The 72089-nt window shown below is 42.5% G+C and overlaps 3 protein-coding genes across 4 annotated transcripts in view; 2 read left to right on the top strand and 1 right to left on the bottom strand.

Annotated features, from left to right (window-relative positions):
- LOC115104672 (C-type lectin domain family 4 member E-like) overlaps positions 1-2294 on the bottom strand; it is a 2631-nt gene extending 337 nt beyond the window's left edge. The window contains exons 1-4 of the mRNA XM_065007348.1: positions 2015-2294; positions 832-971; positions 647-750; positions 1-227 (exon numbers count right to left, since the gene is read on the bottom strand). The exon at positions 1-227 is cut by the window's left edge and continues 337 nt beyond it. Coding sequence (XP_064863420.1) covers positions 179-227; positions 647-750; positions 832-971; positions 2015-2042 — 321 coding nt within the window. The 5' untranslated portion in view covers positions 2043-2294 and the 3' untranslated portion in view covers positions 1-178. The remainder of the gene's footprint in view (positions 228-646; positions 751-831; positions 972-2014) is intronic.
- Positions 2295-6049: 3755 nt separating this feature from the next.
- On the top strand, positions 6050-16621 carry LOC115105572 (etoposide-induced protein 2.4 homolog). Of its 2 annotated transcripts, none has more exons than XM_029627753.2 (11): positions 6050-6154; positions 9879-10008; positions 10695-10840; positions 11250-11310; positions 11452-11518; positions 11629-11753; positions 13620-13739; positions 13929-14040; positions 14148-14259; positions 14386-14460; positions 14589-16621. In XM_029627753.2, exons 2-11 carry the CDS (start codon positions 9967-9969, stop codon positions 14752-14754), a joined length of 1026 nt encoding a protein of 341 aa, XP_029483613.2. In that variant the 5' UTR covers positions 6050-6154; positions 9879-9966; the 3' UTR covers positions 14755-16621. The 2 variants fall into 2 exon arrangements, with proteins under 2 accessions (XP_029483613.2, XP_029483615.2); XM_029627755.2 differs by lacking the exon at positions 6050-6154 and adding an exon at positions 6180-6294.
- A 912-nt stretch (positions 16622-17533) lies between these two features.
- LOC115105571 (dolichyl-diphosphooligosaccharide--protein glycosyltransferase subunit STT3A-like) lies at positions 17534-37356 on the top strand. Its single transcript, XM_029627752.2, has 17 exons — positions 17534-17635; positions 20208-20327; positions 20471-20531; positions 20655-20776; positions 21055-21200; positions 21353-21443; positions 21537-21643; positions 26312-26476; positions 26753-26933; positions 27182-27337; positions 27495-27586; positions 34766-34921; positions 35317-35622; positions 35751-35853; positions 36039-36227; positions 36481-36596; positions 37039-37356. Exons 2-17 carry the CDS (start codon positions 20240-20242, stop codon positions 37075-37077), a joined length of 2118 nt encoding a protein of 705 aa, XP_029483612.1. The 5' UTR covers positions 17534-17635; positions 20208-20239; the 3' UTR covers positions 37078-37356.
- Positions 37357-72089: the final 34733 nt, after the last annotated feature.

Raw genomic sequence — 72089 nt, 5'->3', positions numbered from 1 at the left:
AGTCGGGAAGCAAGTACAGAGAGTGAATCATTTAATAAATAAACGAAACATGGAACAAAACAAGAAACACGAAAAACACACAGACAAGAAACAGAATCAATAACGACCGAAGAAAGAACCAAGGGGAGTGACAGATATAGGGGAGGTAATCAGGAAGGTGATGGAGTCCAGGTGAATCTCATGAGACCCAGGTGCGAGTAACGATGGTGGCAGGTGTGCGCAATAATCTGCCGACGTCAAGAGCCGGAGAGGGGGAGGGGGAGTACACGTAACACTGTGTTAGTATTCAGTAACATTCATTTAACTTTGTGAAGGCATACTATGAATTACCATTTACCTAGCAAATAATGCTAAAGTTCTCATCTATGGCGAAGCAATTGACATGCATTTCACGTTCTGGTGTTTGAGTTAGGCCTACAGACATGTTACTGTCTCACAGATCCAGAAGAACAAATTGCTGCATGTTTCATCATTCTAGCTCTGTAAGGGATCATTGAAGGTAGCAGGGTGCATCAGCTATATACAGTCCTCAGTTCCATGCATGTTATTAGGCTCTCCAAGCATCTAAAAACCTAAAAGCACACAATACAATCAGATTGTCAATGTTGCACCAATTCTGTAAAAGACACAAAAATCATTTTCTTACCTTATGGTCGGTGGTGTGCCATCCACCCATGTCGTGGTCGATTCCATTTCTATGTCAGACAGACCAATCCAGTACCTCATTTTTTGGAATCCATTGTTAAATTCCTAGCATATTGGCAGAAGAAAATATATTGGCATACTGGCATCAACAGTCCCACACTAGTTTCCCTCCTTTCTTTCTCTCACCTGTTCCTCTTTGCTGTTTATGATCACCAGGTCTGCTCCTCTCCTCTTGCAGTCCTTTCTACTCTCCTCCCAGGATTTAGTTTCAGTAGAGATGTAATACCAACTGGAGCCGAAAAACCTCCATCCCCGTCTTACCATCCCTGTTGAAAAGCAGCATAATAGAGCAGTAGAAAAGTAGCACTCATGTCCATATTGACACAAAAACATTAGTGAATTATCCATTTAGATATATAAATATTATGGTTGTTTAAGGATTCCAAGATGGTGAATCAATGACTGTTTACACTCTCGCTCTCCTTTTTCAGATAAAATACAACTCACCTAGCACACAGTTGAAACTGATCTCTCACTTTAGTCATGGTATCATAATTTGTCTTCATCTGGTCTATAGCTTTAATTAACTGGTCTCTCTCGTTAATTAACTGGTCTCTCTCATTAGTCACGGCATTGAAACTGGTCTGTGCCTGGTCTCTCTCGTTAGACATGGCAGTGAAACTGGTCTCTAGTTGTTTCTATCTTTTAAAGTGACATTGAAAAGGGTCCGTAGCTGGTCAGTCTCTTCAGTTAGGTTATTGTAACTGGTCTGTAACCAGTGTATCAGTGCAGAGTAGGCTCTAAGAAGAGAAGCTAGGATTTAGATTGCAGAAAGAGCCTATGATTCATGAGCTGTTTGTTATTTTCAGCATTATATGTACAACTCCTTTATCTTTTGAAAAACATGCAGTTTAAGATTCTCCAGTTACAAGCATGTCATTACTGTAGTTTGTATAATTTTCCTGATTTTGCTAACTATATTTCAAAGCTATTTTGTCAGAAATCATTTCACTCACAGAAGAGGTGCAGGGAGACATTGAGTGTTAATTGTACAATGCACAGCAGACCAAAGCTCACAGTGACCAGTCTGTAGACTCTTCTCCCTGGCTCTGTATTCTCAGCTCCTGGGATGGTTAGGAAACAGCAGAGGAAGGCACTGAATAACGCCTGTCTACTTCTTGACAATGACATTGAATGCACAACTAGCAAGGTAGTAACCTAATTTGTGTGGTCCCTAAAAACAAAACGCATCCTTATCATGACACATTATAACAGGTTATATATCCATTTGTCCATGGAAGAGGAATTTAGCCTGACAGGATGCTAGGATGTTGGTTTGAATCCAACATCCTAACATAAGCTCTCTTACCTGTTTTTTTCTGCCTCCTCTGAATCATTTGCTGCAGTCTTCATGTGTATATCCTTTGTATCCTCGGAAAGGTTTCCATGGTTCACATTGATTTCAGAATTTCCTGCTCTGACAATGTCTTCCATCTCTTGTGATGAAGTATCCGTGTTGACAGTGTGGTTCTCCACAATGGACAAGCTCTGTGATTGAGGAACTTATTTAAGCAAATTGAAAACAGGAAGCTGGTATATCAGGGACAACATTTAAATGTTTTTCTTATCATTATTCTTCCTCCTATATATTGCCCTACCTTTCAGGTCTCAACTTCTGTCAAAGTTTTCATGTGGTTTTGGCACAGAGGAAAAGATAGACAATGACCTTGTTGATATCCTGGAAAAGTGGTTGCCTCTCCATTGATATTATACTTTATTGGTACCATTGCTTCCCAGCATGATAATTATAAGTGTCAAAAAACCTGTCATTCAAAGTAGTAGTAGACAGGAATAGAAAAATTATGTTGGGCTACTACAGTGTTAAATTGTTTTTAATCCATGAGTGATGATTCATTGGAAGATGGTATTTACACAATTAAACCCTTTACACCAATAGTTATCACAAGTGCTTTAGTAGGACCTAACCTGGCCAGGACCCCAAAATATCAAGCAGAAGCACAGTGGCAAGGAAAACTCCCTAGAATGAAGAAACCTCGAGAGGACCCATAATCAAACATACAGTGCATTCTGAAAATATTCAGACCCCTTCCCTTTTTTCATATTTTGTTACATTACATTAAAGTAGATTAAATGTAAAAAGAATCCTCATCAATCTACACACACAGCTTACAAATTACTGCACCTGTACATAGCCCACCTATAATTTAGCCCAAACAACTACCTCTTTCCCTACTGTATTTATTTTATTTTATTTTGCTCCTTTGCACCCCATTATTTTTATTTCTACTTTGCACATTCTTCCACTGCAAATCTACCATTCCAGTGTTTTACTTGCTATATTGTATTTACTTTGCCACCATGGCCTTTTTTTTGCCTTTACCTCCCTTATCTCACCTCATTTGCTCACATCGTATATAGACTTGTTCCTACTGTATTATTGACTTATTATTATTGTTTGTTTACCTCCATGTGTAACTCTGAGTCGTTGTATGTGTCGAACTGCTTTGCTTTATCTTGGCCAGGTCGCAATTGTAAATGAGAACTTGTTCTCAACTTGCCTACCTGGTTAAATAAAGGTGAAATAAAATAAATAAAAATAAACACACAATACCCCATAATGACAAAGCAAAAACAGTTTTAGATATTTTGGAAAATGTCATTTAAAAAATCTGAAATACCTTATTTAAATAAGTATTCAGACCCTTTGCTATTAGACTCGAAATTGAGCTCAGGTGCATTGATTATCTTTGAGCTGTTTCTACAACTTCATTGGAGTCCACCTGTGGTAAATTAAATTGATTGGACATGGTTTGGAAAGGCACACACCTGTCTATATAAGGTCCCACAGTGGCATCCATCATTTTTAAATGGAAGAAGTTTGGGACCACCAAGACTCTTCCTAGACCTGGCCGCCCGGACAAACTGAGCAATCGGGGGAGAAGGGCTTGGTCACCTCCCCTCCCACAACCCCATGGCGTAAGTGGAAACATGAATAATTGATGATGTGGATGATAAAAATGCATGCAACTTTTGTTAAGCACTTAAGCACTACCACTTTGCACATTTTAAGGCCAGGTTCAGTGGTAACCCACGTTAACCGATAAACACATAGCTTATCATTGCTTTTGTTTAGGCAGTCGGAGATGTAACTGAGTTGGAGCTGTCAAATCGGTGATCATCTGCTTTTATGGTCATTGTCACTGAAACCACACCCATCCAAATATCCCACCCCATTAGAAGTTCCAAATGAGAAAGTGTAGGCTATATATACACTGAACAAAAATACATGTAAAGTGTTGGTCTCATGTTTCATGAGCTGAAATAAGATCCCAGAAATTTTCCAAACTCACAAAGCTTTTTTTTCTCAAATTTGGGGAACAAATCGGTTTACATCCCTGTTAGTGAGCATTTCTCCTTTGCCAAGATAATCCATCCACCTGACAGGTGTGGCATTTCAAGAAACTGATTAAACAGCATGGTCATTACACAGGTGCACCTTGTGCTGGGGACAATATAAGGCCACTCAAAAATCACCGGTCTACTAGCTGCCACCGATCCCTTTTTCTTTTCTGTTGGTTTTGTATTGATTGTTTTCATCTGTTGCTTTTTTTGGTTCATCAATGGTCTATTTCAACTTCCAGTGCCCGTCTGCTTTTGTGCTGTCTTATTCCTACTGTCAGTGGTGAAGTTGTTTTCTCCTACACAATTTGTTGTATGTTATTTCCTGGTTTTTGGAGACATACCTGATTTATGGTCATTGCCTGATTGTTGGCTAGACCAAGCGAAATAAATGCATCCATTGGAAGTATTGCTCTCTGCGCCTGACTCTACACCCACCACTCCTAGAATTATGTGACATCTATGGTATATTGGCAATCACACAATTTAATGTCCACCTACTTTGCGGGATGGAAACAGGATTCCCCCCCAAAAACTGAACTACCAAAAAATGTATAAATTAAATAAATCAAACAACGTTTCTGTAAAAAAAAAAAAAACGATCTGATCCCTACACAGGTTCAAGGAGAACCTGGGAGGGCGGGTCTTCCGGCTCCAGTACCCCTTGCAAGTCTTCAGATGTAAAATCTTTGAGTCCCAAAAACGTTTATGCCGCAGCCAGAATAATGTCCAGTTTTTTTCCACTTCTTTTAGACTTGTGCTGAACAGTTTATAACTGTGGCAATGAACACAACAAAATCCACCTTTTTAACACAGGTTTGCTGTCTGGCAGCAAACATTTACTACAGGCTGTGGTGTATCCACTACCATATCTCCAAGAGCAACACTTGTTTTCTCAATTATTTTAATCGCCTCCTTATAGGAGATTCGATTGACCGCTCTAACATTTGCCACCTCAATTTCCTTCACCCTTACCGTTCTTCAGTATACTGTTCTTCAGTATACCGTTCTTCAGTATACTCTGTTCGTCTGCAAACACTTGAAACATGGCCAAATCCTTTACAATTCTTACACTGCAGTGGTTTGGGGACGAAAGCTCTTACGGCGTATCTTACATAACCAAGCTTCACATGTGTAGGTATTTGCTCTTCAGAAATACAATGAATCAAAATAAGGCCACTCCGGGTCACTCTGACAGACCACTTTTCCAAGTGCATACTTCACCATTTGACACCTCAAACGGGTTTCCCAAATATGCATCCTTACTCAACAAACACATCCCAACAAGAAGCAATTCATTATCATTTACACATGTATCCTTCAATAAAAGGTTTGACAATTTCCTTTTTGTTCCAGTTTTTTATACTACTGTTGTCCATTCAGAACATTCGTCTTCACCAAATTTACTCGATGCGCTGCTTAATTCAAACTCAGCATCCACTTCCGCATTCTTTCAGGGACCTGCGATGTCCATTTCCCACCCCTCCCTCAAAACTTGAGAAATTTGTGGCATTTTGTTGTGTGACAAAACACATTTTAGAATGGCATTTTATTGTCCCCAGCACAAGATACACCTGTTTAATGATCATGCTGTTTAATCATTTTCTTAATATGCCACATCTGTTAAGTGAATTGATTATCTTGGCAAATGAGAAATGCTGACTAACAGGGATGTAAACAACCTTGTGTACAACATTTTTGAGAAATATGCTTTTTGTGCAGATGGAAAATGTCTGTGATCTTTAATTTCAACTCATGAAACATGGGACCAACACTTGTGTTTCTATTTTTTTTTTGTATATGTTGGTCTACTACAGTGTTTAATTGTATGAAATCCATGAGTGATGATTCACTGGAAAATTGTCTTTACAAAACCCTTTACACAAATAGTTGTCACGGGTGCTTCCTTAGGGCATAACCCCAAAAGAGCAAGCAGACACAACTTTTAGCCGTCCCAGACACCACACTACATCTCCCACAATCCGTTAGGTTGGAGTTTGCGCATTACACAAGTTACGGGGCAGGGTTTGGTTTGTTGTTGCAGAAAAAAAGAGGTGAACAGATTATTTAAGTGAAGCTGTCGTATGAGGTAGGCCATGTTGACTAAATAATCGATTATCTGGCTTGTTTTTGATTCAATTAGCTAAATCATGTAAAGTCGTTGTTAGCTAGCGAGACAGTTGCCGGTCATGTTAGCTTGCACCTTTTGCATTTGGACGATTTGCCTAGGTAGCTATAATTGTTTGTTTTGACACCTAATGTAGCTAGCTAATGTTACTACTGAACGTCTGTGTACTAACGTTTTTGCAAGTAGCTAGGTATGTGATTAACAACAGTTGGTTGTATAATGTTATTGCAGCTAGCTAACGTTTCAGTGTTGTCTGCCCCTAGACACAGGGACCCTTGGGGTTCCTAGAATTGAGGCAAAACAACGTTTTAATCATAACTGGCTAACAGATGGCTAGATAACGGTGTCTCTAACATCACTTGATAATGTAACTGGCTATTCAACATAAGAATGCCATGCACATACATTTCTACTGACTCTACACACACACTCACATACATGTTCGGGCTACCCTGTTTATCTTATATCCTGTTGCCTAGTCAACTTACCCCTATACATATCTACCTCCATTTACATTTACATTTAAGTCATTTAGCAGACGCTCTTATCCAGAGCGACTTACCACTCCAGTATCCCTGCACATTGTGAATATGGTATTGGAACTGACCCTGTATATAGTATGCTTGCTTAATTCTTATTTCTTTTTTTCTAGTATTACATTGTTGGGTTTTGAGTTTGCAAGAAAGGCATTCCACTGTAGTTGTGTGTTACATTAACCTGAAACCTTTAACAGCCAAAGTGATCAAGGGATTTGCAGACACTAAGTCCCTCGATCTAGGCCTGTACATGAGGTGTCCACATGCTCAAATGTGGCATGGATTTTGGGCTTGCATATAGATGTTGTTAGCTGCAAAGTGAGAGTGATAGATCTATACTTGTTCAGAAATATGCTATAACCATTTTAGAAAATTGTTTGAATAATAGTATAGGCCATATACAATGGCATGCTCTTTCTAACATTAATGTTATGAGCAAAACAAACCTGATGCTCTCTAAATCAGGGCTCTCCAACCATGTTCTTGGAGAGCTTACTGTCCAGTAGTTTTTCACTCCAACCCTATTTTATATAGCGTGCCTGATTCTAATAATTAGCTGGTTGATAAACTGACTCAGGTTAGTTACAACTGGGATTGGATTGGAGGGTAGCTCTCCAGGAACAGGGTTGGATAACTAGCAGATTGTAACAGGCGCTAACGTGATGCTCCATTTGCCATAAACAGCCAGTAGCAGCAGTGTAAAAATAAATAGAGGGGTGGTGTCAATGTAAATAGTCCGGGTGGCCATTTGATGACTTGGCGCTCCAGTACCGCTTGCTGTGTGGTAGCAGAGAGAACAGTCTATGACTTGGGTGACTGGAGTCTTTGACCATTATTTGGGCTTGCCTCTGACACCGCATAGTATATAGGTCCTGGACGGCAAGAAGCTTGGCCCCAGTGATGGGCTGTACACGCTACCCTCTGTAGCTCCTGACGATCAGATACCGAGCAGTTGCTATGCCAGGTGGTGATGCCAACTGGTCAGGATGCTCTCAGTGGTGCAGCTGTATACGTTTTTGAGGATCTGGGGACCCATGCCAAATCTTTTCAGTCTCTTGAGGGGGAAAAGGTGTTGTCGTGCCCTCCTCACGACTGTCTTGGTGTGTTTGGACTAGAGGTCGACCGATTCTTCGGAATGGCCGCTGATTTAAAAGAAAAAAGATATTATTATTATTATTTAAATGGGCAAGTCAGTTACGAGCACATTCTTATTTTCAATGACGGCCTAGGAACGGTGGGTTAACTGCCTTGTTCAGGGGCAGAAGGACAGATTTTCACCTTGTCAGCTCGGGGGATCCAATCTTGCAACCTTACAGTTAACTAGTCCAATGCAATAACGACCTGCCTCTCTCGTTGCACTCCACAAGGAGACTGCTTGTTACGCGAATGCAGTAAGGTAAGTTGCTAGCTAGCATTAAACTTATCTTGTAAAAAATATTTGATCATAATCACTAGTTAATTACACATGGTTGATGATATTACTAGATATTATCTAGCGTGTCCTGCGTTGCATATAATCTGACTGAGCATACAAGTATCTAAGTATCTGACTGAGCGGTGGTAGGCAGAAGCAGGTGCGTAAACATTCATTCAAACAGCACTTTCGTGCATTTTGCCAGTAGCTCTTTGTTGTGCGTCAAGCATTGTGCTGTTTATGACTTCAAGCCTATTAACTCCCGAGATGAGGCTGGTGTAACCGAAGTGAAATGGCTAGCTAGTTAGCGCGCGCTAATAGCGTTTCAAACGTCACTCGCTCTGAGCCTTCTAGTAGTTGTTCCCCTTACTCTGCTTGGGTAACGCTGCTTCGATGGTGGCTGTTGTTGCGTTGCTGGTTCGAGCCCAGGGAGGAGCGAGGAGAGGGACGGAAGCTATACTGTTACACTGGCAATACTAAAGTGCCTATAAGAACATCCCATAGTCAAAGGTTAATGAAATAGTCCTATAATTCAGATAATAACTACAACCTAAAACTTCTTACCTGGGAATATTGAAGACTCATGTTAAAAGGAACCACCAGCTTTCATATGTTCTCATGTTCTGAGCAAGGAACTGAAACATTAGCTTTCTTACATAGCACAAATTGCACTTTTACTTTCTTCTCCAACCCTTTGTTTTTGCATTACTTAAACCAAATTGAACATGTTTCATTATTTACTTGAGGCTAAATTGATTTTATTGATGTATTATATTAAGTTAAAATAAGTGTTCATTCAGTATTGTTGTAATTGTCGTTATTACAAATATATATTTTTTTAATTGTCCGATTAATCGGTTTTGGCTTTTTTGGTCCTCCAATCATCGGTATCTGCGTTGAAAAATCATAATCGGTCGACCTCTAGTAAGTACATTATTTAACTTCAGAGGTGAATGTATCAAACCAGTTGCCATGATAAGTTTCTTGTTGTGCACTCTCAAACAATAGCATGGTATTTGTTCATTGAAAATAAGAATGTGTTCTTAACTGACTTGCCAAGTTAAATAAAGGTATTAAAAAATAAAAACAGTCGGCACATCGGCGCCCACAAATACCGATTTCCGATTGTTCGGCCCTAATTAAGTCGGCCATTCCGATTAATCGGTCGACCTCTAGTACTTACATTCAGTAATCTTGCTCTGATTTGTCATCTTGAGGGTCTATATTCAAATGTAGGAACTGGTTTCTTCAGTTTGAACCCCTGCTGTGTCTGGACAAAATAAATGAAAAAAATAGGTAAAATCATGACTGCGGTGATCTTCAAGTCGGAAAGTAGGAGCTCTAGAAAGATGCCTGAGTTTCTTAGTTGAATAACTGTTCAAAACTATTTTCTCCAGTCGAAGGTCATTTTTTTCCCTTGAGTTCCCAGTTGTCTTCCAGGAACATACATCTTTGTATGTTCCTAGGTTGTCTTGAATGCACTGAAGTCGGAAGTCTGAGATTTCCGAGTTCCCAGTTGTCCAGAACGCAGCATAAGGGTTGGAGAGCCCTGCTCTAAATATTTAACTGTGTGATGTGACTGGTGATGTCACTGGTTGCTTGGTATGCTCCTCCTTGCCATGAATAAAAACTTCCCTAAATAGAGGCTGAATAACATGCTCTTTAACATGAGACTTGGAGCAAAGTGAACCTGCTGCTCTCCGTAACTGTTCTCCTGTGCGGTGTGATGTTACAGGTTGCTAGGTGTGCCCTCCCTGCGATGAGAGTTGACCAGGTCCCCAGCACCCCCTCCTGCAGTTGATGGATCTGCAGCTGGTCTGGAGATGACAGACAGTGTCAGGGCCTTCCTCCGTAATGTTGCGATGGTCAGACAGCAACCCAACACACCCCGTCTGTCCACACACAAGTGATAGGCCTACACACGGGGTTAAAGGAGGGTACAGCTATCATGAGTCTGAATCATGAGCTGGTGAACCAACTAGCAAGGTTATGTTCTAGTTAAATTGATGCCATCCACTCGGCCCATTAGACATTTCGTCTAATAAGTTAGTATGTTTTTACACTAGACAAATTAAACATTATAATAAAGTTTAAGCTTTTTCTTTCGTGTTTTTTCTTATTTGCTTTAGCGCAAACGTTGCTTTCGGGCAAAACCATAGTAGCCTACATTTAATGGCTTAACCAAATGTTTACCCTTGTGTTGTTTACCTTGACCCTCATTACCTTACTTCCAGATGAAGATCTCCTCCACAAAAGCAGTACAAAGATTAGCCTTGTTTTTTGGGTATAGTTCAAGTGTTTTTATTTCAACTGTGCTACTAGGTAAGCAAGTGAATTTAAGCACAAGTTACCTGACTTCAATGATATTAAGATACATTTTGTATTTGCAACACTGCTTTGGATTTAAAAGGAACTTTTCCACCCATGTACGTATACACATACCAAGTCTAACATACAGTGTAGTGTTCAACATTAGAAGAATGTGCTGTGTTGATTTTCTTCATAAGGCATTTACCCCAGTCTCACTTTGAATTTTCTGTGTGTCCTACAGGGGATTAAGGACTCCATTTTGGGGATCGGAACTATCTCCAAGTTGGATGCCCGCATCCAGCAGAAAAGAGAGGAGCAGCGAAAGAGGAGAGCCAGCGGGGCCCTGGCTCAGAGACGGGCCCAGAGTGAGGAACGCAAACAGGAGAGGTAGACACTGGCAATTACGACTTTAATACCCTATTCACACTGCCGAGCCAAGCTGGACTGGTTTCAAAACCCCCAGTTTTTGGAACCGTGCTGGAAGGGGTGGTGTAGAAGAAAAAAATCAGAGACAGCACATTTCTGTTTTGGTTGGCACGATATTGTGGGTATAAAAAGGGTATACGTGTTTTCTCTCTCAGCCCAAGGAGCTATTTGATACATAATCATAAAAGGGTATTTTTAACATTCCTCCCTATCTAACCTGATATGCTCTTTCTAGTTGTGACGGGTTCATATAAAAAACATGGATCGTTGTGTGCTGTCCAGTGTGAACAGTAGGCTTAGGCCTATACCTTTTTTGTGCTTATTAATGACAATGGTGAGTGATAATGTGTAGTCATACTCTCTCTTTCAGTGAACCCAAATTAGCCAGTAGGATTTTTCAGTGCTGTGCGTGGAATGGGGGAGTGTTTTGGGTAAGAAACATACTTTTCTATATTTTAAAACTGTTTGAAAAATGCATATCATGCAAATACAGATTTTTCTATGAGAGGGGCAGAGAAGTAATACTACAACGACATTGTTCATGTTAGTAATCCCTCCAAATGTTTTTGCAGCTCAGTCTGTTCCTCTTCTATCGGGTGTTTATTCCACTGCTGCAGACTCTGACAGCAAGAATTATCGGTATGCCTTCCTGGAACTATGGGGTGGGTTCACTCCATTATCACATGCTTCATAGTGATTTGTTAATAACAGTGGTAAAACCTGTCACTCAAAGAGACATTTCTTGACAGGTGACCCCTCACTCCATGGTAACGTGTGGTCCTGGCTGGAGTTCATATTGACTTCCGTGTTCAGTGCTCTCTGGGTGCTCCCTCTGTTTGTGCTCAGCAAGATAGTCAACGCCATTTGGTTCCAGGTGAGGCCTCTGTTAGTACACAGGTGATGACGTAGATGTTTTGTGGTTGTCGTTGTAACAAGGGTGGGATATAGCTGGTCAAGGACAACTGTTGCTCAGTTGGCACCGGAGAGCACTAGTCGTACAGTGGCTTGCGAAAGTATTCACCACTTTAGCATTTTTCCTATTTTGTTGCCTTACAACCTGTAATTAAAATGGATTTCTTTGGGGTTTGTATCATTTGATGTACACAACATGCCTACAAATTTAAAGATGCAAAATATTTGTTGTGAAACAAAAAAGAAATAAGACAAAAAATAACTTGAACTTGAGCGTGCATAACAATTACCCCAAGAAACTTGCAGCTGTATGTCTCAAAAGCTTGGCATATCTAGCCACTGGGATTTTTGCCAATTCTTCAAGAACTGCTCCAGCTCCTTCAAGTTGACATTTAAATGTTTCCCCTTAAAGTGTTGCTTTAGCAGTATGCTTAGGGTCATTGTCCTGCTGGAAGGTGAACCTCCGTCCGTCTCAAATCTCTGGAGGACTGAAACAGGTTTCCCTCAAGAATTTCCCTGTATTTAGCGCCATCCATCATTCCTTCAACTCTGACCAGTTTCCCAGTTCCTGCCAATGGAAAAACATCCCCACAGCATGATGCTGCCACCACCATACTTCAGTGTAGGGATGTTGTTCTCGGGGTGATGAGAGGTGTTGGGTTTGCGCCAGACATAGCGTTTTCCTTGATGGCCAAAAAGCTCAATTTTAGTCTCATCTGACCAGAGTACCTTCTTCCATATGTTTGGGGAGTCTCCCACATGTTTTGGCGAACACCAAAAGGTTCGCCAAAAAGCAACGGCTTTTTTCTGGCCACTCTTCCGTAAAGCCCAGCTGTGTGAAGTGTACGGTTTAAAGTGGTCCTATGGACAGATACTCCCATCTCCGCTGTGGAGCTTTGCAGCTCCTTCAGGGTTATCTTTGGTCTCATTGTTGCCTCTGATTAATGCCCTCCTTGCCTGGTCCGTGAGTTTTGGCGGGTGGCCCTCTCTTGGCAGGTGTGTTACGGTGCCATATTTTTTAATAATGGATTTAATGGTGCTCCGTGGGATGTTCAAAGTTTCTGATATTTTTTAATAACCCAACGCTTATCTGTACTTCTCCACAACTTTGTCCCTGACCTGTTTGTAGAGCTCCTTGATCTTCATGGTGCCGCTTGCTTAGTGGTGCCCCTTGTTTAGTGGTGTTGCAGACTCTGGGGCCTTTCAGAACAGGTGTGTATATATACTGAGATCAAATGACAGACAATGACACATAGATTGCACATAATTGATTATGTAACTTCTAAAGGTAATTGGTTGCACCAGATCTTATTTAGGGGCTTCATTGCAAAGGGGGTGAATACATATGCATGCACCAATTTTCCGTTTTTTATTTTCTATTATTTTTTTAAACAAGTTATTTTTTTCACTTTGCCAATTTGGACTATTTTGTGTATGTCCATTACATGAAATCCAAATAAAAAATCCATTTAAATTATAGGTTGTAATGCAACAAAATAGGAAAAACACCAAGGGGGATGAATACTTTTGCAAGGCACTGTATATACATAGTTTTATCATAAACCAATTGCGGTCTCTTGACGATGTTTATAGCTTTCCAGCAATGTTCAGGCGATGGAGTAGTGGCTTTAATACAGTTGAATGAATGCTTGGCTATGCTTTCCTTTTTGTCTCACAGCAGTAACAGATTTCCAATGTGTTATTGCTATGCTATCTATATTCCCTTCCAGTGTTTTTACACTGTTATTGCCTGAGGATCTTTTGAGATGATAACATATGTCACACAGTGAAACAGGAGGTTAACATACCCTCTGGTTGTCTGCTGTAGGACATAGCTGACCTGGCGTTTGAGGTGTCTGGTCGGAAAGCCCAGCCCTTCCCCAGCGTCAGTAAGATTATCGCTGACATGCTCTTCAACCTCCTCCTCCAGGCCCTCTTCCTCATTCAGGTAGTACAGCAATTGACGTTCCCATGTGTCTTCAAGTTCACAAAGAAGGGTTCACTAAGGTTATATTGAAATTAAAACATACAGGGGTCTTTGGGATCAACGCTGAGAGCTCTAATTCATTACATCCATTGGTTGAAGTTAATAGTCAATCTATTAGCTCATCATCTTGTCTTTGTTGTGGTCCACTAGGGTATGGTTGTGAGTCTCTTCCCCATCGATGCCATTGGACAGATGGTCAGCCTTCTTCACATGTCTTTGCTCTACTCCCTCTACTGCTTTGAGTATCGCTGGTTCAACCATGGTGTGCCTCCTTTCTACTCAGATGTTTTTCTTCTCAAAGTATTTTGCTCATTTTAGGTAATAGGAACTGAGCAGAATCTCAACCCATTTGTAACCGTTTCATCCAAGGCATTGAGATGCACCAACGGCTGTCCAACATTGAGAGGAACTGGCCCTACTACTTTGGCTTTGGTCTCCCCATGGCTCTATTGACTGCCCTCCCCTCTTCATATATTATAAGGTAACGCCACTTGTAGCCCCTCTTTCAATCCAAACACGAGACTCTTACAATATGCAGACTTTCAGTTCTACTGATATACCAAATCATTTGAATGATCCACTCAAATTATATATTTTTCTGCTTTAGTGGCTGTCTGTTCTCCATCCTGTTCCCTCTGTTCATCATCAGCGCTAACGAGGCCAAGACCCCAACAAAGTTATAGTGAGTATGGTGCACTGCAAGCCCTAACAATGACCAGTGATCAAACGGATTCACTTGTGTAAAAAGAACCAGTGAAATCCTCTTCCCTGCTCACTCACTCTCTTTCCTCCCGTGTCTTTTCCACACAGTCACTTCCAGCTGCGCCTCTTCTCTCTGGTTGTGCTGATTAGCAACAAGCTGTTCCACAAAACGGTCCACCTACAGTCGTCCTTGACTTTGTCCACCTCCACCGAGAAGCTGCCCCCCTCTCCCCACGCCTCACCTGGCCGCCAGAGACCCCTACTCTCCCAGTGATGGCCACCAGGGGGCGACAAAGGAGCAGCTCAGCAACTGCTTAGTAAACAAATGGAGGAGCAGTTGATTCTTTCTGTGGACAGGAAGAGGATTGATGTTTGTTTGGTTAAAAGGGGGTTTTATGTGATTTTAATGATTCTACCACAGTCCTTCATATTCTTTTGGAGGACCTGCAAGGTGTGTTTTTAATGTGAATGACGAATGAGATTTGACTGCCCTGTCCCTCACACTCAAACACACAGGTTATTATATATTTTTCTCATTTATTTTGTTTAATAGTTTTTTTTATGTTATGATGTGCCATTTGAGAGCTTTAAATACAGCACAAGCTGTCATATACATTGTTTTTTTCTGCTCTTTTCAATTCCAACTCCAATGTTGCTATCTTGTTGTTTGTTTAATCTGTTTATAACCCAGTGACTGATCCCAGACTGATTTGTATAAAACACTGGATGTGGAAGAGAAAAAGGAAAAGGTTACATTTTTGCCAGGACTGATGTTATCAATGATTGACTTGGATTGAAATACGTCCCGTGCCTGCCTGGTGACGGTACTGTTTTGGTGCAGGAGCTCCACAATATTTTATAAGAGAAACAGGAGCTCAAGCAGTAGAAAATATGTGTGACCCAAAGACGTCTGTTCGGCTTTTCAATTGAAGGGGGTGACGTGTGCGATGTTCAAAAGTAAAGCACAAGCGTAATTTTTTCTGTGTTGCAAGTGACATTCCTTTCACCCTGATAGGATGCTGTCTTGTTCATGAATAGCTGTTTCGCTATAAAGCCAGGGTGACACTGCTACTCCTCTGCCCCAGGGATAAGCTTGTGCGGTGAAAACAAAGGGACACTTTATTTATTCCTATATGGGCTTTATTTAGAGGAATCTTAATTTTACGCTTTCAGCATGGGAGCTGGGCCTGTATCCATGTAGGCTGCAAAATACCAATTAGTGGAAAAAAGATCAGAATTGGGTTGCCTGTGTAAACACAGCCAAAGTGTCGCAGATCTAGGATCTGTCCATACAATCTTATATTCATTATGATCTAAAAGTCCAAACGGATGCTAGATCAGCACTCCTGATCTGCAACGCTTTGTGGATACAGGCCCTGATCTAAACCTCACACTACCAAGGAAGAGTATCCTTACCTAAAAAATTCAAATATGAAATCACTGGTTGTTGTGTGGTGATAAGTGAAGTTAGATGTTTTAAGGAAGCGGTTTTCTATAAGGGTGTATTAAGCTGCGTTTACACAGGCAGCCCAATTCTGATATTTTTTAAACTAATTGGTATTTTGACCATCTCTGAAAAAGAGTTGATGTGATTGGTCGAAAGCCCAATTAGTGGAAAAAATATCAGAATTGGGCTGCCTGTGTAAACGCAGCATTAGACAGACAGGTGAAGCTGTCTGTCTGCTGCTGGGTCAGATCAGATGAAACTGACAAACTTCTTTACTACTATGTTTGATTTACTTCTGCTTCAAATCAATTGCACACCAAGGACTGTAGTGTAGGAACTAGGAAGATATCACTGAGATGAACTTCTGACAGATTTTCTCTTGAAGTAACAGACAGGGGAGAAACCCTCTGTGTTTATGTTCCCCCATGAGCAGTGGCAAATACAAACAGCCTGTAGGGGCTTCTTGTTTTACATGATGTCACTTGGCTCTAATGTTCAACCAAACCTCACCAAGGGGATTACCATCATCTAGCTTTCACCTAGTCATTAATCTCATGGGTTGCGGGGGAAGGGGAAGTGTTTTTTAAACGGTATGTAGTAATTGTAAGAAGCATAGTGTTTATGTATACAGATTGATATTTGTGAGGTTGGAGTAAAAGTATTGCCTAAATAAAATTGGTCAGTATACACTACATCTACTTGAAAGTAATCTTGATTGACCCCAATTTATTTTGTCTCAAATGTTATTCTATGGTTAGCTGCTTTGTTGCTCAATGTTTCCCACCCAGGGCCAGCTCCAGTCATAATTGAAAAAAAGTGGTTGCTTAGGGGGTCCAACCAAAACCAAGAGAAATTATAAGTAAAAAGTTGTATTTACATTTTTTAGGAACTCCTTTCTGGTATCAACATACTATTGAGAGTAAAAATAGTAGAATACACCAGTTGCAATATAGAAATTTGGTTGGGCATTAGCAGTTGTTTTCATGTCAGTCACTCAGACATGTCAGCTAACAATTTTTAAATTGGTCAATTTGTCTAGCCAGCCATCTACACTTGTAGTAATCATGGCCAAATACCGACCGGGCACACAGGGCACATGCCAAGAGGCCCTGACCTCCAGGGGTTCCCTATTGATTTTGTTAGTCATTCTCACTCAAATTTCATATTAACATGTCATAAGTCATTACAAAATGTGTAGAATTGCAGGAAATTTACTTTAACTTTCCCACCTGGATATTTAATTAAAACATCTCAACATTTGTAAGAGAATTCACAAAAAATATTCTGGTGTTTTATACATGTCCCAATGTGGGTGATAATTTAGAGAAAACAGCTTCTCTGTTCATACTTCCAGACTTTTTTTATCAAGCTCTTTTTTTAAATGTCTTAATAAAAATATGTATTACAAATTACAATTTTTAAAAAACAGGCCATCACTACACGTGTATTTTCTCTAAAGAAACATAAAATAAACAGAAACAATAAATAAAAATCACTACACATGAATTGCAAGTTCTTATTTTATTCTCAGCAGTAAGGACACGTCACTGGAACGAACAGCGACTGCGCGGCCTGTTTGAATGATAGCTGATGAACGAATCAGGAATGAGAGTTTACTGAGGGCCGGTGCAAGGCCAATAAACACGTTGCATAGTGTGGTTGGGCGGGAACACAAGGTTGTGAGTATATGTGTAACAGCAACGGAGTGGTAAGTGCCGCTCAAAATAGCTGTTACCTCAAACGAGAAATATAATTGAACTGCTCTATGGCTCTGTTTGTATGACTATTCTGAAATTAATCACGAGGTGTAACTTTGAGAATAAATTAAAGCAGATTTTCTGTTCATTCATACAGCTAAAGTTAGCTAGCAAGTTAGCATGTAAAAAGAAGGCTCAGCCCTCCTTGAGTTTAATGGAATCTGCACTGTCTATTTACAGGAACGGAAAACCCATCAGATAACTGCCTATTGCGTTTAGCTAGGTCAATACATGCATGCATATTTGCTAACACATTAAGATACATTAACTAGCTAGTTAACTTTACCTATTTAGCAAAGGCTGGCTGCCAGATTTGTCTCTTATGTTGCTATTTCTTGGTCATTTCTACATACAACACGAATGTCTTAATAATTTGGTTGATGAAGGCAGAGAAAGAACCAATGATGTGTTGGAAAGAACTGTATGAATAACAAGGAATGTTTGCAGTCTAGACGGAGTTGCATCCATTTCCTGGTTTCATTCTTCGCCACATCAAACTGGAAGTGCGCATGTCGTTATCGGGGGCGATTCATTACGCCGATTCTGTTGCAAAACGTGTCATAAACGGGGAGGGACCTACCTGAATTTTCCAATATAAACTTTAATTTTAGTTGCAATGCTTGGACTAATGCTTACACACCTAGTTGGAACAGACTGAATCACGTCTTTTAAACCCAGTCAGTGATTTCATCAGGCAAATAATGTTGGTGAAGACAAGTTGTTAATAATAGATTGCGGTTTTGTGTTTAACATTACTCAAGTGAGTTTTCCGATATAATTGGGGTTTAGTTTGTAGACTGAAGCTCCATGTTTTTAAACCATTAATTAATATCAAAATAATTTATGGAATAGATTTGCCTCATGGCCAATCTACTGACCAAGCTAGTAAAAACTGACTTGTTGGGAGTGTACTTTTTGTGCTGCTTTGATTCATGCACAAGCAATGCAAGTGTGGAAGTTTGGAATGGAGTAGAGGTTGACCGACTATGATTTTTCAACGCCGATACCGATTTATTGGAGGACCCCAAAAGGCCGATACCGATTAATCGGCCGATTTAAATAAGAAAAAATATATATATTTGACTTATTTGTAATAATGACAATTACAACAATACTGAATGAACACGTATTTTATCTTAATATAATACATAAATAAATTTAGCCTCAAATAAATAATGAAACATGTTCAATTTGGTTTAAATAATGCAAAAACAAAGTGTCGGAGAAGAAAGTAAAAGTGCAATATGTGCCATGTAAAAAAAGCTAACGTTTAAGTTCCTTGCTCAGAACATATGAAAGCTGGTGGTTCCTTTTAACATGAGACTTCAATATTCCAAGTTAAGAGGTTTTAGGTTGTAGTTTATAGACTTCATAGGACTATTTCTCTCTATACCATTTGTATTACATATACTTTTGACTATTGGATGTTCTTATAGGCACTTTAGTATTGACAGTGTAACCGTATAGCTTCCGTCCCTCTCCTCGCTCGAACCAGGACAACCAACAGCCACCCTCGAAGCAGCGTTACCCATCGCTCCAGAAAAGCAGCGGCCCTTGCAGAGCAAGGGGAACAACCACTCCAAGTCTCAGAGCGAGTGACGTTTGAAACACTATTCGCGCGCACCCCGCTAACTAGCTAGCCATTTCACATCGGTTACACAGCCTAATCTCGGGAGTTGATAGGCTTGAAGTCATAAACAGCGCAATGCTTGAAGCATTGCGAAGAGCTGCTGGCAAAATGCACGAAAGTGCTGTTTGAATGAATGGTTACGAGCCTGCTGCTGCCTACCATCGCTCAGTCAGCCTGCTCTATCAAATATCAAATCATAGACTTAATTATAACATAACACACAGAAATACGAGCCTTTGGTCATTAATATGGTCAAATCCGGAAACTATCATTTTGAAAACAAAGCATTTATTATTATCGCATATGCCCTCACTCTGCGTGCAATGAACACAAGAGAAGTGACAATTTCACCTGGTTAATATTGCCTGCTAACCTGGATTTCTTTTAGCTAAATATGCAGATTTAAAAATATATACGTCTGTGTATTGATTTTAAGAAAGGCACTGATGTTTATGGTTAGGTACACGTTGGAGCAACGACAGTTTTCCGCGAATGCGCACCGCATCGATTATATGCAACGCAGGACACGCTAGATAAACTAGTAATATCATCAACCATGTATAGTTAACTAGTGATTATGATTGATTGTTTGTTTTTTATAAGATCCCCGAGCTGACGAGGTACAAATCTGTCGTTCTGCCCCTGAACAAGGCAGTTAACCCACCGTTCCTAGGCCGTTATTGAAAATAAGAATGTGTTCTTAACTTACTTGCCTAGTTAAATAAAGGTGTAAAAAAAAACGGCCAAATCGGTGTCCAAAAATACAGATTTCCGATTGTTATAAAAACTTGAAATCAGCCCCAATTAATCGGCCATTCCGATTAATCGGTCGACCTCTAGAATGGCGCTTGCTGCCTTGCACCTTCACTGCTAATGTAGATTCTTTCCAATAGGGATACGCCAAGTTATCACTCCCCGTGTGAAGATGACGAAGTTAGGCTTCCTGCGGCTGTCCTATGAAAAACAGGACACGTTGCTGAAGCTGCTCATCCTGTCTATGGCTGCAATCCTCTGTAAGAACACATACACTTTACATCCCTTTCTGTTACTCTACACTTATATTCCATACTATTATTATTAGGGCCATTGTTGCGGACTTTGATGATGCAACGTGTAGAGATGGTTTAGACTTGTTCTTTCTCCCCCTTCTTGTTAGCCTTTTCCACCAGGCTTTTCTCTGTGTTAAGGTTCGAGAGTGTCATCCATGAGTTTGATCCGTAAGTCCACTGCCTTGGTTTCTTAATACTCAGATTCATGGTAGTTTACAACAAAAAAATCTCAATGTTGTTTAAAACCAGAAATGGAGCATGACCTTGAATGCTTTTCTGCTTCATCCTCAGATACTTTAACTACAGAACAACCCGCTTCTTGGTAGAAGAGGGGTTCTACAACTTTCATAACTGGTTTGATGACCGGGCATGGTACCCTCTGGGGAGAATCATCGGTGGCACTATTTACCCAGGTAGGAATGGGATGACCTGTTCAACGCAATACTTTGTACAGTACTTTACATTATAGGGTGATTTATCTAGACATTAAAATGTTCAGCTAAAAAAAGTCCTGTTATGGTGGCTTTTGGTAAGTTCTTGTGTCACCATTGTTTCCCTCTGTTATATAGATCCTTTCTGTGATTTTGTTTTGGCTTATCCCACACATTTTTTGGCAACAGCAAGCTGACATGGCTAGTAGCTAAAATACTTGCCCTTCGTTAACTCTTTCTGTTCTGCCCTGTTCCCCCAGGCCTGATGATCACCTCTGCTGCTCTGTACCACGTCCTGAACTTCTTCCACATCACCATCGACATCCGTAACGTCTGTGTCTTTCTGGCTCCCCTCTTCTCCTCCTTCACTGCAATCGTCACCTACCACTTCACCAAGGAGCTCAAGGTAGGTTACAGCACACCTGGGTCCTGTTCAGGGGGTAGAAAACATAAAGAAATGGAGGAAAGCAGGGAGGTAGCCTACAACCTGAAAATGCTCAAGAGCTCTGAAATGTACTTGTTTCCATGGCTTTCATATCTACAGTCTATTTCTTGTAGGATGCAGGTGCAGGGCTCTTGGCTGCTGCCATGATAGCAGTGGTACCTGGCTACATTTCCCGTTCTGTCGCAGGCTCCTATGACAATGAAGGTACAGAAATGGCCTCATCCCCATTAACATGCCAGTTTAAAGGACTTGGCCCATGTTGTGGTCTTTAATATAATTGATTGTTTTTCTGTCCAGGTATTGCCATCTTTTGCATGCTGCTGACGTACTACATGTGGATCAAGGCAGTCAATACAGGCTCCATATACTGGTCCGCCATGTGTGCCCTGGCCTACTTCTACATGGTGAGACAAACGCCTCTAAAATAACAATTGAGAGAACTTACAAACTGAAAGGTACAGTAATTTAGTCCGTGCTAAAGGTTGTGACACTCCTCTCATGGTGCTCATCTGAAGGAGGCTTTCTTTCACTGCGTTCAAGATGAAGATAAAATATAAAGTGGTGTGTATCGTTATAATAGGATGGCGCCGGAGAAGATAGCAGACGTTTTACGTGCCCCCAACCGATAGTTTTTTTTGTTTATTTGCGTTTAATTAATTTTTTTCTTATTTTGTACATCATGTTGCCGCTACAGTCTCTTATGACAAATAACTTCTGTACATCAGGACTGCGATTACTCACCACGGACTAGCAGAATCCTTTTTTTCCTTTAATGAGTCTGACGAGCCCAACGCGAACGATATACTGCTTTCTCGGGATCAGGCCCAGATCCCTGTGATTTGCATGAAGACGAGGTGCAAAAAAATGGACCGGAGGGTGGGCTGCCTACTGAGAATTCGTAGGCGATTGAATAAACCCCCACTTCCTTCCATTCTGCTAGCAAACGTGCAATCTTTGGACATTAAAATAGATGACCTACGTGGAAGATTAAACTACCAACAGGACATTCAAAACTGGAATATCTTATGCTTCACAGAGTCATGGCTGAACGATGACACTATCAACATACAGCTGGCTGGTTATACGCTGCACCGGCAGGATAGAACAGCAGCTTCTGTTAAGACAAGGGGCGGTGGACTATGCACTTTTGTAAATAACAGCTGGTGCACGATATCTAAGGAAGTCTCAAGTTATTGCTCGCCTGAGGTAGAGTATCTCATGATAAACTGTAGACTACACTACCTACCTAGAGCGTTTCTGTATTTTTCGTAGCTGTTTACATACCACCCCAGTCAGAGGCTGGCACTAAGACAGCATTGAATGAGCTGTATTCCACCATAAGCAAACAGGAAAACGCTCACCCAGAGGTGGCACTCCTAGTAGCCGGGGACTTTAATGCAGGGAAACTTAAATCGGTTTTACCAAATTTCTATCAGCATGTTAAATGTGCAACCAGGTTCTTCCGATGGCATTGAGGAGTACACCACATCAGTCATTGGTGTCATCAATAAGTGCATCGATGACGTCGTCCCCACAGTGACCGTACGTACAGAAGCCATGGATTACAGGCAACATCCGCACTGAGCTAAAGGCTAGAGCTGCCGCTTTCAAGGAGCGGGACTCTAACCCGGAAAGCTTATAAGAAATCCCGCTATTCCCCCTGACAAACCATCGAACAGGCAAAGGGTCAGTACAGGACTAAGATCGACTCGTACTACACCGGCTCTGACACTCGTCAGATGTGGCAGGGCTTGCAAATCATTAGACTACAAAGGGAAGCGCAGCCAAGAGCTGCCCAGTGACCCGAGCTTACCAGATGAGCTAAACTACTTCTATGCTCGCTTTGAGGCAAATAACACTGAAACATGCATGAGAGCCCCAGCTGTTCTGGAAGACTGTGTGATCACGCTCTCCACAGCCAATGTAAGACCTTTTAACCTCTGGGATTTGTGGGACGCTAGCATCCCACCTCGCCAACAGCCAGTGAAATTACAGGGCGCCAAATTCAAACAGAAATCTCATAATTAAAATTCCTCAAACATACAAGTATTATACACCATTTTAAAGATAAACTTCTTGTTAATCCAACCACAGTGTCCGATTTACGGCAAAAGCACACCATGCGATTATGTTAGGACAGCACCTAGCCACAGAGAACCATACAGACATTTTGTGAGGACTCTCAAAAGTCAGAAATAGCGATTAAATGAATCACTTACCTTTGATGAACTTCATCTGGTAGCACTCCCAGGACTCCATGTTACACAAATGTTTGTTTTGTTCAATAAAATCCCTCTTTATGTCCAAATACCTCCGTTTAGTTCAGTAAACAAAAGGCACAAAACGCGCTCCCAACATCCAGATGAAAAGTAAAAAAAGTTCCATTAAAGTTCGTCAACATGTCAAACGATGTTTATAATCAATCGTTTGGATCTTTTTATCATAAATATTCAATCATTTTTCAACCGAACAATACCGTTGTCATTAGAAAGGAAAGCGAACGAACGGCGCGCTTCACGGCCACGCACGATAAACAACTCATGGCTTTCAGCTGAGCCACTTACTAAGTGGTCTTATTCTCTCCCCTTTCACAATAGAAGCCTGAAACAACTTCTAAAGACTTGACATCTACTGGAAGCCTTAGGAAGTGCAATCTGACCCCACAGACACTGGATAGGCATTCACTTAAAAAATGACAAACCTCAAAATTCCCACTTCCTTGTTGGATTTTTCTCAGGATTCGCCTGCCATATGAGTTCTGTTATACTCAGACATTATTTTAACAGTTTTGGAAACGTTAGTGTTTTCTATCCAAATCTACCAATTATATGCATATCCTAGCTTCTGGGCCTGAGTTGCAGGCAATTTACTCTGGGCACGCTTTTCATCCAAACTTCCCAATGCTACCCCCTATCCCAAGGAAGTTAAACAGGTCAGCATTCACAAGACTGCAGTGCCAGATGGATTATCAGGACGTGTATTGCGAGCATGCGCTAACCAACTGGCAAGTGTCTATACTGACATTTTCAACCACTCCCTGTCCGAGTCTGTAATACCAACATGAATTAAGCAGACCACCATAGTGCCTGTGCCCAAGAACTCGAAGGTAACCTGCCTAAACAACGTCCAACCCATAGCACTCACATCTGTAGCCATGAAGTGCTTCGAAAGGCTGGTCATGGCTCACATTAACACCATAATCCCAGAAACCCTAGACCCACTCCAATTTGTTTACCGCCCCAACAGATCCACAAATTATGCAATCTCAATTGCACTCCACACTGCCCTTTCCCACCTGGACAAAAGGAACACTTATGTGAGTGCTGTTCATTGACTACAGCTCAGCATTCAACACCATAGTGGCCTCAACTCATCAATAAGCTAAGGACCCTGGGACTAAACACCTCCCTCTGCAACTAGATCCTGGACTTCCAGACGTACCCCCAGGTGGTAAGGGTAGATAACAACACATCTGCCACGCTGATCCTCAACACAGGGGCCCCTCAGGGGTGCGTGCTCAGTCCCCTCCTGTACTCCCTGTTCACTCATGACTGCACGACTCCAACACCATCATTACGTTTGCTGATGACACAATGGTGATAGGCCTGATCAATGACAATACAGCCTATAGGGAGAAGGACAGAGACCTGACCGTGTGGTGCGAGGACAACAACCTCTCCTTCAATGTGATCAAGACCAAGGATATGATTGTGGACTACAGGAAAAGAGGACCAAGCACTCCCCTATTCTCATCGATTGGGCTGCAGTGGAGCAGGTTGAGAGCTTCAAGTTCTTTGGCATCCACATCACCAACAAACTAACATGGTCCAAGCACACCAAGACCATCATGAAGAGGGCACGACAAAACCTATTCCCCCTCAGGAGACTGAAAAAATTTGGCATGGATCCTCAGATCCTCAAAAGGTTCTACAGCTGCACCATCAAGAGCATCCTGACTGGTTGCATCACTGCCTGGTATGGCAACTGCTCGGCCTCCGACCTCAAGGCACTACAGAGGGTAGGGCGAACGGCCCAGTACATCACTGGGGCCAAGCTTCCTGCCATCCAGGACCTCTATACCAGGCGGTGTCAGAGGAAGGCTGTAAAAATTGTCAGACTCCAGCCACCGTAGCCATGGACTGTTCTTTCTGCTACGGCAGGCTACGGCAAGGTACCAGAGCGCCAAGTCTAGGTCCAAGAGGCTTCTAAACATCTTCTACCCCCAAGCCATAAGACTCCTGAACACCTAATCAAATGGCTACCCGGACTATTCGCATTGCCCCCCCTCCCTCTTTTACACTGCTGCTACTCTGTTGTTATCATCTATGCTACAAGACCATGGTGCTTGTCTACGGAGCTGTGAGGGGAACGGCACCTCAGTACCTCCAGGCTCTGATCAGGCCTACACCCAAACAAGGGCACTGCGTTCATCCACCTCTGGCCTGCTCGCCTCCCTACCACTGAGGAAGTACAGTTCCCGCTCAGCCCAGTCAAAACTGTTCGCTGCTCTGGCCCCCCAATGGTGGAACAAACTCCCTCACGACGCCAGGACAGCGGAGTCAATCACCACCTTCCGGAGACACCTGAAACCCCACCTCTTTAAGGAATACCTAGGATAGGATAAAGTAATCCCTCTCACCCCCCTTAAAAGATTTAGATGCACTACTGTTCCACTGGATGTCATAAGGTGAATGCACCAATTTGTAAGTCGCTCTGGATAAGAGCGTCTGCTAAATTACTTAAATGTAAATGTTATTAATAACTCTACCTACATGTTATCTTACCTCAACTAACCGGTGCCCCCCCGCACATTGGCTCTGTACCGGTACCACCACCCCCATATATAGTCTCACTATTGTTATTTTACTGCTGCTCTTGAATTACTTGTTACTTGTATTTCTTATTCTTAACCATATTTTATTTTAACTGCATTGTTGGTTAGGGCCTCGTAAGTAAGCAATTCATTGTAATACAACACCTGTTGTATTTGGCGCAAGTGACTAATAAAATTTGATTTAATGAGGCAAAAACGTTAAACCAACTGATCACACCCCTTATGTCTTTGTCTATAGGTGTCCTCCTGGGGTGGCTATGTGTTCCTGATCAACCTCATCCCGCTCCACGTGCTGGTCCTCATGCTCACCGGCCGCTTCTCCCACCGTATCTACGTGGCCTACTGCACCGTCTACTGCCTGGGAACCATCCTCTCCATGCAGATCTCTTTCGTCGGCTTCCAAGTAAAAAAAAGAAAGCGTATTCTCTCCCTTCATTCGCATAGACACAGCAGCTGCCCTGACGTTGCTCCAGCTGGAGCAGTCAGTTGTTAGACTGTATGTCCGTTGCATGTTATCTTGTAAAGACAACATGAGTCCATATGATGGCCCAATATGATTATTTACAATGATTAAGCCATTATATATTGTACGATCAGCCATTTTTGCTGGTGGAGTGATTTTGGGGAACACACACACACAGTTCATTCAACTCCTTGTCTCCCTCATCTCCATTTGAAGCCAGTGCAGTCGTCTGAGCACATGGCAGCATTCGGGGTGTTTGGCCTATGTCAGATTCATGCCTTTGTGGACTACCTGCGCAGCAAGCTAAACGCCCAGCAGTTTGAGGTCCTCTTCAAGAGCGTCATCTCCCTGGTGGGCTTTGTACTGCTCTCTGTGGGCAGCGTGCTCATGCTAACCGGTAAGAGGCTCGCCAAGGATCCACTTAGTTTGTTGAACCTGTAATTGCATTTCTCTATCAACACAATTACTCTATAAATTTGAGCTTCTCCAGATTTAAAATGCCTTTTTTAGGAACATACTGATATGGTTAAAATTAAGAAAATGCAAAACAGTACACCCATTAAGTATGAGAACTACAGTAAGTTATTTGGTAGTGCCTTTTTATTTGACATGACTTGACTGTGTTGTGATTGTTGTATTTCTCAGGGAAGATCTCCCCCTGGACGGGTCGTTTCTATTCACTGCTGGACCCATCTTACGCCAAGAACAACATCCCCATCATCGCCTCTGTGTCTGAGCACCAGCCCACCACCTGGTCCTCCTACTACTTTGACCTGCAGCTGCTCGTCTTCATGTTCCCAGGTACATAGATTATTCTCAATCAGTCTCGAATGTCAGAATCTTGCTGGTGAAATGATTTTTAGATGAATGGATCGATCAGAATACAAAGGTACAAAAATCACTTGTGAAGAAAAACATTGCGCTGCTTTAATGAACCTGTGTTGCTTCTTCCTGACAGTGGGTCTGTATTACTGCTTCAATAACCTGTCTGATGCAAGGATCTTCATCATCATGTATGGCGTCACCAGCATGTACTTCTCAGCTGTCATGGTAAGTCAGCTAGCAGATTAGAATGAGAGGAATATTTGACACCATACATTTAAAATATTCCAATATTTCTGCTGTTGTGAGTAGTACTTGCACGTGGTCAGATCAAATCAAATGTATTTATAAAGCCCTTCGTACATCAGCTGATATCTCAAAGTGCTGTACAGAAACCCAGCCTAAAACCCCAAACAGCAAGCAATGCAGGTGGTACCTAATTGTCATGATACCAGAATTCAATACTGATACCAGGTTTAGTTGCAAAATACTCAACCAAAATGATACTCAATGTCGAAATGATACCACACCAAGAAAAATAAAGCGTATTGGCTAAAGTCACTGAATAACCGACTGTCCTTTATTTTTCAAAACTTTTCTTTTTTTTGACATTTTGAACTACTGAAATAACAAATAGAATATCTATTAAATTTCTTTCAAAAATAAAACCATATTAAATTACAGAAGAATGTCTTAAAATGTCCTTATGCAAAACTATGCGACTCGGCGCATATAAAATAATTTTACAATGGCCATAATATTGGATCAAAATACATTCATTTGACCTATGATTCATTACAGTTAAATAATTGTATGTATTAATTGAATAGTTTAGTTCCAAAACAACTAACACTTTGAAACTCATTTTAAGTTTATACACAATGGATTTTATACAGCATACTACCATTCCGAGTGCATTTCAACTCCCAGGGTGCAATGCTCCGCCCAGGGCTGCTGGCTGGCTAGTGGCTACTGCTAGCAAGCCAAGACAAACAAAGTCGTTTAAATATATTACTGTCATAGCTAAATGAGTGCATTTCACATTAATTTTGGGTTGAAATCGTATTATAATTCTCACATGAATGTCATGCTGAAAATACTGTATGTTCATGTCATTGCCACTCAAAAAATAATTAGAATTTAGTTGCTAGTAGAATAACATTACAATGCAAAATGTCATGTGTAGAACCATTTGTCATTTTGCAACTAAACCTCCCTTGTACTCCATGTGACGCTGCTTTATAACACCTTTTGCACAGTGGTTTCTGTGTGCTGGCCCTCATCTGCTCTGTAAGCAAAATATTTTCCGTTCCCCACGATTAAATCGGGGAGAGGACTGGATCATTCTCAGTCCTTTCGTTAGGCTAACACGATATCTCAGACAGCACTGGCCTGATTTTGATGAAACTTGGGTGAATAAATTGTCTTGCCATAGAGATCCGGATTTACAAAATTACACCGTTTGGCCCAAGTCAGGAGCTATAGTAATTAACTGAAATTTGTGTCACACCAGAGGAAGAGGCGATGCTAGAGTGGGAACGTGACCCAAAATCTGTCTTCTCCAGCAGGTGGTGATTTCTTTGCCACATCACATGGAGTACAGGGAGTGGATTAGGTTAAAAAAAAGACTGGTACCCAGTGGTGTAAAGTACTTAAGTAAAAATACTTAAGTCAGTTTTTTTTAGTATTTGTGCTTCACTAATTATATTTGACTACCTTTACTTCACTACATTCCTAAAGAAAATAATGTACTTTTTATTCCATACATTTTCCTTGACATGAAAAAGTTATTTCCAATGCTTAGCAGGACAGGAAAATTGTCCAATTCACACACTTGTCAAGAGAACATCCCTGGTCATCCCTACTGCCTCTGATCTGATCACAAATGCTTACACCGCACCAAAACCGTCTGCAAATTGATTTTGTCCCCCCACACCAAACGCGATCACGACACGCAGGTTGAAATATCAAAACAAACTCTGAACCAATTGTATTAATTTGGGGATAGGTCAAAAAGCATTAAACATTTATGGCAAATTAGCTAGCTAGCTTGCAGTTGCTAGCTAATTTGTCCTGGGATATAAATGTTGAATTGTCATTTTACCTGAAATGCATAAAGTCCTCTACTCTGACAAGTAATCCACAGAAAAAGGTCAACCGAATCGTTTCTAGTCATCTCTCCTCCTCCCAGGCTTTTTCTTCTTTGGACTTTATATGGAAATTGGCATCTAACTTTCATAGTTACCACGCGACCGACTGAACTCAGTTCATCCTTCAATCACCCATGTGGGTATAACCAATGAGGGGATGGCACGTGGTTCTGCTTCTATAAACCAATGAGGAGATGGGAGAGTCAGGACTTGCACCACATTCAGCGTCACAAATAGAACCGACTTCTATTTTAGTGAAGCAATTTTTTTTAAACACATTTTTGCCGGATTTAAAATTTCCAACATTTTGTTTGGCTATTTGTTAGTCAGCTTGTCTATAATTAGATGCATGCAGCTTCTCTTCTGTCATTATATGTTGCCCGAGAAGACTGAATAAACCCTTGCTCACCAGAATGTCATAAATCAGTAGAATGAATGCCTCCATCTAGTTGATATGCTTCTTTCACAGAGCAAAGCCATTTAGGGGCTTGGTATAAAATGCAATAACAAACATTTGAAAAGATTTTCTGTGCAAAATTTCCAAATGACATCAGTTTGACCGGTTGAAAGGAAATAGAAAGCTGTGAGAATTACCTAACATGTTTCTGGTAAGATTTCATTTCAGCTTGGATGCATATTTTGTGCTTTTATTTACATTTACATTTAAGTCATTTAGCAGACGCTCTTATCCAGAGCGACTTACAAATTGGTGCATTCACCTTATGACATCCAGTGGAACAGTAGTGCATCTAAATCTTTTAAGGGGGGTGAGAGGGATTACTTTATCCTATCCTAGGTATTCCTTAAAGAGGTGGGGTTTCAGGTGTCTCCGGAAGGTGGTGATTGACTCCGCTGTCCTGGCGTCGTGAGGGAGTTTGTTCCACCATTGGGGGGCCAGAGCAGCGAACAGTTTTGACTGGGCTGAGCGGGAACTGTACTTCCTCAGTGGTAGGGAGGCGAGCAGGCCAGAGGTGGATGAACGCAGTGCCCTTGTTTGGGTGTAGGGCCTGATCAGAGCCTGGAGGTACTGAGGTGCCGTTCCCCTCACAGCTCCGTAGGCAAGCACCATGGTCTTGTAGCGGATGCGAGCTTCAACTGGAAGCCAGTGGAGAGAGCGGAGGAGCGGGGTGACGTGAGAGAACTTGGGAAGGTTGAACACCAGACGGGCTGCGGCGTTCTGGATGAGTTGTAGGGGTTTAATGGCACAGGCAGGGAGCCCAGCCAACAGCGAGTTGCAGTAATCCAGACGGGAGATGACAAGTGCCTGGATTAGGACCTGCGCCGCTTCCTGTGTGAGGCAGGGTCGTACTCTGCGGATGTTGTAGAGCATGAACCTACAGGAACGGGCCACCGCCTTGATGTTAGTTGAGAACGACAGGGTGTTGTCCAGGATCACGCCAAGGTTCTTAGCGCTCTGGGAGGAGGACACGATGGAGTTGTCAACCGTGATGGCGAGATCATGGAACGGGCAGTCCTTCCCGGGAGGAAGAGCAGCTCCGTCTTGCCGAGGTTCAGCTTGAGGTGGTGATCCGTCATCCACACTGATATGTCTGCCAGACATGCAGAGATGCGATTCGCCACCTGGTCATCAGAAGGGGAAAGGAGAAGATTAATTGTGTGTCGTCTGCATAGCAATGATAGGAGAGACAATGTGAGGTTATGACAGAGCCAAGTGACTTGGTGTATAGCGAGAATAGGAGAGGGCCTAGAACAGAGCCCTGGGGGACACCAGTGGTGAGAGCACGTGGTGTGGAGACGGATTCTCGCCACGCCACCTGGTAGGAGCGACCTGTCAGGTAGGACGCAATCCAAGCGTGGGCCGCGCCGGAGATGCCCAACTCGGAGAGGGTGGAGAGGAGGATCTGATGGTTCACAGTATCGAAGGCAGCCGATAGGTCTAGAAGGATGAGAGCAGAGGAGAGAGAGTTAGCTTTAGCAGTGCGGAGCGCCTCCGTGATACAGAGAAGAGCAGTCTCAGTTGAATGACTAGTCTTGAAACCTGACTGATTTGGATCAAGAAGGTCATTCTGAGAGAGATAGCGGGAGAGCTGGCCAAGGACGGCACGTTCAAGAGTTTTGGAGAGAAAAGAAAGAAGGGATACTGGTCTGTAGTTGTTGACATCGGAGGGATCGAGTGTAGGTTTTTTCAGAAGGGGTGAAACTCTCGCTCTCTTGAAGACGGAAGGGACGTAGCCAGCGGTCAGGGATGAGTTGATGAGCGGGGTGAGGTAAGGAGAAGGTCTCCGGAAATGGTCTGGAGAAGAGAGGAGGGGATAGGGTCAAGCGGGCAGGTTGTTGGGCGGCCGGCCGTCACAAGACGCGAGATTTCATCTGGAGAGAGAGGGAGAAAGAGGTCAGAGCACAGGGTAGGGCAGTGTGAGCAGAACCAGCGGTGTCGTTTGACTTAGCAAACGAGGATCGGATGTCGTCGACCTTCTTTTCAAAATGGTTGACGAAGTCATCTGCGGAGGGGGGATTCAGGAGGGAGGAGAAGGTTGCAAAGCGCTTCCTAGGGTTAGAGGCAGATGCTTGGAATTTAGAGTGGTAGAAAGTGGCTTTAGCAGCAGAGAGAGACGAGGAAAATGTAGAGAGGAGGGAGTGAAAGGATGTCAGGTCCGCAGGGAGGCGAGTTTTCCTCCATTTCCGCTCGGCTGCCCGGAGCCCTGTTCTGTGAGCTCGCAATGAGTCGTCGAGCCACGGAGCGGGAGGGGAGGACCGAGCCGGCCTGGAGGATAGGGGACATAGAGAGTCAAAGGATGCAGAAAGGGAGGAGAGGGAGGGTTGAGGAGGCAGAATCAGGAGATGGGTTGGAGAAGGTTTGAGCAGAGGGAAGAGATGATAGGATGGAAGAGGAGAGAGTAGCGGGGAGAGAGAGCGAAGGTTGGGACGGCGCGATACCATCCGAGTAGGGCAGTGTGGGAAGTGTTGGATGAGAGCGAGAGGGAAAAGGATACAAGGTAGTGGTCGGAGACTTGGAGGGGAGTTGCAATGAGGTTAGTGGAAGAACAGCATCTAGTAAAGATGAGGTCGAGCGTATTTCCTGCCTTGTGAGTAGGGGGAAGGTGAGAGGGTGAGGTCAAAAGAGGAGAGGAGTGGAAAGAAGGAGGCAGAGAGGAATGAGTCAAAGGTAGACGTGGGGAGGTTAAAGTCGCCCAGAACTGTGAGAGGTGAGCCGTCCTCAGGAAAGGAGCTTATCAAGGCATCAAGCTCATTGATGAACTCTCCAAGGGAACCTGGAGGGCGATAAATGATAAGGATGTTAAGCTTGAAAGGGCTGGTAACTGTGACAGCATGTAATTCAAAGGAGGCGATAGACAGATGGGTAAGGGGAGAAAGAGAGAATGACCACTTGGGAGAGATGAGGATCCCGGTGCCACCACCCCGCTGACCAGAAGCTCTCGGGGTGTGCGAGAACACGTGGGCAGACGAAGAGAGAGCAGTAGGAGTAGCAGTGTTGTCTGTGGTGATCCATGTTTCCGTCAGTGCCAAGAAGTCGAGGGACTGGAGGAGGCATAGGCTGAGATGAACTCTGCCTTGTTGGCCGCAGATCGGCAGTTCCAGAGGCTACCGGAGACCTGGAACTCCACGTGGGTCGTGCGCGCTGGGACCACCAGATTAGGGTGGCCGCGGCCACGCGGTGTGGAGCGTTTGTATGGTCTGTGCAGAGAGGAGAGAACAGGGATAGACAGACACATAGTTGACAGGCTACACAAGAGGCTACGCTAATGCAAAGGAGATTGGAATGACAAGTGGACTACACGTCTCGAGTGTTCAGAAAGTTAAGCTTACGTAGCAAGAATCTTATTGACTAAAATGATTAAAATGATACAGTACTGCTGAAGTAGGCTAGCTGGCAGAGGCTGCGTTGTTGACTATGTAGGCTAGCTGGCATTGGCTGCGTTGTTGACACTACACTAATCAAGTCGTTCCGTTGAGTGTAATAGTTTCTACTGTGCTGCTATTCGGGGCTAGCTGGGTAGCTAGCAGTGTTGATTACGTTGCGTTAAAAGAACGACAATAGCTGGCTAGCTAACCTAGGAAATCGCTCTAGACTACACAATTATCTTTGATACAAAGACGGCTATGTAGCTAGCTATGTAGCTAGCTACGATCAAACAAATCGAGCCGTTGTACTGTAATGAAATGAAATGAAAAATGTGATACTACCTGTGGAGCGAAGCGAAATGCGACCGGATTGTTGAGTGCAGAAGTTCTGTTCGGTAGACGTTGGCTAGCTGTTGGCTAGCTAGCAGAGTCTCCTACGTTAAGGACGACAAATAGCTGGCTAGCTAACCTCGGTAAATTAAGATAATCACTCTAAAACTACACACTCTAAACTACACAATTATCTTGGATACGAAGACAGCAAAGACAACTATGTAGCTAGCTAACACTACACTAATCAAGTCGTTCAGTTGAGTGTAATAGTTGTGCTGCTAATCGGTAGACGGTGGACTAGCTAACGGTGGACGTTAGCTAGCTGGCTAGCTGCAGGGCAGTGTAGACTGCGTTAGGACGACGAAATACGATAATTACGCAATTATCTATGATTATCTATGGTACATCTATGATACAAAGACGGCTATGTAGCTAGCTAAGAAGAAATTGCTAAGATTAGACAAATCAAACCGTTGTACTATAATGAAATGTAATGAAATGATTTTATGATACTAATAAAGATAGATACCATCTGTAGAGGTGCTAACTGTGCATTATCTCAAGATGCTGAAATAAATCCTCTTTCCCAACTCCTGTTCCAGGGTCAAAATTTAGCCTACATTTGGTGTATCATTTTACTGTAAGAAATGCTTACTTCTGCAGGAGTTCTATTAAGGCTATGTGAGAGGTTATAGACCTATAGTCAGTGTCCAGATATCAGTTTCCAATTAACCCATCTGAACAATAGGCTACAGTTCCCTTGATGTGACATAGGCCTATTTGATATCCCCGTCTTGTGACTCAAATTTGTATAGCGCCTCACAATCGCATGCTATCATCCTATTTTACCACTTCGACAAATATTTTCCCAAACATTACTTTTCTGGCCCTCCCTTTATTTTCAACTCTCCGTTTTGCAGCTTATCTTATTGAATTAAATTCTTACTTTTTTGCCTCCATGGATTGACTAACTTTTTCTGCCTGTTCCTAAAAGCATTTGGCGATTGGCGTGTAGGCTATTTTGTGCGCTTATAGTCTAAAATAATGAAAGAAAAGCCGAGCAGGTGTGTTTAACTGATCCAGCTGCTTCTCTCCTCAGGTGCGTCTGATGCTGGTCCTGGCCCCAGTCATGTGCATCCTGTCAGGCATTGGTGTGTCCCAGGTCCTCACAACTTACATGAAGAACCTGGATATCAGCCGGCCAGACAAGAAGAGCAAGAAGCAGCAGGACGCCACCTACCCCTTCAAGAACGAGGTAAGAGAGGAAGGGTACTTAAAATTGTATTTGTCACATGTGCTAAATATAACAACCATGCTATCTACAAGGGTTACCGGTACCAAGTCAATGTGCAGGGGTATGGGGTAGCTGAGGTAATATGTACATGTAGGTAGGGGTAAAGTGACTATGCATTGATAATAAACAGAGTAGCAGCAGTGTGTGTGAATGTTTGTTTATATTACTGAAATGCAGCACTGAGAATGTATCCATTGCTACTGGATGTCATTCCAACTTTTGGTAAGGGCTGATAAGGGACCTCTAGTGAGATCTAGGCCCGGTCCAGTAACAACCGTTAAACCCTAGACACGTGTATAGATCTGAAACTTTCTAGTATTTGTTCCACTGATATCCTGTACCATTTTGTCTACCAGGTGGCCAGTGGGATGATTCTGGTCATGACCTTCTTCCTCATCACTTACACCTTTCACTCCACCTGGGTGACCAGCGAGGCCTACTCCTCTCCCTCTATTGTCCTGTCAGCCCGCGGTGGAGACGGCAGCCGCATCATCTTTGACGACTTCAGAGAGGCCTACTACTGGCTACGCCACAACACTCCAGTAGATGCTAAAGTGATGTCATGGTGGGATTACGGCTATCAGATAACGGCCATGGCCAATCGAACAATTCTAGTGGACAACAACACGTGGAACAACACACACATCTCCAGAGTGGGCCAGGTGAGGTGTTTTTTTGTATTGATGACTTAACATGGGACTGATAAGTGGGAAAATCCTATCATCTGTTAATGGCTGCTTGGTACCTGTGACTGCTGAACTTCAATTAAACTGTTTCTGTTGACCGGTAGGCCATGGCATCCACTGAGGAAAAGGCCTATGAGATCATGCGGGAGCTAGATGTCAGCTACGTCCTGGTGATCTTTGGTGGACTAACGGGGTACTCCTCAGACGGTATGTCTACAATAATCACTTTGTTGAATTATTGCAGCTTCTTATTATTACAGCATTTTAACATATTTCATATTACATTATTTAACTCATGATCATTAGATGGAGCACCTTTTGCATGTCCATAAATAAACTTGAATGTCAATCATGCTTAAGGTCTGCTAACACTTCCTCTATCCTCTGTGCAGACATTAACAAGTTCCTGTGGATGGTGCGTATAGGTGGTAGCACAGACACAGGGAAGCACATCAAGGAGCACGACTACTACACCCCCACTGGAGAGTTCCGTGTGGACCGAGAGGGCTCCCCCGTCCTGCTCAACTGCCTCATGTACAAGATGTGCTACTACCGCTTCGGGCAGGTCTACACAGAGGCCAGTGAGTAACCCTGCATGATTATAATCCATATGGCAGGTCTGCTCCGAAACTATCTAGTATCAGGTATGCTTGTCTGACATCATCCTCTATCCCTTCAAACTAATATCCTATTTCTCCTGATTTTTCAATGATTTCCTGAAGTATCAGAGTGGTATTATACCTCATAATGTCTCCACAGAGGACTGTGTGTGAAAATATCATATTCCTCTTCATCATCTTGGCCCTAGTCCTGATTTTCTAACCCTTGTTCCAGAGCGCCCCCCTGGCTATGACAGAGTACGAAATGCTGAGATCGGCAACAAGGACTTTGAGTTGGATGTGCTGGAGGAGGCCTACACTACAGAGCACTGGCTGGTCAGGATATACAAGGTAAACTTTCTGTGACTACTGTCTTACTCTCCTCTGTATTTATTCAGTCCCGCCCGTAGAGTACCAGGCCATTCCAGGGGGTTATTTATATGAAATGTCTCTAGTTGAATGTGTTGTTTTCACCTTATCGGCTCAGGTATTCGAGCCAGCGATGTCTCCGTTACTGGCCCAACACTCTAACTACTAGGCTACCTGCCATTACATGTAAACCCCTCAAACTCCACTCTGGACCCCGAAGCCAGTCACACTGCATTTTTTTAATTGTTCCTCCCCTAATCAGGGACTGATTTAGACCTGGAACACCAGGTGGTTGTAATTAATTATGAGGTAGAACAGAAAACCAGCAGGCTACGGACCTCTTAGGGTAAGAGTTGAATACCCCCTGATGTAGACACTTATTTTAAACACATTATTAACACTGTCCTGTGTTTACCCCCTTGAGGTGAAAGATCTGGATAACCGAGGGCTCTCACGGACGTAAAGCCCTCCAACCCGTCATCGTTCATGCACCTCTTTTAGCACACGGCACTGAAAAGCCTTCCCCTGTGGTCTAACTTTTTCATTTTGTTTGTAGAAAAAAAAAAGTTTGTTTTTTGTACTTACCAATGTGGAGTCTCTCTCGTCTGGGAATGGAAGGAGGTGGTGTTTCATAATGTCCAATCAAATATCAAGGAGTGATTTCTGCAATCAGTGGCCAAAAGAACGAGCTTTGAATTTTTACAATTTGGTCAATTAAAGGAGGCATAAATGTGACAAAATGGCATGTTGTCTGTCATTTTTATTTTATTTTTTTCTTTGCACAGTACAATGCAATCTTTGGCAGATTTGTTGTCCCCAAAAGCTTTATAGGAGTCAAGATTTGGCAACATTTTCAACTCACAAATTGTTTTGATGATTTTGCTTACTGAATACCAAGACAATGGTATGATTTGAACTGTGGGGGAGAGTACTATATATGCAGTGGTAACTGTGGTCACATTTCCCAGAAAAGGAACACACAGGTTTTTCTAAATGGGTCACCTACACTGTATATAGCTGCAGTTTCTCAAGGTTCAAAAGCCTTGTTCACATTGGCAGTTTAAGTGACACTTTAAAGAAATGCATATCCAATTATATTATTTTTCCTGCAGTCTGATCAGCCAAAATCACATGACATCTGATATTACAAGCCAGAGATGGTTAATTAGTATAGACTGTTATTTGGCACATCTTGTTGCTTGTGCGCTACTCTGAAAGTTTGACAAGAACGTGGTAGCTAACTAGCTTGTTTACAAACAAATTAAGTGAATGTGTTAAAGCTTAACAGATAGCTAGTTGACAGCTGTGGCTATCCAAAAAAATCACTATTTGAAAGTTGCTTCATCTTATCTTTTGATGCATAGTGTTCTTACACTATCATTTTAACATTCAAAGCAACTGGGAAATGTCCATGGCAGGCATTGTCACCTTAGCCTGCTACATAACTTCTGAGTGATGGTAAGCACGGAGCACTACAACCAATCAACATACTGTATGCCATTGCACACACATACGTCGTTACTATGACAACTAGCGTAGCCAAGTCAGCAAATGATACTGCTGTCTGAACACACACAAACATCTGATTTGGTCATTTGTAACTCACTGTTTGGACAGTCAGTATTCCAAAACGGATTTGAGCAATACGGCCTGCAGTGTGAACAACGCTTAAACTAGAACTGACTGCATTGTAGCAAAATTAACTCTTATTAAAATATTTTCATATGTACCTCTGACAAGTGAGCACTTTGATATTATGGTCGTTTAAATAAATCCATAGAATGTTGGAATTGCGTATAGTAAGACGTTTGTCCAAATTCTATAGCAATATAGAGTGGGAAAGCGGCCATGCGTTTAGAAACTGCAGTAAATAAAACCTAATAAACATCTGTCTTGTCCGGAATTGGAGTCTATGCAGACCCATGCGCCAATCAGAACCACGGTAAGCCTATATGCAAATAAGCCATTTGCCACACGGGCCTTTCATCATTCACTTTGAGCTGGACTGCTTGTTAACAGGCAGTAGCATCATTCGAACGCGTTCGCCCCCCAAAAAAACACAATACACCTGAATTGATTTCTGTAAATTCCACAGGAGTACTCTTACATTTGGGAACTTCACAGCCTACCTTTTCATGGCTGTTTAATCAATAGGACTATCGCTCCTGTAACAGTATTCTTCTTGTGTTGTGTACAATCAGTCATCGACGCGGAACTCCAACATGTAGCACCAGTCATGTAGATTTACTCTGATAGGAACGGCACAAAATTGCACGTCATGCAATGCAATCACTTTTGATGTACAGTGCTTTGCAACCAACAACTTACCGCTGGTTTGGTGCTTGTTCACTGGGACGATTCTAACTGGAACATCCCCCCTCGTAAGCAAGCTACGCAAACCAGCCAATACAAACTCAAACCAAAACCCCATTGGCTTAACAATAAAGTGGCAAGGGGAATCACCAATATAACCCTGTTACACTCCCCCCTACTGAATTCCACTTGCCAAGAAAAATAACAAAATACAAAACGGCACTGTGCAAACATACCAGATACAGAGACACTCAACATATGTACAGAATAATTCAGAGAAAAAAATATACTACCTAATAGAGAACTAAAAGGGTAAAGCTGTGTATATCAAGGATGCAGACCCTGCTTTAAATCAGTCACTAAATATTCCAGTCATTAGACTATTCTCCTTGAGAATTAGAGTGAAAAGCGGTTGATCAATCCCCTTAGCCCTCATAGGTAAACATGCCTGTCACATGTTAAGTACACTCGGTGACTTTAAAACATCCAAGTAATAAAATAAACCACCATAAGAGACTTTATCATATCTGTCACATTTACCATCCTGCAACCTCTAATCATGGTCACTGATGTAAAAGCGAAACAAATAAAATACGTCAATACCATTGACCCTCTATTCACATATTTAACCTTCAAGAGCTAACTTTCTGCTGATTCATAATCTCAATCAGTCTTGACACTGGTTTAAATAGCCTTCCTGCCCTTGACCTAATATGACCCCGACTACCTTCAACTGCATAAGGGGTAACAGTGTTGTGTACTGTTGCAATAGTGTGTCCGTCAACACAGTCAGTACGTAACTGATCAGGTAAGGAATGGTCTGCGTTTGGTAGGTCAGTACGGATATCGTAAGCAGACTGGTCAATTAGCTCACTCACTACACTGGTACAGTCTCTGTCAGATTCTTGAAGACTCTCTGATCGAGGCAGACCTTCCAGCTGCAGTATATCATCCACGGAATCCAAAGGTGGCATATCCTGAGCATCCAAGGATCGCACATCACCCTCCAGGCTTGTGTCACCTGTTCCTTCAGAAGACAACTCTGACACCCACACTCTGGTTCTGTACTCAGCACCATCATCCACTGCAGTGTCCATGGCAGCTGAGACCACAAGGCTGTCATTCATGTCCTCAGACTCTGTTAATCCAGACATGTCTGTTCCCTCCTCAACAGCAGCATGGGGAAGAGGAAGAAAGTTGACTGGCATTATCAGGTTGCGATGTACCGTCTTCTCCCGTCCAGTGGAGCTGTTCTGAATCTTAAAAGTGTGACTGTCAGCATTCAATCCAGTGACAAGGTAGACAGTATCCTCCCAACGGTCAGCGAGCTTCCGCTTTCCCCGCTCCCCCTTGTTAGCCAGCAATACTCGATCCCCAATCTCCACTGGTGCTCCTCTGACTCTTCTGTCATAAAGGTCAGCATGCCTCTTCAACTGCTTCGCTGCAGATGCCTGTGCTGCATTCATGGCTTCTTTCAGATCTCTCCTCAAAGACTGAACAAACTGGTCATAGTCGACAACTTCTGGGTTCTCTATGACAGAGCCAAAGACTATGTCAACAGGCAGTCTTGGCGTCCTCCCAAACATTAGCAGGAAAGGGGCAAAGCCTGTGGTCTCGTGGATTGTACAATTGTATGCAAACGTAAGGGACTTCAGCGCCTGAGGCCATCTGTGCTTTGCTCTCGTTGGCAGGGCCCGGATCATGTTTCCCAAAGTCCTATTCATCCTTTCGCAGGAGCCGTTCCCCATCGGATGGTACGGCGTGGTGTGAGACTTCTGAACGCCTGCAACACTCAACAGTTCGGCTATTAAAGCGCTCTCAAAGTTGGCTCCCTGGTCTGAGTGTATACGGCGAGGCATCCCGTAGACACAGAAATAGTTGTTCCACAACTGATGAGTTACTGACTTAGCAGACTGGTTCGGACACAAGAAGGCATGAGCTAATTTGGTAAAGTGGTCAGTAACAACGAGCACATCCAAGGATTTGTTTGAAGACTCTTCTGCAGACCAGAAGTCTATGCACACTAGTTCAAGAGGCTCAGTTGTTATTATGCTCTCAAGAGGAGCTCTTGCTTCCGGATCAGGAGTCTTGCTTACCACGCATCTCCTGCAGCACTTCACATAAGCTTTTACCTCCCTCTCCAGGCCATGCCAGAAGAACCTCTGTCTTGTCAGGTAGACTGTTCTCTGTTGGCCCTGGTGGCCAGCTTCATCATGGACACCCTTCAACACCATTGCTTTCATGGAGGCTGGAACCACATACAGATACATTTTCCTCTTTGTAACAACATTCTTCGAAACACGATACAGTACACCCATCTTCATGGTCAACTTGTCCCAACTTCTGAGAAGACACAAAACCTCAACACTCTCATGGGGACACTCTCTCCGGGATGGTCTTCTCCCCCTCTCAACAAAGAAGATGACTTTGCTGATCATGTTGCCATCACGCTGTTTACTCATCAGTAGGTAGTGTGGCAGAACATCGACATCGGTCTGCTCTGATGGCATAACAGCCTGTGGGAGCTGTGGCAACAGCAGTGCATGTGAGCCCACTTCACCCACCCAGCACCTGTGTGAATGAAGAACAGCTGCAACTTCATGTCTTGATAAAGCACCAGATGGGGGGGGTCAACAATAGCCTGACAGCTAATGACCACTTCGTTGGAGTCAGAGGCTTTGTCAAAGGGGTGGCTGGACCAGCGAAACACATCTTGCACTCTGTCTGTGCGCACAGCGTCGGCTTCAGCTAGTAAGGTCTCGTACGGGACCCTTGTCAGGCGATGGAGTGCACTGGGTCGTACGAAGAGCTCTCTGCTCAAAGCATCTGCAACAACATTCATTTTTCCAGGGATGTACTTGATGTCAAACTCGTACGGTGCCAGCTTGGCGACCCATCTCTGTTCACAAGCTTTGCTTTTCATGGCAAACAACTCGAGCCTGTGCGCAGGATACCTCGACTGTGCATAACTGAGGGACTTGCTCGCGAAGGCTATAGGTCTCGCTGTAGCTTCCGGTTCCTGTATCTGAGATAGCACAGCACCTAAGCCATTGCTGGATGCATCCACCAAGAGTAGAAAGGGTTTTTCGAAGTTGGGGTGGGCCAACAAAACCTGGTCCAGTAAGGCTTGCTTTAGCTGGAATAAGGCCTGTCTGCATTCTGTTGTCCAGTCGGCAGCCGTCAACTTCCTGACAGGTGAGCTTCGCTTCTTTTTCCAGCGTGGAGCCTTGTCCAGTAGTCAATCCAAAGAGAGGCTTTGCAATGGTCGAGCAACCTTCAATGAACTGTTGATAATACACCACCATCCCAAGGAATGACCTCAATTTCTTCTGAGATGGAATGTCAGTGCCATCTTTCATCAGATCAGCTTCTGTTACTCCTGTAATGGCCCTCACCTTCTCAGGGTCTGTAGCTACACCATCCGCACTAATGATATGCCCCAGAACCTTCACAGACCGCAGAAAGTTACACTTTTTTGGCGCCAACTTCAGGTTGTGAGCCATGAGACGCTCAAAAACCATTTCCAGGCGCTGTATAGCCAGATCTTCAGTGGGCGCATAGGTAACACAGCAGGCTAAGAAAGTTCTGATCCCCAAAGATGTTTAGCATCATCCTCATAAAGGTTGCAGGACTATTACACAACCCCTGTGGCATTCGATTGTATTCGTACAATCCAAATGGCGACGTAAAAGCTGTGAATCTCCGGTCATCCTCATGCACTTCCACATTGTAGTAGCCAGAGGTAAGGTCCATTGTCGAGAAAAAGGCATTTCCACCTAACGCAGCCAGCGTGTCAGCCTGGTGAGGGAGTGGGTGGGCGTCTTTGATGGTGCGAGCATTGAGCAAACGAAAATCAGTACAGAGTCTCAGGTCTCCAGACTTCTTCCATACAAGGACAAGGGGAGAGGCGAACTCACTACTAGACTTTTTCAAATCAAATTTATTTATATAGCCCTTCGTACATCAGCTGATATCTCAAAGTGCTGTACAGAAACCCAGCCTAAAACCCCAAACAGCAAGCAATGCAGGTGTAGAAGCATGGTGGCTAGGAAAAACTCCCTAGAAAGGCCAAAACCTAGGAAGAAACCTAGAGAGGAACCAGGCTATGTGGGGTGGCCAGTCCTCTTCTGCCTGTGCCGGGTGGAGATTATAACAGAACATGGCCAAGATGTTCAAATGTTCATAAATGACCAGCATGGTCGAATAATAATAAGGCAGAACAGTTGAAACTGGAGCAGCAGCACAGTCAGGTGGACTGGGGACAGCAAGGAGTCATCATGTCAGGTAGTCCTGGGGCATGGTCCTAGGGCTCAGGTCCTCCGAGAGAGAGAAAGAAAGAGAGAAGGAGAGAATTAGAGAACGCACACTTAGATTCACACAGGACACCGAATAGGACAGGAGAAGTACTCCAGATATAACAAACTGACCCCAGCCCCCCGACACATAAACTACTGCAGCATAAATACTGGAGGCTGAGACAGGAGGGGTCAGGAGACACTGTGGCCCCATCCGAGGGCACCCCCGGACAGGGCCAAACAGGAAGGATATAACCCCACCCACTTTGCCAAAGCACAGCCCCCACACCACTTATGATATCACGTTCTTCCATCTCATTCAATGCTTGTTTGAGCTTCTCATAATGATTTGGTGAAAGGCGTCGTTATGGCATCCGAAAGGGTTTCTCATTACTCAGTTGAATGCGGTGAAGACATCCGGAAGCTTTTCCACAATCCAACTTGTGCCTGGAAAAAATAGACTGGTACTCAGCTATGAGCTGGGTGAGTTTCTTCTTACCAGCAGGAGACGCTTGACAGGAGGAGACATCAATATCAGTCAAACCTAAGTCACGTAAGACCTCAGGATCACTTGAACTGTCAGGTCCGTCAGTATCGTGAAGTTGGCTGGAACTGTCAGTCAGTGTCAAGTCATCTTGGCAGTCAGTGAGTATATCAGCCGTTCTCTGCACTTGCTGCTGTAAAGCTGCTGATGAACCATCATTCACACCCGAACAGTCAAAATCCTCTAGAGCCATGCAAGGAAAGACATCGGCTAGAGTGGCGTTTCGTCTCAATGTCACTGTCTTCTGAGAAGGGTTTATCACTCTAACAGGGAGCCACCCATCCCCCCGCTATAGGGCTACTGTCCTCCCTACCAGAATTGACCTTGGTGTTGACCTTGAACTGCTGGGCTCAATGACAACAGCACTGCCAGCTGATAGATAGTGTTTCGTAGTCTGCCCCAGACTAAGTGCTCCTGCATAGGCTCTAGAGTCACAGCCCCTTTTAGTCTCACAGTTCCAACTTTGTCAGGTACTTCACTGTCTCTCCATCTCTCCACATTCGCCATCATATCGATTAGCTTGCTCTCCTCTCCCCCGTCACACACAGGAGTATAAACCCTCTTCCAGAGATCTCCATCCGTCTTCAGGTGGCGAATCAAGTGCTTTAGGAGATTGCTGCCCAAGATGAGGTCATCACTCTGGCCTTCAACCCCCAGTGTAGGCACAGCAACTCTACATCCGTACACCTCCATCTCCAGCTCACATACTCCCAAAGGCCTCGTCTTCAACCCACCACAACCAACCAAGACTACCTCTGTAGGACTCAATGATGGACTTTTCAACACTCCTGCATGCAACAGTTCAGGTAAGACCCTAGAGCTCAAGGTACAAGCCATGGATCCACTGTCAAGCATAGCTCTCACTTCTACTTCTCCTCCTATTAACACCTTGGCATAGAATAAATCATCATACGGGGAAAGTCTCTGTGTGTTCTGCATTATGATACTCTTCTCAGTCTCCATTTCGTCACAAACACTTTTATATACAGACTCCAAATCAACAGCTCTCACTGATGGGGACTCTACAAAAGGCCCAACACTCTCCCCTTCTACATGCAGGCCTACTAGTTTTCCGGGAGCTGAGCAGTGATTACTGTAGGGACTCCACCAGCTGTGCTCAGAGCTGCGGCCTTGGGGCACTGAGAGCGTGTGTGGCCAGCTACATGACAAAGAAAGCAGAGGTGATTGGCCCTGCAGTGAACGTAAGTATCATGTCCAGCATCCCCGCACACGTTACATGGCCCATTAGACTTCACTTTGCTCCTATTCCCTTTTTGGAACTTATGGTCAGACTGTTATGGCCTCTGCTCCAGCACACGCTCCAGCATTGCAAGGATACGTTCCATCGGCTCAGCTGAGCCCTGAATAGTCTCGGCTGGGTAAGGCAACGTATTGGGTACTTCCATGTGGGTTCTCACAGCAGGCATGGTGATCGGCATGACAGCACCAACTTCCTGCTTCATTGTTGCGATGGCTGGGGTCAACTTAGATAAGTGAGAGTACCTCCGCTCCCTCCTGTATTTATCCAGCCTCTCATGAACATCTGCAGCAGTCCACTGCTGTAATGGCTTGCACTTAAAGATAAGCGACAGTTCAGCATTAGGGCAATGTCTGATAAACATGACTGTGAGCTCACGAGATGGGTCTTCAACACTTTTTTCCTGTCTCTTTAGACAATCTTCAGCAACCTCCATAGCCCTGTTCAGTCTGAGCCAATATTCAAATGGTTGTTCATCAGTCAGAGGTAATGTGGCATAAAAGTCAGCAAAGGGGCATGCTTGAAAAAACAGTGTCACTAAAATGTTGTTTCAGTATGTCAAAGATGGGACTCGGGCCTTTAGATAAATCAATGGAGGGATTGCTGCGTATGCCAACTTTAACAACATCGCGGGCCCTTCCCATAAGCCTGCCCATAACCTCAACTGCTTGGTCCATCACAGACACGCCCCTCTTACGCATGTAAACCATGACCATATCCTCCCACTCATGCACTGTGCACTTTTCAGAGCCATCCTCCCGAAAGTACACCGGTTCCCTGATATCAGACTTCAATACCAGGTTCAGGCCTGACACATCCATACCCCTCGAGATGCATACACTCCCCATAACATTGTCCCCAACATGTCCAACAATTTCCTTTTGACTCCAAACAGGAGGCAATGTTCTCCCCAATGGAATGACCAATCTGCTGTACTATGTCTGCTATGAAATCCATGGAGACCTCCCCACTCCCTGTATTTGGCAAAACTCTTTCATACACATCCTTGGGCGTGTCCATGGTTAACTATCATCAAAACCCTCCAGTTTGGGCATAGGTGTAGAAGTAACTGGAATTTTGGCTGAACCCCTACCAACAGATGGTGACAGATTAAATTACAGGAAACCCCTACCTCTCCCAACACCTTCCATTTTAACAATGGGAAATCAACACCCTAATAAAAATGTAAATAGCAAAACATGTATATATATATGTTTTTTAAACTTCGTCAAAATCTAACCTATATCTAGTACACTGGTAAAACTCACCCTACTTATATCAGATATACATTAGAATTGCAAATAAACAAGTAACACAAAGTTATCACGTTTTCCTCCGCTCCCTCCACTGGCTTCCAGTTGAAGCTCTTATCCGCTTCAAGACCATGGTGCTTGCCTACGGAGCTGTGAGGGAAGAACTCACGCACCTCAGTACCTCCAGGCTCTGACAGGCCCTACACCCAAACAAGGGCACTGCGTTCATCCACCTCTGGCCTGCTCGCCTCCCTACCACTGAGGAAGTACCCCGCTCAGCCCAGTCAAAACTAATGGTGGAACAAACTCCCTCACGATCAATCACCACCTTCCGGAGACACCTGAAACCCCACCTCTTTAAGGAATACCTAGGATAGGATAAAGTAATCCCTCTCACCCCCTCCCCTGAAAAGATTTAGATGCACTACTGTTCCACTGGAGGTCATAAGGTGAATGCACAATTTGTAAGTCGCTCTGGATAAGAGCGTCTGCTAAATGACTTAAACGATAACATTTACATTTACATTTATCTGTGAAGAGCCTCAGCCAAAGAAATCATCAATTTCGATACAACGTTCTAGTGGCGCCCTCTTGTGGCGAAATGCGATATCGCCATAAACTGCACCAGCAACGTCTTATCTGATTCTTCAACAGCAACCACGGCGAAGTTCTGAGATGGAAATACAGCGAAGGATGATCCGATCCAGAAGAACGGTCACGGCACCACTGTAACAGTACTCTTCTTGCGTTGTTTACAATCAGACATCGACACGGAACTCCAACATGTAGCACCAGTCATGTATATTTATTCTGATAGGAACGGCACAAAATTGCACGTCATGCAATGCACATCTCACCATCCAACTCTGCACTCACGCACGCTGGTTTGGTGCTTGTTCACTGGGCTAGTTACCAAAATAATATAATTACAATATACAATATAATATCTTTAACAATGTACCTGATAGGAACGGCACAAAATTGCACGTCATGCAATGCACATCTCACCATCCAACTCTGCACTCACGCACTGTACAAAATATAGCCTATTCGCCACGTTATGACTGAGTCGTGATCATTGCCCTTACTAGTTTGATTGTATTGACATTCCCAGCCTTAGTCGTCCGTTTTTGTTCAAAATATTGAGTCATTGAAACTGAAACAGTGCATCCCGAATGGGTAGAAGCAGCAAACAATCTACCAGGCCAGCTGTGATTTACAACCTGAGCAATATTTATTCTAGAAAACTTAGTCCACTCTGTTTGTTACAGATTCTAGTTTTGAGAACAGAACACTGTATTGAGAGCAAATGGTTCATCAATGAGAACATGTGCAGAATGTTGGCCAAAATCCACATTGGTCCATCTTCTCCCACTACCTACCACTGGGCTTCCTCTCAACATATTTGGTGATGAATGGGAATGCCAACCGGTTGCTTTATCTTTATACATCTGCTGAAACATCGGACTCATTGTTCTGTGTATGCAGTCTCTGAACTAAATGTCAAACCACAGCTCCACCCCAAGGAACATGACTGACTGCAGTAACACAACCAACCATGTGGATAAACGGCAGTAAGATTTACAGTTCCCCTGACTCTAACCTTTTAACGTAACTCCTACATTTACATTTACATTACATTTACATTTAAGTCATTTAGCAGACGCTCTTATCCAGAGCGACTTACAAATCAAAATTCATACATATCAGGTGAACAGTTTAGAAATCAAAGCATTTTTGTGTATAGTCCACCAATTTTAGTTAGAGGCATAAATATCACATCATCATTACAATAACAGGGAAGGTTAGCATTTTTTTTTTGGGGGGGGTGTATATATTTGTAATTGTGGATACTATATCTAACTTTCTCACTCATTGTTCATGATTCATTCAGGACTATCCGTAATCCTGGTAGTATCCACATTAATGTAGACATGTTTAGAAACAGATTCTAATTTTCAATAAAGGTGACTCCAAAATGACTTAATACATTAACCATTCATTTCTATTGGGCACAAAATAATCTGAAACACAACAGCAAATGCATCCAACAAGTTTGTAGTCACAATCTTGATGTAATTGTGTTCTGGGAATATGGGACATTTAACCTTAACGCTAAACCCTGACCCTAACCTAGCTAACGTTAGCCACCTAGCTAGAATTCGTAACATGTAATATGTTTTCCCAATTCATAACGTATTGTTAGTTTTGCAAATTTGTAACATGTTGTACATTTTTAAAACTCATAACATATTGTTGTTCGTAACATATAATACAAAATTGGTGATTAAATTCATGCATAGCATACGAAACGTAACATAAATGTATTGTCTCGGATTTACATACATATATGAAATGCTCTGAGACCAGGTTGACCACTCACCAGCCTGGATAAACCAGACTGAACTTTTCACTCTTCTTCACAAAACACAATTTATAGACATTAGACACATTTCTTGTGTCTAGAATTCCATCATAATGATGACTATTGAATCCTGCAGAAGAAGAATCCGATGTGCCTTTTGGAAAAAAATGTGACTTTACGATTTTTTTTTAAGTATGGAAAAGAGTGAAATACGAAAACTAGCAAGTATAATTCAAGGAGAGATGTTTGATGACATGATCTTTCAATAATGACACTTGATGTGGTATACACATTCCCCACCCAATAAATATTTGACCAGTGGTGTAAAGTACTTACGTATCTTTTTGGGATATCTGTGCTTTACTATTTATATTTCTAACAACTTACTTTTACTTCACACATTTTCTCTGACACCCAGAAGTACTTGTTACAATTGTAATCAAATCAAATTGTATTTGTCATATGAGCCGAACACAAAAGGTGTAGTAGACCTTACCGTGAAATGCTTGCTTAGAAGCCCTTAACCAAGAATGCAGTTTTAAGAAAATATAATTAAATCTATGAAATCCGGGTGGCCATTTGATTAATTGTTCAGCAGTCTTGTGGCCTGGGGGAAGAAGCTGTTAAGGAGCCTTTTAGACCTAGACTTGGCGCTCGGGTAATGCTTAGCAGGACAGAAAATGGTCCAATTCACGCACTTATAAAGATAACATCCCTGGGCATCCCTACTGCCTCTGATATGGCAGACTCACTAAACACAAATGCTTCATTTTTAAATGATGTCTGAGTGTTGGAGTGAGCCCCTGGCTATCCGTTAACATTTCTTTTGAAGACGATTGGTACTTCTGCTTTGCTTAAGGAATTTGAAATTATTCAAACTTTTGATACTTAAGTATATTTTAGCAATTGCATTTACTTTTGATACTTAAATATATTTAAAACCAAATACTTTAAAACGTTTACTCAAGTAGTGTTTTACTGGGTGACTTTCACATTTGCTTGAGTCATTTTCTATTAAGGATCTTTACTTTTACTCAAGTATGACAATTGGGTACTTTTTCCACCACTATATTTGACAATATCAGAATTTTTCAAAATGCACATACAGAATATGGTTCTTTGTTGCAAGGGTTCAATTGTTTACTTAGGTTGTTGGTGATTGTTTCAGAGAAATTAAGTGAATCCTTACCTACGTAGTTATGGCTTGTGCTCTGTCACAAATGTGGTCGGCGGGTGGGTAGCATGCCTTGGTGGAGGTGTACCTTTATATTAAGAAGGTTTTACTTAGTATAATTGGTAAGAGATGAGCTGTATTAAGTATTCATCTTTAGAGCCGTTTGAGGTGTGTCAAACACCCCTGTAACTGACATGCAATCCAAAGATGGTGTTGAGTCCCAAAGGCAAAGAGGAGCCTTCCAATATGTCAACACTGAAGAGTCACCAGTGCCAGGCTACTACTGCTGGTCCATCCTGCTTGCTGTTTGGATCAATTGCGTGCAATCAGTCCATAAATGTTAGTCTCTATAAAATCCTATTTTTTTAATAGCCTTCATAATGTATGAGCTTTCAGTGTGTGTTACGAACACCCCTTTATTGCATTGCAATTTCAGCTGAAGAAGAAATTGGCTGAAGGAGATGTGGAAGGGGCAAGGCGAGCATCGGGCACTTCTTTGGGATTCAACGTGTTGGCCCTGACTTTTGGAGTGTGAATTCGGATATACTTATTTTACAGTTACTATCCTGTCTTTTAAGAAATGTGGAAAAGGGGACATGGAATCCAATGCAGCATGTATGCTAATGGTATTTGACAACTTACATGATCTTCAGCAAAACGTTGCCCCTCTCAAAGTTAAAGCATGAAATCAAGCATTGTACAGTATATGGGTATATCAATCTCCTGCATATTCTGCTGATCGTTTGTAAATGTTTTTATTTTTAATGTACAAATGAATAAACTAAATTATAGGTAAAACATCCTCCTAGACTTTACCTTGAAAATGTCAAAAGCACTGCAGCTGGCCACCATTGAGTATTAATGTGTAAATTATGAATGAATAGTTTATGAAAGAAAAGGAACACGTCTCTCAAACTATATTGCATGCCCTTGTAAAAGTGGATTCTATAACTATAGTAACTGTGTGGTTAAACCCTGTTAAACTTAGTTACACCATGTTTCTACATGATGCAACAAAAGTGGTACCAAAAGAAGAACAAGCAAATGCAAAGCTTGATTTCATGCTTTAATTTTGAGAAGGGCAAGGTATGCATGGGATACAGTGTTCCTTTTTCTATATTTCCTCAAAGACAGGATAGTAACTGTAAAATAAGTATATCCAAATTCTGATGTTGTCATATATTTCTTTTTGGGGGGATGTGTATACCACATCAAGTGTCATTATTCAAAGATCATGTCATCAAACATATCTCTTTCAATTATACTTGCTAGTTCTTTTCCATACTTTTTATAATGATTCATGAAGTCAACATGTGGTTTGACAAAGAGATCAAGAGACTGCATATGTAACAAGGTTGGTTATGTTTTCACTTGACACTGCAGAAATATGCATTTGATGTTTATGTATTCGTATTGGTTGGTTGAAGTTAAGATATCAAAAATGTGTTATGGCATTGGTCATGCTTGCAGATAGGGAGACATTGGAAATATAAATTCTTCCCAGTCTGATATTGACATGCAAGCGACGAATTACGAATCTAGGGCCACTAACATATTGTTGTCCTGCACATCTAATGTGCTTCCTTGTGTCTATCGTTAGCATAAACACAAATCAACTGGGATTGCTCGCTGGACAGTGCTTTCGTTAAAAGCACAACGCAAGAGAGTTACGAAGTACAATCACATCTGTTACACTGCTACCATGACCAGTCTTCTGTTCTTCGCTGGACAGCTGTTACACATACACAGATAGAACAATAAACGAGACGTTTCACCAGATGTATAAATCTGAAGCATCCTGTTGGAATTCCCACTCACCACCAAATACGGTGATGAGAGGAAGTCCAGTGGCCAGCACTGGGAGAAGATGGAGCCAGATGGATTTTGGCTGACATTCTGCAAATTTTCTCATCAATGAAACATTTGATCTCAACACAGTGTTCTGTTCTCAAAACTACAATCAGTTACGATCATTGTGAATTACGTTTTTTAGACTTTACCCTTTGCCAAAGTTTCTAAAGGAGTGCAAGGTGCGAATTGAGTTATTGCATACGCGCACTTCAGAGTAGGCGTTTCTTAACAGATATGTGCAAATACCTGCTAGTACGCGCCAATAGGATCTCGTGAGCTCGTGCTTGGTTCTGCCCACCTCCTTGCTTGTTCTGGTCACTATGATACATTTGCTGCCATTGGAAATTAAAGGCTGTGGTCCATCTTGGGTTAGTTATAAATATCTTTGCTGCATTTGTGCAACTTGCAAGAGCAAGCAGAGGAATAAAATGTGACGCTCACTCCTGGAGCCTAAAGTGACCAAATCTGATAAGTGTGTATTCAAGACAGCAATAATTTGCTGACATGGCTACGCTGGTTGTCATATTAACGACGGGTGTGTGCGCAGTGGTGTAGGTTGATTGGTTGTGGTGCTCGTGCTTCCCATCACTCAGACCTTATATAGCAGGCGAAGGTGACAACAATGCCTGCCATGGATGTTTTGCTTTGAATGTTAAAAATCATTGTGTCGGGAAAACATTTACATTTACATTTAAGTCATTTAGCAGACGCTCTTATCCAGAGCGACTTACAAATTGGTGCGTTCACCTTAAGACATCCAGTGGAACAGCCACTTTACAATAGTGCATCTAAATCTTTTAAAGGGGGGGGTGAGAAGGATTACTTTATCCTATCCTAGGTATTCCTGAAAGAGGTGGGGTTTCAGGTGTCTCCGGAAGGTGGTGATTGACTCTGCTGTCCTGGCGTCGTGAGGGAGTTTGTTCCACCATTGGGGGGCCAGAGCAGCGAACAGTTTTGACTGGGCTGCGCGGGAACTGTACTTCCTCAGTGGTAGGGAGGCGAGCAGGCCAGAGGTGGATGAACGCAGTGCCCTTGTTTGGGTGTAGGGCCTGATCAGAGCCTGGAGGTACTGAGGTGCCGTTCCCCTCACAGCTCCGTAGGCAAGCACTATGGTCTTGTAGCGGATGCCAACTGGAAGCCAGTGGAGAGAGCGGAGGAGCGAAAACACTTAAAGCCTCAAAGGATAAGATGAGCCAACTTTCAAAACGAGTCCTTTTAGGCTAGCCACAGCAGCCAACTAGCTAGCTATCTGTTTAGCTTTCTAGCACATCACTAATTTGTTTGTAAAAAATTAACAAGCTAACGTTAGTTAGCTACCATATATTCATGTCAAACTGTCAACAGAGTAGCTAGCAAGCAACAAGATGTGACAAATAACCGTCTGCAGCTAGAAATATCTGATTCAATGTGCTTTTTGGCTGTTCAGACTGCAGGAAAAATAATAGATTATTATCAGATAAACCCACTTTTATTTTGCATAAGTCACTTCAAACTGCCAATGTGAACAAGGCTTTAGAATCTTGAGTAACCGCAGATATGTTGATGACCCATTTAGAAAAACCTTTGTGGTCCTTTTCTATGAAATGTTACCCTAAATACCACTTGCAAGGCTGCCAAATCTGGACTCCTATAAAGCTCTTGGAAAAATGTGTCACATTTATGCATCTTTAATTGATAAAATTGTAAAAATTCAAAGCTCACTGACAGACAATATCATTATTTTGGTCAATGATTGCAGAAATCACTCATTGACATTTGATTGGACATGATCAAACACCACCTCCTTCCATTCCCAGATGAGACGCCACATTGGTAAGTACAAAAACAAATAATCTACAAACAAAATGAAAAAAAGTTTCATTTCACACTCATCTGTAGACCACAGGGGAAGGATTTTCAGTGCTGTGTGCTAAAAGAGGTGCATGAACACTGGCGGGTTGGAGGGATTTACGTCCGTGAGAGCCCTCGGTTATCCAGGTCTTTCACCTTTTTTAAATGTATTTTATTTCACCTTTATTTAACCAGGTAGGCAAGTTGAGAACAAGTTCTCATTTACAACTGCGACCTGGCCAAGATAAAGCAAAGCAGTTCGACACATACAACAGACACATACAACAACACAGAGTTACACATGGAGTAAAACAAACATACAGTCAATAATACAGTAGAAAAATAAGTCTATATACAATCTGAGCAAATTAGGTGAGATAAGGGAGGTAAGGCAAAAAAAGGCCATGGTGGCGAAGTAAATACAATATAGCAAGTAAAACACTGGAATGGTAGATTTGCAGTGGAAGAATGTGCAAAGTAGAAATAGAAATAATGGGGTGCAAAGGAGCAAAATAAATAAATACAGTAGGGGAAGAGGTAGTTGTTTGGGCTAAATTATAGATGGGCTATGTACAGGTGCAGTAATCTGTGAGCTGCTCTGACAGTTGGTGCTTAAAGCTAGTGAGGGAGACAAGTGTTTCCAGTTTCAGAGATTTTTGTAGTTCATTCCAGTCATTGGCAGCAGAGAACCGGAAGGAGAGGCGGCCAAAGAAGGAATTGGCTTTGGGGGTGACCAGAGAGATAAACCTGCTGGAGCGCGTGCTACAGGTGGGTGCTGCTATGGTGACCAGCGAGCTGAGATAAGGGGGGACTTTACCTAGCAGGGTCTTGTAGATGACCTGGAGTCAGTGGGTTTGGTGACGAGTATGAGGCGAGGGCCAGCCAACGAGAGCTTACAGGTCGCAGTGGTGGGTAGAATATGGGGCTTTGGTGACAAAATGGATGGCACTGTGATAGACTGCATTTTTATTTATTTTTTATTTTTTTATTTCACCTTTATTTAACCAGGTAGGCTAGTTGAGAACAAGTTCTCATTTGCAACTGCGACCTGGCCAAGATAAGGCATAGCAGTGTGAACAGACAACACAGAGTTACACATGGAATAAACAATTAACAAGTCAATAACACAGTAGAAAAAAAAATGGGCAGTCTATATACAATGTGTGCAAAAGGCATGAGGAGGTAGGCGAATAATACAATTTTGCAGATTAACACTGGGGTGATAAATGATCAGATGGTCATGTACAGGTAGAGATATTGGTGTGCAAAAGAGCAGAAAAGCAAATAAATAAATAAAAAACAGTATAAAAACAGTATGGGAATGAGGTAGGTGAAAATGGGTGGGCTATTTACCAATAGACTATGTACAGCTGCAGCGATCGGTTAGCTGCTCGGATAGCTGATGTTTGAAGTTGGTGAGGGAGATAAACGTCTCCAACTTCAGCGATTTTTTGCAGTTCGTTCCAGTCACAGGCAGCAGAGTACTGGAACGAAAGGCGGCCAAATGAGGTGTTGGCTTTAGGGATGATCAGTGAGATACACCTGCTGGAGCGTGTGCTACGGATGGGTGTTGCCATCGTGACCAGTGAACTGAGATAAGGCGGAGCTTTACCTAGCATGGACTTGTAGATGACCTGGAGCCAGTGGGTCTGGCGGCGAATATGTAGCGAGGGCCAGCCGACTAGAGCATACAAGTCGCAGTGGTGGGTGGTATAAGGTGCTTTGGTGACAAAACGGATGGCACTATGATAGACTGCATCCAGTTTGCTGAGTAGAGTGTTGGAAGCCATTTTGTAGATGACATCGCCGAAATCGAGGATCGGTAGGATAGTCAGTTTTACTAGGGTAAGCTTGGCGGCGTGAGTGAAGGAGGCTTTGTTGCGGAATAGAAAGCCGACTCTTGATTTGATTTTCGATTGGAGATGTTTGATGTGAGTCTGGAAGGAGAGTTTGCAGTCTAGCCAGACACCTAGGTACTTATAGATATCCACATATTCAAGGTCGGAACCATCCAGGGTGGTGATGCTAGTCGGGCATGCGGGTGCAGGCAGCGATCGGTTGAAAAGCATGCATTTGGTTTTACTCGCGTTTAAGAGCAGTTGGAGGCCACGGAAGGAGTGCTGTATGGCATTGAAGCTCGTTTGGAGGTTAGATAGCACAGTGTCCAATGACGGGCCGAAAGTATATAGAATGGTGTCGTCTGCGTAGAGGTGGATCAGGGAATCGCCCGCAGCAAGAGCAACATCATTGATATATACAGAGAAAAGAGTCGGCCCGAGAATTGAACCCTGTGGCACCCCCATAGAGACTGCCAGAGGACCGGACAGCATGCCCTCCGATTTGACACACTGAACTCTGTCTGCAAAGTAATTGGTGAACCAGGCAAGGCAGTCATCCGAGAAACCGAGGCTATTGAGTCTGCCGATAAGAATATGGTGATTGACAGAGTCGAAAGCCATGGCGAGGTCGATGAAGACGGCTGCACAGTACTGTCTTTTATCGATGGCGGTAATGATATCGTTTAGTACCTTGAGCGTGGCTGAGGTGCACCCGTGACCGGCTCGGAAACCAGATTGCACAGCGGAGAAGGTACGGTGGGATTCGAGATGGTCAGTGACCTGTTTGTTGACTTGGCTTTCGAAGACCTTAGATAGGCAGGGCAGGATGGATATAGGTCTATAGCAGTTTGGGTCCAGGGTGTCTCCCCCTTTGAAGAGGGGATGACTGCGGCAGCCTTCAATCCTTGGGGATCTCAGACGATATGAAAGAGAGGTTGAACAGGCTGGTAATAGGGGTTGCGACAATGGCGGCAGATAGTTTCAGAAATAGAGGGTCCAGATTGTCAAGCCCAGCTGATTTGTATGGGTCTAGGTTTTGCAGGTCTTTCAGAACATCTGCTATCTGGATTTGGGTAAAGGAGAACCTGGAGAGGCTTGGGCGAGGAGCTGCGGGGGGCGGAGCTGTTGGCCGAGGTTGGAGTAGCCAGGCGGAAGGCATGGCCAGCCGTTGAGAAGTGCTTATTGAAGCTTTCGATAATCGTGGATTTATCGGTGGAGACCGTGTTACCTAGCCTCAGTGCAGTGGGCAGCTGGGAGGAGGTGCTCTTGTTCTCCATGGACTTCACAGTGTCCCAGAACTTTTTGGAGTTGGAGCTACAGGATGCAAACTTCTGCCTGAAGAAGCTGGCCTTAGCTTTCCTGACTGACTGCGTGTATTGGTTCCTGACTTCCCTGAACAGTTGCATATCACGGGGGCTATTCGATGCTATTGCAGTCCGCCACAGGATGTTTTTGTGCTGGTCGAGGGCAGTCAGGTCTGGAGTGAACCAATGGCTGTATCTGTTCTTGGTTCTGCATTTTTTGAACGGAGCATGCTTATCTAAAATGGTGAGGAAGTTACTTTTAAAGAATGACCAGGCATCCTCAACTGACGGGATGAGGTCAATGTCCTTCCAGGATACCCGGGCCAGGTCGATTAGAAAGGCCTGCTCACAGAAGTGTTTTAGGGAGCGTTTGACAGTGATGAGGGGTGGTCGTTTGACTGCGGCTCCGTGGCGGATACAGGCAATGAGGCAGTGATCGCTGAGATCCTGGTTGAATTGAGTAGGGTCCAATTTATTGAGTAGGGTATTGGAGGCTATTTTGTAAATGACATCGCCGAAGTCGAGGATCGGTAGGATGGTCAGTTTTACGAGGGTATGTTTGGCAGCATGAGTGAAGGATGCTTTGTTGCGAAATAGGAAGCCAATTCTAGATTTAACTTTGGATTGGAGATGTTTGATGTGAGTCTGTAAGGAGAGTTTACAGTCTAACCAGACACCTAGGTATTTGTAGTTGTCCACGTATTCTAAGTCAGAACCATCCAGAGTAGTGATGCTGGACGGGCGGGCAGGTGCAGGCAGCGATTGGTTGAAGAGCATGCATTTAGTTTTACTTGTATTTAAGAGCAGTTGGAGGCCACGGAAGGAGAGTTGTATGGCATTGAAGCTCGTCTGGAGGGTTGTTAACACAGTGTCCAAAGAAGGGCCAGAAGTATACAGAATGGTGTCGTCTGCGTAGAGGTGGATCAGATACTCACCAGCAGCAAAAGCGACATCATTGATTTGATTTGGATCTCTTTTAGTCCCCATTTGGACTAATCTTCCAAGAGTCCTTAACATTAAAATACAATTTATAATACAAACACACTTTCACATATAACACACTATTACAAACATACAGAATTTACTAGCATAATGACCCAATAAATACTCAATCTAAAAAATATTGATTCTTCATCTACTATAGTCCCACAACATTTCTATATACTATATTTAAATTGTTTTAAAATAATGTTTACATTTATATATTGAAAGGTTTCTAGTTTTCTCAGTTAATTTATTCAATTTCTTTATTGCTCTAAATCGAAATGTTCTTTTGCCTATTTCTCTTTTCTGTCTGGATAACGCATAGCTGGTGGACAATCTATTCCTAGTATTTACGGAATGTCGGTCTCTTACCAACTGAATACCATTGTGAATATTTCTTTTTTTTTCAGCTTTCTGACAATATCAGAAATGTCTATGTCCTGGGAAATGTGCTTGTTACTTATAACCTTATGCTAATCGCATTAGCCTACGTTAGCTCAACTGTCCCGAGGTCAGGACACCAATACTGTAGAGGTTAAAAAATATAGCTGGTATGGCTGACTTGCTTAAACAAATGTGGTTTCTACTGATAATTGAGATGTACTAACTATGGCAAAAAAGGACGACGAGCGGATTAGAGTGAATCCGTAATTTTGATTAAAACATTAATGAACGAGCTAGGACAGACGTAGTCAATATAACTATTTGTTCAGCACTTTTGAAATATACAGCAACAGAATTCAGAACATGGGCCGTTCTTAAGGTATTCTCCTTGTACACCAAGTCAGAATCGTAGGATAAATTAAGGGGATATGTAGGCAGACAATGAAAGCTCTCACAATATTTGATGATGACATTTCTCTAAAACAGGCTATAGGCTACATGTGCACAACCAAGTCAGAACAGTAGGCTATTTATGTCATCAAAGTCTGGCATTCTATGAATTTATGGTGGTTTCAAGACAACTGGGAAAAAACAAGGTTGAATCATGGCGTTAGTGATCTTCAGGTCGGAGCTCTAGAAAGAGGCCAGAGTTCCCAACTTGGAATTCCCAGTCGGAGTTCCCAGTTGTCTTGAACCACGGAAGTCTGAGATTTCCCAGTTCTGAGTTTACAGTTGTTTTGAACGCATGGCCAATGACAGCATGGCCAGTGTAGAATGTTTATCCTTTTAAGCTTGGAAAAGAGACCCTTAAACCCAGACTTGGACCACACACCCAGTTAGCCACCGATTCCTGATTCACTGTCGAATTTGCGATTTCCAACTTGTTGTGTAATGTTTATGTCCAATAGCGGATGAGCTGCGATACGTTTTCAAAAGGATTTGCCAGTAGATTGTCGACTTGATTCATGATGATGATTGCTAGTTTGCTAGCTGAGGTTTTGAAATGATGATGCTGACATGATCAGTCCAATCAAAGCTATGGTAGATATAACGTGATTTAACAACATCTTATCGGTGGCCAAATGACCTTGAGCCTTCTTGGATGGGCACTTCTAATATAACTCTATGGCAGCACACAAGGGGCTTGAAAGTTCGAGCTCTCCCCATAGATTTTGTGGTGACATAGTGTCTCCATGAGAGAAAGAACACTGAGCCAATCACGACACAACTAGAGAACATTACCAACCCATACGCTCTATATTGTTTGCTGGCTGCCCCACCACCACATAAAGCACTGAGCTAGGCTGAAACAAATGCATTTTGGAGATGCCTTACTCAAGAAAGAACATGTTTGTATGTGGTTTAATTAACTCAATGATATATATATATATATATATTTCACATTGTTTGCAAACTGATATGTGAAATGTATTAATGGCAAAATAACATGCAAAACAGGCACAGAACAAATGACGGGTCGCCACTGGCTCAACTGTGAATGGTCCTGGTGCAGCAAAAAAAAGTGTCAAGGGAAGCCAGCTTGGATTTTGGCGTCACTCCTATCACATCCCATTCAGAGTATTACGTCATTGACAAAAAACTTGAATTGTTACATCTCGTGTTGTTGTCCTCCGGTTGCTAGCTAGCCAGCTAGCTAAAATGAGCCTTTTCCTAAATTAGCCATGGATGGAGATAGGGCTTTGGACTTGTGGTTATACTTAATTCTCCGTACCGGCCAATGGTTGCAACGGCATTCTGATCCAACCAATAATTCATGCATTGTTTTGCCCCTGGCCTGAGAGAATGTAAGTCCAGTATTTAACTAGATGTAGGCCTAGAAGGCTAACGTTAACTAGCTAACGTTGCCAATGAATGGAAGTTAGGCTAGCAAGCAAGCATTTTAGCCAGGTAGCCTAGGACAGCAAAAAAATAATAGTGTGTACTATTTAACAGAGTGATAGACCGTTTCGTCAACATGAAAGAGAGAAGGATGGTATTGGTGTTTCTCTACAAGTAGGGTGAGTCAACATGTTTTTCTACTTGCAGGAACGCACACACACACACACAAATCAGAACTATGGCCAGTCACATCATATTTAGATTACTTTGATTGGACTAAATTGTTTTTGGTATCTTTTAGTTGTCACTGTATTAGACTAAGCAGAGGTGGCTTAATGATGTTGACATTTAAATGGTGCTGGAATGGTGGAGGCAGCTCCTGTTTTCTTTGCGACTAGCATTAACTCTCTGTGGTTCTAAATCAATAGTTGTTTTGTGGTCTGAAAATGTTGGAAACATTAACTTACTTGACCATGTTGTAGGTCATGTAACCCTCTTACTGTACATGCAATATGCTTTATGGACTTCACTGGAAAGAGGTTGTTATCCAGTGTTGTGATTTAAATAAAAAAGGAAGATTGAATTTATTCTGCCACTGTGTCTTCTTATTGTCTCGGCCTTCAGGCCTATATATCACGGTCACAAGGCATATGAATGAACAGGTTATAGAGCAAACAAAGTAATTATCACAATACATAGGTTGTAATATGGCCCCTGATATGCACCATCCACAGGAACTTGGAAGTGTTAGCAGATCTAAAGCATTAGTAACATTCTCAAGTTGAAATGTATTAATGGACATGCACAAAGTGCTCCATCTAATCTATGTATTAGACAGTGACAACTCTAATGATCATTAATTCAATAACTTAATCTGAAATACATATGTTAAAATGCTGTAATAATAAGAAGCTGCAATATATCAACAAAGTGATTATCCATAGGGTGATGGGCATTGATAGTTTCCACTGGCTTTGTAGACATACCGCCTGATGAGTACCCCGTTAGTCCACCAAAGATCACCAGGACGTAGCTGACATCCAGCTCCCGCATGATCTCATAGGCCTTTTCCTCGGTGGACGCCATGGCCTACCGGTCAATAGAAACACAGTTTAATTGAAATTCAGCAGTCACAGGTGCCAAGCAGCCATTAACAGATGATAGGATTTTCCCACTTATCCCACTTAATTAAGTCATCAATACAAAAAATAATAACACTTCACCTGGCCCACTCTGGAGATATGCGTGTTGTTCCACATGTTGTTGTCCACTAGAATTGTTTGATTGGCCATGGCAGTTATCTGATAGCCATTATCCCATCATGGCATCACTTTAGCATCCACTGGGGTGTTGTGCCTGAGCCAGTAGTAGGCCTCTATGAAGTCGTCAAAGATGACGCGGCTGCCGTCTCTGCCACGATCTGACAGGACGATGGAGGGGGAGGAGTAGGCCTCGCTGGTCACCCATGTGGAGGGAAAGGTGTAAGTGATGAAGAAGTAGGTCATGACCAGTAAAATCCCACTGGCCACCTGTTGGACAAAATGGTACAGGATATCAGTGTGCTAAAAGACCTACACACGTGCCTATGGGTTGTTACTGGACCAGGCCGAGATCTCACTAGATCGCTTCACCCTTATCAAATGTGTCCCACCTTCATCAGTTAGAATGACATCCAGTATCATTAGATACATTCTCAGCGCCTCATTTCGGTGTTATGAACAAACATGTATTGTACCGTGCCATCTGGGGGCCAAGTTTGCCTCATCGTCATGCCCTGAATTATCATTCCTCTCTTATCTCAGTCTAGGGGGTGAGGACCTGAGACACACCGATGCCTGACAAGATGCATATGACTGGGGTCACATTGAACACACATCCCGCTCCATAGTTTTTTACCTGACTATTAAATCTGGTACTATTCCCAAGATATGGAAGGTGGCCCATGTACACCCCCTTCATAACGGTGGTGACCCTTGTGGCCTAAATAATTATTGCCCTATGTCTAAACTTTCTTGCCTAGCTAAAATATTAGAATCCTTGATTCATTCTCAGCTTTCTTATCTTTGAAATGTATTTGAAATCTACGTCAGTCGGGTTATAGACCAGATCACAGCACTATCTCTGCTGCATTCCTAGTTATAAAGGATGTGGTTAACTGTATGGATAAAAATAAACATTGTACTGCCCCCTTCATTGACCTGTCAAAGGCTTTTGATACTGTTGATCGCTCACGGCTAATTCAGAGGCTTTCCTCAATTGGCCTAGACCAGGCTGCATGTACTGTAACTGGTTTAATAATTACTTAACCAAGTGGTTCGCAAACTTTTTATAGTCCCTACCCCTTCAAACATTCAACCTCCAGCTGCTCCCTTTAGCACCAGGGTCAACGCACTCTCAAATGTTGTTTTTTGCCATCATTGTAAGCCTGCCACACACACACACTATACGATACATTTATTAAACATAAGAATGAGTGAGTTGTCGTCACAACCCGGCTCGTGGGAAGTGACAAAGAGCTCTTATAGGACCAGTACACAAATAATAATCAATAATTTTGCCTCTTTATTTAACCATCTTACATATAAAACCTTATTTGTTCATCGAAAATTCTGAATATCTCACCTAAGGTTAATGAGAACGGTGTGCTTGAAAGGATGCACATAACTCTGCAATGTTGGGTTGTATTGAAGATAGTCTCAGTCTTAAATAATTTTCCAAACACAGACTGTGCCTGTATTTGGTTTTTATGCTAGCTAGGTGCCGAGAATCCACTCTCACATACACTACCATTCAAAAGTTTGGGTTACTTAGAAATGTCCTTGTTTTTGAAAGAAAAGCAAAAAATAATTGTCCGTTAAAATAACATCAAATTGATCAGAAATACAGTGTAGACATAGTTAATGTTGTAAATGACTATTGTAGATGGAAACCGCTGATTTTTAATGGAATATATACACAGGCGTACAGAGGCCCATTATCAGCAACCATCACTCCTGTGTTCCAATGGCACATTGTGTTAGCTAATCCAAGTTTATCATTTTAAAAGGCTAATTGATCATTAGAAAACCCTTTTGCAATTGTTAGCACAGCTGCAAACTGTTGTTCTGATTAAAGAAGCAATAAAACTGTCCTTCTTTCGACTAGTTGAGTATCTGTAGCATCAGAATTTGTGGGTTCGATTACAGTTTAAAATGGCCTGAAACAAAGAACTTTCTTCCTAAACTCGTCAGTCTATTCTTGTTCTGAGAAATTAAGGCTATTCCATGTGAGAAATTGCCAAGAAACTGAAGATCTCGCACAACGCTGTGTACTACTCCCTTCACAGAACAGCGCAAACTGGCTCGAAAGTTATTTGTTTCCAGCCATTTTGAGCCTGCAATCGAACCCACAAATGCTGATGCTCCAGATACTCAACTAGTCTAAAGGCCAGTTTTATTGCTTCTTTAAATCAGGACATCAGTTTTCAGCTGTGCTAACATAATAGCAAAAGGGTTTTCTAATTATCAGTTAGCCTTTTAAAATGATCAACTTGGATTAGCTAACACAACATGCCATTGGAACACAGGAGTGATGGTTGCTGATAATGGGCCTCCATACTAGAGGTCGACCGATTAATCGGAATGGCCGATTAATTAGGGCCGATTTCAAGTTTTTATAACAATCGGAAATCGGTATTTTTGGACACCGATTTTTATTTATATTTTTTTATACCTTTATTTAACTAGGCAAGTCAGTTAAGAACACATTCTTATTTTCAATGACGGCCTAGGAACGGTGGGTTAACTGCCTTGTTCAGGGGCAGAACGACAGATTTTTACCTTGTCAGCTCGGGGATTTAATCTTGCAACCTTACGGTTAACTAGTCCAACACTCTAACCACCTGCCTTACATTGCACTCCACGAGGAGCCTGCCTGTTACGCGAATGCAGTAAGAAGCCAAGGTAAGTTGCTAGCTAGCATGAAACTTATCTTATAAAAAACAATCAATCAATCATAATCACTAGTTAACTACACATGGTTGATAATATTACTAGTTTATCTAGCATGTCCTGCTTTGCATATAATCGATGCGGTGCGCATTCGCGAAAAAGGACTGTCGTTGCTCCAACGTGTACCTAATCATAAACATCAATACCTTTCTTAAATTCAGTACACAAGTATATACCTGCATATTTTGTTAATATTGCCTGCTAACATGAATTTCTTTTAACTAGGGAAATTGTTTCACTTCTCTTGCAACAGTCAGGGTATATGCAGCAGTATGGGCCGCCTGGCTCGTTGCAAACTAATTTGCCCGAATTTTACGTTATTATGACATAACATTGAAGGTTGTGCAATGTTACAGGAATATTTAGACTTATGGATGCCATCCGTTAGATAACCGTTAGAACGGTTCCGTATTTCACTGAAAGAATAAACGTTTCGTTTTCGAAATTATAGTTTCTTGATTCAAACCATATTAATGACCAAAGGCTCGTATTTCGGTGTGTAATTATGTTATAATTAAGTCTGACTTGATATTTGATAGAGCAGTCTGACTGAGCGATGGTAGGCAGCAGCAGGCTCGTACGCATTCATTCAAACAGCACTTTCGTGTGCGTTTTGCCAGCAGCTCTTCGCAATGCTTCAATCATTGAACTGTTTATGACTTCAAGCCTATCAACTCCCGAGATTAGGCTGGTGTAACCGATGTGAAATGGCTAGCTAGTTAGCGGGGTGCGCGCTAATAGCGCTTCAATCGGTGACGTCACTCGCTCTGAGACTTGGAGTAGTTGTTCCCCTTGCTCTGCAAGGGCCGTGGATTTTGTGGCGCGATGGGTAACGATGCTTCGAGGGTGGCTGTTGTTGATGTGTTCCTGGTTCGAGCCCAGGTAGGGGCGAGGAGAGGGACGGAAGCTATACTGTTACACTGGCAATACTAAAGTGCCTATAAGAACATCCAATAGTCAAAGGTGAAATACAAATGGTATGAAATACAAATGGTATACAGAGAAATAGTAATCCTATAATAATTACAACCTAAAACTTCTTACCTGGGGATATTGAAGGCTCATGTTAAAAGGAACCACCAGCTTTCATATGTTCTCATGTTCTGAGCAAGGAACTTAAACATTAGCTTTTTTACATGGCACATATTGCACTTTTACTTTCTTCTCCAACACTTTGTTTTTGCATTATTTAAACCAAATTGAACATGTTTCATTATTTATTTGAGTCTAAATTGATTTGATTGATGTATTATATTAAGTTAAAATAAGTGTTTATTCAGTATTGTTGTAAGTGTCATTATTACAAATAAATTAAAATTAAAAACTAGGCTGATTAATCGGTATCAGATTTTTTTTGGCCCTCCAATAATCGGTATCGGCGTTGATAAAATCATAATTGGTCGACCTCTACTCCATACGCCTATGTAGATATTCCATTAAAAATCAGTCATTTCCAGCTACAATAGTCATTTACAACATTAACAATGTCTACACTGTATTTGTAATAAATTTTCTGTTATTTTAATGGACAAAAAATGTGTTTTTCTTTAAAAAACAAGGACATTTCTAACTGACTCCAAACTTTTGAACGGTAGTGTATATATTGAGGGCTGATTATGTTTTGGAAATGTGAAGATAGGAATTCCAAAGTAGGAACCTCTGTATCTGATAGAAAATTGCTTATGTGTGGTGTGGCAGTGGGGAAGGTGAAGGTTATCGCAGTGTTCTGTGTTGTATGCATGGATTTGGGAATTAACCTGGAAGAATCCATTGGAGGGTTTGGTCAGGATATCTAGGATGTATGTGTATTTGTAGATGAAGGTTGGAGTATATTAATGTTGTAAATGGACATGATAGAGTTTTTTAAACAGGAGCCAAGTAGTTAAGAGGAGGTTGCTATCTTGCAAATTTGGGATGATGTGTAATTAGGTAGGAAGTGTATGTACTGGCTCACACAATATTGTAGCAAATGAGATATGTGTAAATTAAACTGTATTATAGTGTCACATTTGCTCCTGCAACGCCCTCTACTGCTCATCCTGTGTCTCCTTGACCTGCTGCCACTTCCCCAGTACTCTCTCCCTCTGTGTGTATGTGTGATTGTGTGTGGGGAGACAGGTGTGCTGGAGTCAGAGCAGATCCCCACCAGCTGCAACCTGTTCCGTAATCAAGACCTCTACAAATACTCAGCCCTGCCACTTCCACAGTGCCAGATTGTAATCTCTGCTCAGTCAGGATGTTTCTAGCCATATGTTATTATTCAGATCCTGTGTGCCCGTTTTCCCTGCCTGGCGCTGTTTTCCTCTCCGCAACAGTTCTGCCCGCTCTGACTCTGGTCCCTGTCTCCAGTTCTACATCTCGTCATCCTGCTACTCTGTCCTGGATTCCCAACTCTACTACTCCCTTGGATTCCCCTCCGGACCTGCTTACCCTGTCTCAACCCTTCTTGCTCCAGACTCCAGCCTCTGAAGGTCAGAGCTTCCCCTGACCTGCACTCCATCTCTGCCTTGTTTCAATAAATACCTTGGTTACATCATCTCACTCTCCTCATCTGAGTCTGCTCTTGGGTTCCCCTGTTCCACTCCGCGAAACATATAGCGTTAGGAAGCAAGCCTGATGAACCAAAACCACTCATCTGTCTGATGATGCCAATGGACTTCAGCACTTTAATGCCGACAAAGCACTTTCAGACTCATGTACTCTACTTTACCATTTTAGGATTTCTATGTTCAGTATTACACACTCACACACACATATATATATATTTAATGTTATTATGTTTATCTATTGATCATCTATACACTTTGTGTGTTGCTCTTATAAACAAACTATATATTTAAGGTGTGTGTGTGCATGCTATATTTAAAGCCAATTTATGCTTAATCCACAGGGATGGCAATTGCGGAGCATCCGGAGGCATGCAGAGGCCAAATTGAGCTCCATACCACATTGCTGTTTCCTCCCAAATTTTTAACAATGCGGAGGGCTCCGCATTGACATGATTGGTCGACTGTAGGTGAGGGCCAGAAGTCCTATATAAAGAACTCACTTCCTTGACAACTTCCTTTACAGCAGCTCTGTGCTGCTCTGCAAAGCACAAGAAGTATGAATGCCTTGACTTCTGCAGAGGCCGTACCACTGTAAATGCTGCACAGCCAATGCAGACGTTGGATTGACCATGCAACGCCTTTAACCCCGACACAGTCTGCCACATCTCACTCTCACACACACACACAGAGGTTAGACCCTTCAGGTACATATTGGGAAACACACACTGCCCCCTTACCTAACTCTCTCTCACACACACACACACACACACACACACAGAAATAAAGCTCATAAGATTCTCGGTGCAGAATTTAAGCCTTTCTGTGAGCTCATCCATTCCTGTGTGCGTGTTACCTGTAGGAATTGGTCTAGATGATGTAGCAGCTCCATGTCTATGGATGTTATTCTCTACTGAACATGTGTGGGATATGAGGGATTGTAAATCCAGCGTTTCTATGGAGAATGAAGATTATACACAGAGTCAAATGCTAAGTAAATTTAGCTAATCGCACATTACACACTGCACCTGTCTCTCTCTAGAAAAACAGGGAAATCTGGCATTATACTCTTGTATATACAGAGCCATACCATGCAAGGCAAGGAAGGGCAGCAGTGTTGTGCCAGCCTATATGTGATGTGTCTCAATCTCACCCATACGCAGTATGCCCACCTATTTCTCTATACTAATTACCATTGAGAATAATTGAATGATTGAACAATTCAGCGATCTATCTTAATTCCTTTAATCTCTGCCATTGGTAGGTGGAGGGAAGGACCAGCTATAGCTTGCTACATACACCATATAGACAATTGATAATTAATCTATACTCATCTGATGGCAGAGAGAGGGTGATGTTCAAAACTTAGTATGTCTTGCCGTGTTAGCTGGGGCTGGATAGTCTTGAGCGATCCTTGGACAGTGTACACACACACCTGACAGCTAGCTAGCTTTAGCTCGATGTTTGGTGGTTTTTAATATAAGCTCCCTGTCTTGTCTGTCAATACAGCTACCAAGCATTGAAGGCATGCAGCTAGCTAGTTAGCTAAATAACTAACGTTATTATAACTAACCTGGCGAAAGCTAGCTTGAGTGATGGTCAGGTAAGTAACGTTAGATAGTCACACAGATTCTACTTTGAAACCGCTAGAACACATACCCTGTGGCAGGCCCTCCTCCCCAGGCCCACACTGTCTCTGTTCATTAATTCAATCTTGTGAACGACATAGAAAAATACATGAATTCATGCAGTCAAAATTATTATCCATCTTAGTAGTTAAAGTTTGGGTTATACTAAGCTATAGTACATGGACTTGTTTTAAGGTCATACCAAGGATAATTTTGCAATGTCATTTTGAATTTTAAGACCCAATGAAGTATCAAAAAATATTTCAAATTGATTTGATGAAATTTTTTATTTGGCCTTACTGCTTACAAACGCATTGAAAAACAGATTTCCTACATGGAACAACAGATAGTCCACAAAAACAAATCTAAGGGAAATTTGTTCTGAAGTGTCCGTCCTATATCTGAGAGATATAAGATAAGGAAACACACACACACACACACACATAGCTCTGTAAAAAATTAAGAGACCACTGCAAAATTATCAGTTTCTCTAGTTTTACTATTAATAGGTATGTATTTGGGAAAAATGAACTTTTGTTTTATTCTATAATCTACTGACAACATTTCTCCCAAATAAAGATATTGTCATTTAGAGCATTTGTTTGCAGAAAATGACCAAATCTGAGATCTCTTTTGTTCTAGGCATGCTTCTTGTGAATTGAAAACTCAAATTTTGTGAGGATTTTTTTATAGGGCAAGGCAGCTCTAACCAACATCTCCAATCTTGTCTCATTGATTGGACTCCAGGTTAGCTGACTCCAATTAGCTTTTAGAGAAGTCATTAGTCTAGGTGTTCACATACTTTTTCCAACCAACACTGTGATTTTTTAAATTATTTTGTTTTACCTTTATTTAACTAGGCAAGTCAGTTAAGAACAAATTCTTATTTTCAATGACGGCCTAGGAACAGTGGGTTAACTGCCTGTTCAGGGGCAGAACAACAGATTTGTTTTCGGTTACTAGTCCAACACTCTAACCACTAGGCTACCCTGTCGCCCCAGAATGTTGAAATTATGTATTCAATATAGAGAAGAAAAATACTATAACGTTTGTGTTATTAGTTTAAGCACACTATGTTTGTCTATTGTTGTGACTTCAATGAAGATAAGATTACATTTGATGACCAATTTATGCACATATGGAATCATGTAGTAGGCAAAAAGTGTTAAACAAATCAAAATACATTTTATATTTGAGATTATTCAAATAGCCACCCATTGCCTTGATGACAGCTTTGCACACTCTTGGCATTCTCTCAACCAACTTCACCTGGAATGCTTTTCCAACAGTCTTGAACGAGTTCACACATATGCTGAGCACTTGTTGGCTGCTTTTCCTTCACTCTGTGGTCTGACTCATTTACATTTACATTTAAGTCATTTAGCAGACGCTCTTATCCAGAGCGACTTACAAATTGGTGCATTCACCTTATGACATCCAGTGGAACAGTAGTGCATCTACATCTTTTAAGGGGGGGGGGGGGGGAGGGTGAGAGGGATTACTTTATCCTATCCTAGGTATTCCTTAAAGAGGTGGGGTTTCAGGTGTTGTTCCACCATTGGGGGGCCAGAGCAGCGAACAGTTTTGACTGGGCTGAGCGGGAACTGTACTTCCTCAGTGGTAGGGAGGCGAGCAGGCCAGAGGTGGATGAACGCAGTGCCCTTGTTTGGGTGTAGGGCCTGATCAGAGCCTGGAGGTACTGAGGTGCCGTTCCCCTCACAGCTCCGTAGGCAAGCACTCATCCAAAACCATCTCAATTTGGTTGAGATCGGGGGGTTGTGGAGGCCAGTTCATCTGATGCAGCACTCCATCACTCTCCTTCTTGGTAAAATAGCCCTTACACAGCCTGGAGGTGTGTTGGGTCATTGTCCTGTCGAAAAACAATTGATATTTCCACTAAGCCCAAACCAAATGGGATGGCATATCGCTGCAGAATGCTGTGGTATCCATGCTGGTTACGTGTGCCTTGAATTCTAAATGAATCACAGACAATACAATGTCACTAGCACCCCCCAAACTTAACACCTCTTCCTCCATGCTTCACGGTGGGAAATACACATGTGGAGATCATCCGTTCACCCACACTGCGTCTCAGAAAGACACATTAGTTGGAACAGAAAATCGGCACTTTGGACTACAGACCAAAAGACACATTTCCACCGGTCTAATGTCCATCTCTCGTGTTTCTTGGCCCAAGCAAGTCTCTCCTTATTAACGTTCTTTAGTAGTGGTTTCTTTGCAGCAATTCACAGTTGACGTTGAAATGTGTATGTTACTTGAACTCTGTGAAGCATTTATTTGGGCTGCAATTTCTGAGGCTGGTAACTCTAATGAACTTCTCCTTTGCAGCAAAGGTAACTCTGGGTCTTCCATTCCTGTGGCGGTCCTCATGAGAGCCAGTTTCAGTAGTTGAAATTTTCTGGATTGACTGACCTTCATGTCTGAAAGTAATGATGGACTGTTGTTTCTCTTTGCTTATTCAAGCTGTTCTTGCCATAATATGGACTTGGTCTTTTACCAAATAGGCCTATCTTCTGTATTCCACCCAAACCTTGTCACAACACAACAGATTGGCTCAAACGCATTGAGGAAAGAAATTCCACAAATTAACAAGACACACCTGTTAATTGAAATACATTCCAGGTGACTACCTCATGAAGCTGTTTGAATGAATGCCAAGAGTGTGCAAAACTGTCAAGGCAAAGGGTGGCTATTTGAATAATTTCAAATATATTTTGATTTGTTTAACACTTTTGGTTACTACATGATTCCGTGTGTTATTTCATAGTTGTTCTTCACTATTCTACAAGGTAGAAAATAGTAACGATAAATGAATCCTTGAATGAGGTGTTTAACTTTTGACCAGTAGTGTATATTTGAACATCTTGGCCATGTTCTGTTATAATCTTCACCCCGCACAGCCAGAAGAGGACTGGCCAACCTTCATAGCCTGGTTCCTCTCTAGGTTCTGGCCTTTCTAGGGAGTTTTTCCTAGCCACCGTGCTTCTACACCTGCATTGCTTGCTGTTTAGGCTGGGTTTCTGTACAGCACTTTGTGACATCAGCTGACGTAAGAAGGACTTTATAAAAAAATATATTAGACCCCTTATTTTTGGCACGACTAAAACAGGACTGGAGATATGCTTGTTCCAAGTTAATCAACATTGCCAAGCTGATTTGTTACCTGTACAGCATTACAGTGCCAATAGATACTCTACACACCCTTTCAAAATGGGTTCACCTTTGTGAATTGGCAGAGCTTAAAGATCCTTATGGGAAACTTGTTTCTCCTGAGTAGATGCATATACAGTGCATTCATAAACTATCCAGATCCCTTGACTTCTTCCACATTTTGTTAGAGCCTTGTTCTAAAATGTATTAAATAGTTTCCCCCACATCAATCTACACTCCATAATGACAAAAACAGGTTTAGAAATGTTTGCAAATTTATAAATACAAAACATTTACATAATTATTCAGACTCTTTACTTTGAAGCACCTTTGACAGCGATTACAGCCTCAAGTCTTCTTGGGTATGAAGCTACAAGCTCGGTACACCTGTATTTGGGGAGTTTCTCCCATTCTTCTCTGCAGATCCTCTCAAGCGCTGTCAGGTTGGATGGGGAGCGTCGCTGTACACCTATTTTCATCTCTCGAGAGATGTTCGATCGGGTTTAAGTCCGGCTATGGCTGGGCCACTCAAGAACATTGAGACTTTTCCACGAAGCCACTACTGCGTGGTCTTCACTGTGTACTTAGGTTTGTTCAGGCCAAAGAGTTCAATCTTGGTTTCATCAGACCAGAGAATCTTGTTTCTCATGGTCTGGGAGTCTTTAAAGGATTGATTGGTGCAGTGCTGCAGAAATGGTTGTCTTTCTGGAAAATTCTCCCTTCTCCACAGAGGAACTCTAGAGCTCTGTCAGAGTGACCACTGGGTTCTTATTCACCTCCTTGACCAAGGCCCTTCTCCCCTGATTGCTCAGTTTGGCCAGGCTCTCTAGGAAGAGTCTTGGTGGTTCCAAACTTCTTCCATGTAAGAATGATGGAGGCCACTCTGTTCTTGGGGACCTTCAATGCTGC

The sequence above is a fragment of the Oncorhynchus nerka genome, linkage group LG22 (assembly GCF_034236695.1).
Source record: "Oncorhynchus nerka isolate Pitt River linkage group LG22, Oner_Uvic_2.0, whole genome shotgun sequence".
Taxonomy (NCBI): Eukaryota; Metazoa; Chordata; class Actinopteri; order Salmoniformes; family Salmonidae; genus Oncorhynchus; species Oncorhynchus nerka.
This window is presented reverse-complemented; position numbering and strand designations above follow the sequence as displayed.

Coding starts and splice junctions, on each gene's coding strand:
- LOC115105572 (XM_029627753.2), top strand. CDS start 9,967: ATGACAGACAGTGTCAGGGCCTTCCTCCGTAATGTTGCGATG. Junction 14,041..14,147: donor GTATCGCTGGTTCAACCATG/GTGTGCCTCCTT, acceptor GTTTCATCCAAG/GCATTGAGATGCACCAACGG. Junction 14,461..14,588: donor AAGACCCCAACAAAGTTATA/GTGAGTATGGTG, acceptor TTTTCCACACAG/TCACTTCCAGCTGCGCCTCT.
- LOC115105571 (XM_029627752.2), top strand. CDS start 20,240: ATGACGAAGTTAGGCTTCCTGCGGCTGTCCTATGAAAAACAGGACACG. Junction 21,444..21,536: donor AGGCTCCTATGACAATGAAG/GTACAGAAATGG, acceptor TTTTCTGTCCAG/GTATTGCCATCTTTTGCATG. Junction 35,623..35,750: donor ACATCTCCAGAGTGGGCCAG/GTGAGGTGTTTT, acceptor GTTGACCGGTAG/GCCATGGCATCCACTGAGGA.